Raw genomic sequence first — 72089 nt, forward strand, 5'->3', positions numbered from 1 at the left:
GTCGAAGGAAAGTTACCTTTCTTAGACATCCTGATCCTAAGAGAACCAGGTTGCCCATCTTCGTTTTCTTTCGAGATCTACAGGAAGCCAACAAACACCAGAAGAACAATCCCAGCCACGTCAAACCATTCATTCCAACACAAGATGGCAGCATACCATTATTTTATACATAGGATGACAACTTTACCCCTCAGCGAAGCAGGAAAACAAAAAGAATTGGAGTACATTTTTGAAACAGCGGAAATCAACGGTTACAGCAGAACAACTATCCAAGCAATCATCGATAAGAAGGAAAGAAAACTCCACAGAACGTCACTCACAACCCTTACACCACCAGTAGAGCCACTACGAAGAGCAGCAGTAGAATTCGACTACAGGATAACACGCCCATTACGACAAAAACTGGCTAAATTCGGCATCGATTTAGTGTTCAGTAGTAGAAACAGCCAGTTGGAATCCATCTTAGGTTCAACGAAAGACCCCATACCGACTTTAGGCAAACCCGGCATTTACGAGGTATCCTGCGGCCACTGTGATATGAGCTACATTGGACAAACTAAGAGATTGCTGCAAACCAGGTTGGGCGAACATATAGACACCGATGTCAGAATTGCCAAGGAGGAAATACGGAAAGGATTTGTCCCCCATTTCAAGTCAGCAGTAGCCGAACACATCATCAAGGAGAAACATAACATCACAACTAGCGACGCGGTCATCTTAAGACACATCACGAACCCATCGAAGCTTGCTGTCGCCGAAAGTTTGGAAATCTTCAAGACAGGCAACAAACGTTTACTCAACAAGGATTCAGGTAACGGCTCAACGTGGCTGTTTAAGCTGTTACCTATACAGGCACCAAAGAAGAACAAGGAGGTAGTACCTACAGTAACTACAAATACGGATACCCCAGCGATGAACCTTCAGTCGAGAACAGAACACTGATGAAGTCTGCAAGTAGTAGACGAAATACGTATCTGTCAAGATATTAAAAATATATAGCGGAATTAAAAGGAACAACTCGTCTCTTTGTATTCCAGGTTGTGCAAAAAATCATTGAGCGAGTTATGAATTTTTGAATCAATACTGATTTTTTCAAAAAATCGAAATATTGGTCGCAAAAATTTTTCAACTTCATTTTTCGATGTAAAATCGAATTTGCAATCAAAAAGTGCATTAGTGAAATTTTGATAGAGTGTACCTGGGTGCTGAATAGAGAGAATGCGTAACGTGATTTTCGAATGATCCCACTTTGTTTACATTTACAGAGTAGAAGGCTGTTCAAGCACAAGCATGACTTTTTTCTTACTGGTAAATGAGCTATTTAATAAAAAGTAGTATGTGTTTTATTTTGTATAGTTTTTTTACATTTTTTTCTGGAAAATGGTTTTCTTTTTTACGGGTTACAAAGAAATGCGGCGAGAGAGTACTCTGCGATGTCGAAGATAAATTCCCTAGTTGATTTTGGAATCCTGCAGTTCTTCCTGGTCCAGCGAAAAAACATCGCCAATTCTGGCGAAGCTGATCCAACAAACAGAGATGATTTTTACTATACCAGGTATTCAAACGGAATCAAACAATAAAGACAGCTTCTGGATGGGTATAGTAGCATCGACTCCATAAACAACTGCTATTCATAATTATAAAAAAATGACGATCTCGCCTTAAACTTCCATAAGATTTCTTGACTTTAACTCCATGTCCTCAAAAGCCACACATTTTTCATTTTTGCATTAAAAAAAACAATTTTTAATTATTGATAACAATACTCTCTACTTTTGGAAAACAGTAAATTGGTTCCACTTTGACAGTTCAAAATTGAGGCCGTTTTGCGAACCACTATTCAACACCCAGGAGTGTACCGTTTTCAAGTTATTACCATTTTTATGTAACTTTTTTAATAATAGTCGCAGTTTTTCATTTTTTTAATTAGTGCACATGTTTGCCCACTTTTGAAAAAAATATTTTTGAAAAGCTGAGAAAATTCTCTATATTTTGCTTCTCCAGACTTTGTTGATACGACCTTAAGTTGCTGAGATATTGCAATGCAAAGGTTTAAAAACAGGAAAATTGATGTTTTCTAAGTCTAACCCAAACAGCCCACAATTTTTCAATGTCGATATCTCAGCAACTAATGGTCCGATTTTCAATGTTAATATATGAAACATTTTTTAAAATTTTTCGATCTTTTCGAAAACAATATTTTCAATTTTCAAATCAAGACTAACATTTTAAAAAGGCGTAATATTGAATGTTTAGCCCTTTTGAAATGTTAGTCTTGATTTGAAAATATTGTTTTCGAAAAGATCGGAAAATTTTACAAATGTTTCATATATTAACATTGGAAATCGGACCATTAGTTGCTGAGATATCGACATTGAAAAATTGTGGGCTGTTTGGGTGAGACTTAGAAAACATCAATTTTCCTGTTTTTTAACCTTTGCATTGCAATATCTCAGCAACTGAAAGTCGTATCAACAAAGTCCCAAGAAGCAAAATATAGAGAATTTTCTCAGCTTTTCAAAAATATTTTTTTCAAAAGTGGGCAAACATGTGCACTATTTTAAAAAAATGAAAAACTGCGACTATTTTCAAAAAAGTCACCTAAAAATGGATTTAACATGCAAACGGTGCACTTTATTAAAATTTCACTAAAGTACTTTTTGATTGCGATTTCGATTTTACATCGAAAAATGAAGTTGAAAAGTTTTGCGACCAATATTTCGATTTTTTGAAAAAATCAGTATTGATTCAAAAATTTATAACTCGCTCAATGATTTTTTGCACAACCTGGAAATTTCTGAAAAGTTGGCATTATATGTCCTCTAAAACATATCAAAAAATAAAAAAAAATAAAAAAAAAGTGTTTTTTTGCAGATCAAGTTTTAGTGATAAAAAGTTAAATAAAAAAATCACCAATTTTTTTACCGTGTATCATTTTTTTCCAGTTTAGTCCGTATCCATACCTACAACTTTGCCGAAGACACCAAATCGATCAAAAAATTCCTTCAAAAGATACAGATTTTTTAATTTTCATACATCATTTTTGTATGGACAGCTGCCAAATTTGTATGGAAAATTATATGGACAAACTAATGATGCAAAATGGCTTCTTTGGGCATATCGAAGGCACCAAAAAAGTTTCAGCCGGATTAAAAAATACAAAAAAAAATCGAATGACCGAAATCCTAGAGAACTGCTCAGCTGGCAGTCGTTCACGACCATCCGTACGACGGCTCGTAGATTCCCGATGAAGAACCGTTGACGCATTTCGTTGACGACCGTTTCGTTGTTGCCGTGCCGGAGCTTGCGATGATAATGTTCTACTAGCTTGATGGTAATCGGATGTTTCTTCGGCAGGATCACGGGAAAACGCAGGTCGAACGGCAACTCTTCGGCAGCTTCGGTTCGACCTTCCATTCGAAGCACCCCAGCGTGGTCGAGAAAAGGCGACAATTGGTAGATGACTCTCGTTTTTTCCACCTGGTGCCACTCCTCTCGAGGCAGCTCCGGATTCTTCAACAGCACCATCACTTCATCCGGAAACATATCTGCCTGCACCAACCTCCAGAAACAATTTTCAGCCTGGACATACTCTTCTTGGCGCAACGGAATTTCTGTGGATGAAACTGCTCTCTTCACTTGTCCGGTTACTGCAGGTGTTGCGGGAATAGCTTCAATCGGCAACCCACGGGCCTTGCGCTGGCAGTTAGACCGGAAGCGGAAGATGACGGCCAGCGATCTGACCAGCGTTTACCAGGATGAAAAGCGCTCTGCATCAATGACGGGCTCCGGCAGGTGAATGTCATGGAACAGGAAAGCTGCTCTCAGTTCTTCTTCCACACTTTCGATCGGCGTTGCAGGCACCGACCAGCTCTTAGAGTCCGTGTAGATGAAGTCTGGTCCTCGGATTGAACGGATTCGTCAAGTCGTCCGCCACGTTGGATTTAGTAGAAACAAAGTGCCAATCGTCAACACTCGTGAATGAGAGAATTTCGCTTATTCGGTGTGCAACGAATGGTTTGTACTTTCGATGATCAGAGTGAATCCAGGCAATCACTGTAGCTGAGTCCACCCAGAACACTCGACGAGAAATTGGCAACGAATGACAAGTTTCTGCTGTGTTGACTAGTCTGGCTCCCAGGACTGCTCCGGAAACTTCCAGGCGGGGAATCGACAGCAGCTTGAGTGGCGCAACCTTGGTCTTCGCTAGGGCAAGCGTACAGCGGATGGCTCCGTCGCAAACAATGCGCAGATAGGCCCCACTTCCGTAGGCCTTTTCGCTGGCGTCACTGAACGGATTCGATTTTGGAGCTGCGAATGTCGCCAAAGTAGCTGCGAGGGAGTTGAAGTTGTTCCAGGAGGGGCAGCCACTTAAACCACTGTGTCCATCCAGCGTAACAGTCGTCGTTTATCGTCGCCTTCCAGTCACAACCGGAACTCCAGATGTCCTGCATGAGGATTTTCCGTGTACCAAGTAGTGAGCGATCAGGCCTAGCGGGTCAAAGAACGACATGAGGAACTTCAGCACGATGCTTTTGGTCGGCCGGGCTTTTCCCGTCAGGAAGGGCTGCAGTGCTTCGTTTGTCGGGATGGAGAACACGAAGACGTCCAGCACGGGGTTCCAGGTGATTCCAAGAATACGCTCGGCGTTGGTGTGCTTGTCGCTGGGGAACTGGACGTTCTGTTTCTGGTTTGGTTCTCTTAGTGCTTCAAGGAAGGGCGACGAGTTGGACACCCAGTTACGTATGTGGAACCCTCCTTGCGCGTGGATATGCTTCACTGCTTGAGCTCGTTCTATCGCCTCTTCTTCCGTATCCGCACTGTCAAAATAATCATCAACATAGTGCCGCTGAATTATCGCCGCTGCTGCTTCCGGGTGGACGTGGGCAAATTCCGCTGCGTTCTTGTTCTTGACGAACTGTGCGGATGCAGGAGAACTAGTGGCCCCAAATGTAGCCATGTCCATAACGTACACGTCGGGCTTCAGAGTCTCTAAAGAGGAATCGTTGTGCTTGCTTGTCTTCTGACCGGATGCGGACCTGGTGGTACATGTCTTGCAGATCACCTCCGAAAGCCACCGGCCGCTCACGAAAGCGACAGAGAACTTCGATCAAGCTCACTAGAAGGTCAGGACCTTTGAGGAGTTGACTGTTCAGCGATACTCCGTTGACGGAAGCAGCCGCGTCCCACACCAGCCGCACTTTTGACTTCCTGGGGTTTACAACCACGCTGAGTGGTATGTACCACACTTTGCGAGGATCCGAGTCGGACAATTCCTTCGGCGTAGCCTTGTGCGCTTATTCCTTCAGCTGGTACTCCGTAATCTGTCGCCGCACATTCTCCGCCAGTTCTGGGTTCTTGGAGAGCTTCTTCTCCAACTGCTCTAGACGTCGCACTGCCATGGGATAGCTGTTCGGAAAATCGTAATCATCCGAGCGCCACAAGAGTCCCGTTTCGTATCGGCCGCCGACTTTCACTGTGGTGTTCTCCAAAATAACTCTTGCTCGGCGATCGTCGTCGGATTCTAGAAATCCAGCGGTTACGCCAGCTTCCTCCACGGCGAAGTACTCCTTGATTAGGTCGTGCAGCTCTTGGTTCGAGATGTTTTCCGTGAAGTGTGTAACGACGACACCTCCTCCGCCGCACTTGTTGTCACTGCTAGGGCCGTACACGCTCCAACCCAGCTTTGACTTGACGGCTATGGGTTCATTGGGCTGGCCAATGCGGGATTCTTGGGGAGCGAACAAGTGCAGGTTATCTAATCCCAAAAGCAACCTCGGCTTGCCTTGGTTGTCGTCGACTTCGAGGTCTCCCAGGTGCTTGAACTGCTTCGTCAGGCTGGAGATTTTAAACGACGGTGTTGGTAGTTTCAGCTCGGTAACGGTGCGCAACGCCAGCTGATGTTTCTGGTCACACCCGGCCGTTGATATCTGGACGCTGATTTTCTTGGAGTTTTTCTCAGTTCGACTGATATCCGCCGTCCAAATCAAGCGAAACGGTTCAAGTCCTCCTCCTTTGACGCCGAGAACATCAACCAGTGAGCGCTCCACCAAACTCATCGATGAGCCCTCAGCAAGAATGCGGTCGTTTTCACAGAACGCGTTCCGTGGTGCAGCGTGACCGCGACGAGGAGAAACTGCATTTGCTCGATATCAGCTCTATGGGCATTGTGTGCCACTTCCGTTGCTTCCGCAGCATGGGTTGTTGCGGCTTCGCCGTACATCAACGGATGGTGACGCTCTCGGCATTGTTCGACATTGCACTGGATCTTGAACCGGCATCGCGAATCCCCGTGTTCGTTGAGGCAGATGCGATAGATCTTCCACTTGACAACTAGCGCCGTCTTGTCTTGTTGCGTTAGGTTCTTGAACTCATCGCAGTTCCGGATCTTGTGCTCGGTGCTCTGGCATACTCGACAGGGCTTGATATCAACTCGTTCTTTAGTGATCTGCCCTGGTACGGTAGTCGCATCATGGGCGTGAACGAACCCCCTTTCCTTGGTCCGCTTTTCCACTCGTTTGTCACCTGCAAGCTGCTTGTTGTCTACCACTTCGCACGCGTCTTCTGCTATGCCGGCCATGAAATCCGCGAACGTTTTCAGAGTGACTTGACCGTGACGGCGTTTGAATCGGACCCACTCCATCTTCGTGCCAGCCGGGGCTTTGTCCACAAGTTTCTGAAGTAGCATGGGGTTTACCAGGTGATCTTGAAGGTTCGTTGCCTCCAAGTGGTCGCACAGCTGTTCAATAACCAGGCTGAAGGTGATCAACGTTTCCAGTCGATCAGATTTGGGGGGGTCGCAACGTCGTGCTTTCATCAACAGAGACTGCAACAGTTGTTCAGGACGTCCGTAGATTCTCCGCAACGTTTCAATCACTCTGGGAACCGACTGTGGGTGCAACAACTGGCCGCGTACATGTCCAATAGCAGGATCTCTCAAACAGTCCAAGAGCCGAACGAGGTTCTCATTGTCCGTATAGCCGCACGCTTCGGTGGTTGTATTGTAGCAGCTGATAAACAGCGGCCACTCCTCGTAGCTCCCAGAGAAGATTGGCAGCTTTCGGGGCAGAACTTGTCGCGAGGCAAGCTGTTCTGGCGTTATTCCACCAAACTGACATCGATCCTGGGGCCCATGATCGTTTCCTTCGCGCTGCTCACTCTGGTTGTACCGTAGATGTGCTTGTGGCAAGGCTTGTGGTGTCTTGAAATGGGAGCGTCCATCACCTGCGTCGAAAGGTGGCGGCGGTTGTGGTTGCAGTTATTGGTAATGAGCACCTGTAAACAACGCAAGAGCACCGTCAGCGTGAGACGCCGGTGGATCCTCGAAGATGTTGTAACCTGACCACGATCTTCATCTGATCAGGTTTGCCAATCGTCGACCGCTTATCCCCACACAGAACCACAAGGGCAAATACTTGTAATCCGTAGGTATTTGTACTACATTACACTCATACAACAGAACAACACCACAATTATCGTACGCATCCGTGCATTGGCCAACACACTACTTCGTGCACGCAACGTCCGCGAGAGTGGACAATCTCTTCGCGGGTCAACCAGGGGATTTGCACCCATATTTGTCCCAAGCAACATTTGTTCTGCGTAACACCAAAAAAACGCCATTTCCCGATGGAACACCAACATGACACGTGTTCAACGTGTCACACGCGTCAAGGAGTACTTTCCCTCACCCACGCAACTCCAAAGAACACCCACATTTACCGCGAAATCTCAATCAATTCCGCAACGTGGGATGGATCATCAACGAACCGGTTGACTGGTATCAGGAACCCTGAGGGCCGATCCAAATTACGCTCACGGTCCTCTCTCACAACACAACGATCAGTGCGTACGCACATACGCACGCCACACACATGACCCATGACCCAATATAGACCGATGACCGGCTCTGCAGCAGTATCAGTCGATGGTTAATCGTAAAACAGGCCGGATCGCGTGTACACCAGATTCCACACGCAGTGTAACGACACAACGAACCAACAGTGATAGTGTTTTTCGGTGGATTATTTCCTGACTAAGAAGAGCCTGACCATTGACGCAGCGAAAGGGCTGACAAAGTGTGAACAAGACGTAGGACAAAGTTTGAAACTACGTCCAGTGCAGAGAGTGGTCATCAAGGCTTGGCTGCGGCCACTGCCTTACAAAAAAAGTGCCAACCTTTTTCTACAAAATGGCCGGCACGGCATCGATGCTGTGAGCGTCGGAATGATGTGAGATCGGCCCTATTTTCTTTTTCCGCATTACTTCAAGATATTCGACAAAATGGCGGCTGGAGGAGTACAACTTCTGCAGCAGTGGATCAAGCAACGCTGGATGAGCGATGCAGCAGGAGAATCGGCTGGAGAACCGGCTGGAAGCCGGTGCGGTCCGTTCATTTCGGCGGGATGCTGGAATGACGGCGGGTCACGAAGACCGGGCCGTTTGAAGGAGTCTACGGATGCAGTTTGGCCAACAGCAGGGGGGATTACACACTATAACACTGACACATTTACATTAGTTTAATAATTAACTTTAGAATTAAAAATGCATTTTGACTGCTAATCAATGCAGCAAAATTAAGTCGCCCAAGAAGGAGCGCCATTAAATATTGGATCCAAACATGTAAAACTTTCTTTTCATTTGATTTTTTATATTTCCGCCCAAAAGGGCCAATAAATGCATACAACTTAGAACTAATCATTTTTGTGCGTTACAATTCTTTACTCTTCGGTTCTGGGTGGACGAGACGGGGAGAAGAACGAGAGAACTTTTCATCAGCGGACGCGAACCTCATCCAGATCGACTTCGTGGCGCGGGAAGCGGCATCTTCTGGTGAGTCGATCTGCTTTTGTCTTTCAGGAACTCATGTATGTCTGGTTAGCTGGTGACAAAATGGCGCCCAACGTAAAAAAATGTCTGCTGGATTTTCTTCTTCGATTTTTCTCCTCAACATTCACCATCTTCGAATGAGTGTTTTGTTGCTATTTGCCTTTAAAAATCTTCATTTTGCTATTGCAATGATATTTTTTGATTTGCATCCCCTTTTGATCATGTTTGCTTCCATATTTGGACATTTTTTCTTATAATTAATCAAATTTAGCCTAAAAATTAGTTGACTTCGTCATTTGAAGAAATTTTAGAATAACGAAAGTGTGGAAAAGAATAGGGTCGATTCTCAAATCAAATTTATATGAAATTTTACACGTGTGTTACAAGCGATTAAAAGTGATTACTAGCGAATAAAAGATGGCGTCGTTAGATGATGAGCCGAAGATGCATCTCCGGGAGATGAACCGAAAGGAAATTAAGCGTTTAACTTTGAACCCGAATTTTTGCAGTAGGTTGAATGAAATTATGGCTACAAAAGTAGTGCAATATGGTGAAGAAGAAGGAAAAAGACTCAGTGTTGGTGATAAAAGCAAAAATACTGGCACGGTGCCCAAGAAAAAGCCGAACAATCCATTTTTGGACAGTGAAGAAGAACAAATAAGTGATAATGCTCACGTGAGCAACAATAGGGTCACCTCACAAAATTCTGGTCAAAACCAACAACAAAACAGTAACAATTTGAAACAAATCAGTGATATTAATGATAAAAAAATATTTGATCGAATTCGTGAGGAAGTTCAGAAAGAAGTAGGAGGAAACAGCTTAACCGCGGAAATTTTGAACAAAGTGAGACAAGAAATAGTTGACCAAATTGGTAATAATAGGGTTAACTCAAATAATGTTAATTTAATGAGTGTGAAGAACAACAGTGCAAATACGAGTGATAAAAATACCGGTGAAATTAGGGACATTCCCCCATGTCCTTTCCCAACACAGTTGTTGGCTAGGATTCGTGATGAAGTTGCTAAGCAAATCGGTGAAAATAGGGTCACTTCCCCAAATTCTTACCCAGCTCCGCTGCTGGATAGAAATCGTCCTAACATTACAAACAATTCGAAGTTTAAGCAACCAAATTTGAACCCAAATCCACAGTGCAATCCAAATCAAAACAGTGATCGAATTAGTCGTGTGAAACAAAATTCAGTGCTTGATTCGGAAATCATCGCCAGCATAGTGCAAAGAGTGTTAAGTGAAAACAAGAGTTCAGGTGAAACTAGTGAAATTGAGTTCTTTAACAATGAATTTGGAAACATGAATGATTTTTCAGGACAAAATGATTTAGATTTACTAGATTTGAATCAAGATAGGGACAATTTATCAGAAATTCTACCGCCAGGTTACAATATACCTGAGGGTGATGATTTTTCGGGTTTTTCTAGAAATCCTTTGTTTTACAACATCAACATGCAACAACATAAGCGCAAATCTTTGCCCATTTCTCAATGGCCCATAAAATATGCTGGTAATGATAATGGGATAAGCCTTAATTTGTTCCTAAGACAGGTTGAATTTTTTGCAACATCTGAACATATTACCAAATCAGAACTTTTTCAGTCCATTCACCATTTACTAGTTGGACAAGCAAGTACCTGGTTTGTTACCAAATGGCCTGTACTAAGATCGAAAAATTGGGATTATTTTGTATCAGCTTTGCGCAAACAATTTTTACCTGGCAATATTGATCATTATGTGAAAGTCAAATCTGCGTCCATGTCTCAAGCTCGTAATGAATCTTTTTCAAACTTTTTAGTTAGAATTGAGCAATTTTTCCTATGCAGAACCATACAATTTACTGAGCAGGAGAAATTCGAAATAATTTGGTACACTATGCGCTCTGATTACAGGGACAGGTTATCCTTAATAACAGTTGAGAATTTGCGTCATTTGGAAGATTTATGTGATAGAATTGATGCTAATGATGAAAATTTGATGAATAAATTTAATTTTGCATTTGACTCAAAAAAGATTAATGAAGTTAACATTCCAATTACTCCAACAGCAATTGAAAATAAACAAGATTCTAGACAATTTACCTTTTCTAATTCCAACTTTAACAACAATTCAAACAATAGACAAAATTACAACAACCACAATAGAAACAACAATAGGAATCAACAAATTCAAAACAATAGGTCAATTTATTCAAATCAAAATCAAAATAACAATAGAAATCAATACCACCAACAGAACAGTTTGAACCAACCTTATGAGGGTAAGAACAACACTAATACAAATCGCAACAACAATAGTTTAACAAACAATAATCGAAACAGTAACACAAATCTTGATAGTAATTGGAGAAATGTTAGTAAGGAAAATATTTTAAAATACTACAGAATTCCAGATCAAAAAGTTTGTTTAAATTGCAGAAAATTTGGTCATCACTTCACGACATGCTTTTTCAAACGTCAAGTATTTTGCTACGTTTGTGGTTTACCAGATTTTCACTATGAAGAATGTCCTTTCTGCGAGGCGAAAAACTCGAGGAGGGAAAATTAATGGGGGAAATTTTCCCAGATTCTATTGAAACCCCAGTTTTAAATGATAGACAAACTATTGATAATTTTTTACAAATCATTGACAGTGAAATAAATTGTGACGATGTCCAAAACTGTTGTGATATTTCTGCAAATTCAAATTCGAGCACAAAATTCAAAGGTTATTTTCATCATGTAAACTCCGTGTTGATTAATGTAGAAGGAGATGAAAGATTTTTTATCAAATTCAAAATTCTTGGCTTAGAATTGATGGGTCTGCTAGATAGTGGCAGTCAGGTGTCAATTGTTGGCACAGAATTTGGAAATATTACACAGTTTTTCAATGTTCAACCACTTGACAAACCAATTAAACTTTCTTCCGCTAGCGGTGATTCATTGAGCATTCAGGGATATGTGGACATACCATTTACGTGGAACAATGTGACCAAAATCCTTCCTTGCTTGCTAGTCCCACAACTACAGGAGAAATGTTTACTTGGAGTTGACTTTTTCAAACTTTTTGACGTCAAGTTAACAGTAGACAACAATTGTGATAATTTACAAGTATTTACAGTAGACAGTGCAAATGATATTTTTCAATCGCAAAACAATAATTATTCTTTTGATATTAACATTAATCATGAACTTAGTTCTTCACAATCAGCTGAGTTAGAGGATGTAAAATCTACGTTAAAATGTTCTGCACCAGAAACCTTGGACATTTGTAATGTAATGGAGCATGAAATTATTTTAGACGATACCAAACCAATTCACTTAAATCCACATCCTTGGGCTCCAAGTATTCAGCGTAAAATTAATACAGAAATTGATAGACTTTTAAAATTAGATATTATAGAACCTTCGAATTCTGATTGGTCACTTCATGTGGTTCCGGTCACGAAAGCGAATGGAGATATGAGACTTTGTTTAGATGCACGAAAATTAAATGCTAAAACTATCAAGGATGCTTATCCCCTTGCAAACACAATGAGAATTTTAAGCAATTTAGGCAAAAATCTTTATTTTACAGTTATTGATCTGAAGGATTCTTTCCTACAAGTCAAGCTTAAAGAAAATTCAAAAAAATATACTAGTTTCAAAATTATTGGTCGAGGACTTTTTCAATATAAAAGATTACCTTTTGGTTTAATTAACTCTAGTGCAACATTGTCAAGAATTCTAGATAAAGTGCTTAAAGATGGAAAATACGAGCCGTTCATTTTCGCATATCTTGATGATATTATTGTTGCGACAACAACTTTTGAGGATCATATTAAATATTTGCGTATAGTAGCTGATTGTTTAAGAGAGGCTAACTGCCGTTCTACGCATAATTGTCCCATGTTCAAAAAAGTGCAACTGAGAAAAACGCGATTGAAATTTTTCTACCGATTTCTGTGTTTCTACGCATAATTGTCCCGTGGGTTCCTATTCGCCCTATGTGTCCCTGATCGCCCCAGTTAGCAGTTTATCACCCTTATTTGTGATTCTCTTGCTATACAACAGGTAAACAAGACATAATGCTTAGTAAAACTAATGATTCCGTGTAAGAAAATACTTGGTGGGACAATTATGCGTAGAAGTTTAACGATGGGACAAACAGAATTGGTGTTGTTTTTAATGAGTTTCCGAACAAAGTACCAGATTTTATGTGTTTTTCTTAAAGTAAACATCAGACTGAACTTAAAAATGTCATAAAGTCAAAATCGTCCAAAACTGACATGGGACAATTATGCGTAGAACGGCAGCTAATTTATCTGTAAACATTGACAAGTGTAAATTTTGTGTGAAACGTATTAAATATTTAGGTTTTATATTATCTCAAAATGGTTTTCAGCCCAACCCTGAACGTGTTGCAGCAATTTCAAAATTTGCAAGACCGACCACCCCTAAGGAAGTCCGAAGATTTCTTGGAATGGCTGGTTATTATAGGAACTTTATTCAAAATTTTAGTGGAATAGCTTCGCCAATATCAGACCTCCTTCGAGGAAAACCAAAGAAAATTATTTGGACACCTGAAGCTGAAAAAGCATTTATTAAGCTCAAGGAATGTTTGATGGCAGAGCCGGTTCTTGCGAACCCGGACTGGTCAAAAGAATTTATTGTACAAACTGATGCAAGTGATCTAGCAATTGCTGGAATTTTAACTCAAAATTTAGATGATGGTGAACATATTATTGCGTATTTTTCAAGAAAATTGTCAGCTGCTGAGAAGAAATATGGACCAACTGATAAGGAGGGACTTGCTGCTCTCGAGTCGATTGAGCATTTCCGTTCATATCTGGAAGGTTCACATTTTGACCTCATCACGGACTGTTCAGCGATAACCTTTATTCGTAATTCAAAATGGCGGCCGAGCTCGAGATTATCTCGCTGGTCTGTAAAATTTCAAGAATATGATATGACTCCAAAACATCGAAAAGGGAAAGAAAATGTTGTGTGTGATACGCTCAGCAGAGCGGTGTGTGCAATTTTTCCAGATACAACTTCACATTGGTATACTAATTTAAAAACTAAAATTGAGCATGAACCTGATAAATATCCAAATTTCAAAATAGAAAATGGTTCAATTTACAAATTAATTTCTACGCGTTCACAAATCCATGATGGACGTTTTGAGTGGAAAATTTTAGTTCCTCCAGATAAAATTAATCAAATAGTAAAACAAGAACACGAACAACTCATGCATTTAGGGTTTGATAAAACTTTTGATAGAATTAGGCTTAGATATTATTGGCCGAAAATGAAGATTGATATTAAAAATATATTATCCAAATGTTCAAATTGTAAACAATGTAAATACCCAACAGTTGCAACAGTGCCTTTAATGGGCCAACAGAAGAATGTTAATAGGCCATTTCAAATGATAGCTATAGATTTTATTAGTGGATTTATTAGAAGTAAAAAAGGGAACACTGATTTATTAGTAGTTCTTGATATATTTTCCAAATTTGTACGATTATTCCCAGTACGTAACATAAGTGCAAATGTTTGTAGTCAAATTTTGAGAGAAGAGTGGTTCTTGAAATATGGTGCTCCAGAAGTACTCATTTCTGATAATGCTGTGTCTTTCACATCTAATGCAATCAAAAATTTACTAAATGAATTTGATGTTTATCACTTTTTGAACAGTCGCCGCCATTGTCAGAACAATCCGGTCGAAAGAGTAAATAGAGTTATTTTGTCATGTATACGAACTTATTCTAAAGACGATCACAAAATTTGGGACAGCAAAATTAGTGAAATTGAATTTTCGCTAAATAATTCTGTACATTCTTCAACTGGTTTCACGCCATACTTCGTAATTCACGGTTTTGAAATGGCAGTGAACGGTAACGATCATAAACAAGAACGTAATACAGAACAACCATCAGAAGAACGATTCATTGAACAAAGACGCAACATAATTGGACCACTTTATGAAAAAGTAATAAATAACAACAAGAAACAGTACGAAAAATACAGAAAATCATACGACAACAAACACAAAACATATCCTCAAGTGTTCGAAATAGGACAGTGTGTGTTCAAGAAGAACTTCAAGTTATCAAATGCTGCTGAAAATTACTCGGCCAAGGTCGGACCTGTGTATGTGCCATGCAAAATTCTCGCGCGTCGTGGTGTCTCAACATACGAGTTGATTGATGAAGAAGGTCGTAATATTGGGCTTTTCGCGGCGCAAGATTTGATTCCGGGTTAAATTTTCTGAGAATAGGGTGAAAGCTGTATGTTTCTGAGTATAGGTCATGATTTTGCATAACAAGTGTAATTATTTCTTTCTATAAGACGAATTTAACTAATTTAGGTACCTAACAAATTTTCAAAACAATAATTCCAGATCGAAAAGACATTTCTGAACAATTGCGACGGCGATTGTGGCATGTCAAAGATCAGTTCGAACCAGCACGAACAAATTCTTACACTTTTCGCGATTTTCTAGCATGATCTTTTTTCTCTTAGAAACTGCCCAACAAATTCACCAGCATTACTACATATATATGAAATTTTGATAACTAAAGTTGCACGACGATAAACAGTGTCAATAAATAATCAAAAACCACGGTTTAAGATTATTTATTGCCATTGGGTCTGGGGGTGTTGTAACCTGACCACGATCTTCATCTGATCAGGTTTGCCAATCGTCGACCGCTTATCCCCACACAGAACCACAAGGGCAAATACTTGTAATCCGTAGGTATTTGTACTACATTACACTCATACAACAGAACAACACCACAATTATCGTACGCATCCGTGCATTGGCCAACACACTACTTCGTGCACGCAACGTCCGCGAGAGTGGACAATCTCTTCGCGGGTCAACCAGGGGATTTGCACCCATATTTGTCCCAAGCAACATTTGTTCTGCGTAACACCAAAAACGCCATTTCCCGATGGAACACCAACATGACACGTGTTCAACGTGTCACACGCGTCAAGGAGTACTTTCCCTCACCCACGCAACTCCAAAGAACACCCACATTTACCGCGAAATCTCAATCAATTCCGCAACGTGGGATGGATCATCAACGAACCGGTTGACTGGTATCAGGAACCCTGAGGGCCGATCCAAATTACGCTCACGGTCCTCTCTCACAACACAACGATCAGTGCGTACGCACATACGCACGCCACACACATGACCCATGACCCAATATAGACCGATGACCGGCTCTGCAGCAGTATCAGTCGATGGTTAATCGTAAAACAGGCCGGATCGCGTGTACACCAGATTCCACACGCAGTGTAACGACACAACGAACCAACAGTGATAGTGTTTTTCGGTGGATTATTTCCTGACTAAGAAGAGCCTGACCATTGACGCAGCGAAAGGGCTGACAAAGTGTGAACAAGACGTAGGACAAAGTTTGAAACTACGTCCAGTGCAGAGAGTGGTCATCAAGGCTTGGCTGCGGCCACTGCCTTACAAAAAAAGTGCCAACCTTTTTCTACAAAATGGCCGGCACGGCATCGATGCTGTGAGCGTCAGAATGATGTGAGATCGGCCCTATTTTCTTTTCCGCATTACTTCAAGATATTCGACAAAATGGCGGCTGGAGGAGTACAACTTCTGCAGCAGTGGATCAAGCAACGCTGGATGAGCGATGCAGCAGGAGAATCGGCTGGAGAACCGGCTGGAAGCCGGTGCGGTCCGTTCATTTCGGCGGGATGCTGGAATGACGGCGGGTCACGAAGACCGGGCCGTTTGAAGGAGTCTACGGATGCAGTTTGGCCAACAGCAGGGGGGATTACACACTATAACACTGACACATTTACATTAGTTTAATAATTAACTTTAGAATTAAAAATGCATTTTGACTGCTAATCAATGCAGCAAAATTAAGTCGCCCAAGAAGGAGCGCCATTAAATATTGGATCCAAACATGTAAAACTTTCTTTTTCATTTGATTTTTTTTATATTTCCGCCCAAAAGGGCCAATAAATGCATACAACTTAGAACTAATCATTTTTGTGCGTTACAATTCTTTACTCTTCGGTTCTGGGTGGACGAGACGGGGAGAAGAACGAGAGAACTTTTCATCAGCGGACGCGAACCTCATCCAGATCGACTTCGTGGCGCGGGAAGCGGCATCTTCTGGTGAGTCGATCTGCTTTTGTCTTTCAGGAACTCATGTATGTCTGGTTAGCTGGTGACAATGTTCCGAGCAGCTCGGCCGTCGTTTCCACGCGAGATTAGCGGCCGATGTTGTCCAGCTTCTCCTTGTCCTGGCTGTCCTCTGAAGGACACAACATCCTCAACTCGTCCGGTTCCTGGAACTCGATGCTCGGCGAAGAAACTTGAGAAGAGATGTGGTTGTGGCGCGTCTCGTGCTGAGGTCGATGGCATTTTGCGCTGCCTCAGCCCGTCGACGACGTTTCTTGGTGCCGGACACGGACGTCGCGTCTCTTGGGCGATGGTTGATGGCATGTGTTGTCGCTAAGCGGGACATGGACGCAAGGCATTTTGTTCTCGATTTGCATGGACATTGCGGCACCCCAGCCCGTCCGGAACTCCTTCATATCCAGCATCGCCTCTTGGTTCATCGGACGGAAACTCGTGCGGTCTTCCCGCACGGACACTGTCGTCGGATTTATTTGCCCGCTCCAAATGTTGTGGTAGGTTGGGATTTCGAAGAAGAGACATATCTTTAGCTGGCTTGTTGTTTGGAAAAGCTCCGCGCGGATCCACTTTTCGTGGATTTTCCACTGGATTTTGCTGTTTGTCTATCCATTGCCGAACCCTTTCACTTCGCACAGCGCTGGCTTGACTGTGCGCACTGCCCCGACTTCCACCAACGCTCATGTCTCGCAGAGATGAGAGCAGCTCTTGGCGAACCTTGAGGTGCTCTTCACGTAGATCATTTTGTTGCTTGGCGTATTCTTCTTCGAGCGCCAATCTTCGTTCCTGCAGGGCCTTCTCCTCGGCCAGCCTCTTCTGTTGAACTTGAAACTGCTCATCCAACAGCTGCAGTCCTTGCCGAATGGACGAACTGGTGTGGGATCGGAGCGACGAAAGTTCAGACGGAGGGACCGAGTAGTTGTCCTCCTCGCTGGCGGCAGGATCGTCTTCGGGATTCGGGCCGTTATGTCGATTTCGACCGGACTGGCACGGCCCGCAGAACCATGGCTGGTGTTTGACTGCCCGCGTTACTCCGGCACACCGGAAGTGGTACCAGACGTCGCATTGGTCGCATTGGACCATTTCCCGATCGGCTTCGTCTGGAAGCCCGCAATACGGGCAGTTCTCATCTGGCCGGATGGTAGCCATAATTTTGAGAATGTTAGGGTGGCGCGATTCGTTTCGGAACCCGGTGAGAAAGGCCGTTCTTGTAGCGTGAAATTTTATTCAGCTCAAACTGCAATTGAGAATCCGTTTAAGTCAAATTTGTACGTGTGTTTCAAACCAAACCTTACATTATGGTTTCTCTCCTCGGAGAAGTCCGAACGCGCAAACTCCTCTAACCTTTTCTTGTAATCGACGTACCTTAGAGAGATTAGATGCGATTAGTAATGATTTAGGAGTAACATTTAACTAACTTACAATAACCCGGCCTTCGGCCTTCTGATTATTGACGATCGCAACAATCAATCTGTAATTGATCGCACCTCGTGTGCCTGCTTTTCCTAAGCAAAATTAAGCGAAAATGAAATAAACGAAACCAAATTGTTTCTTCAATTAACCTACTCACTTAACAGCAGCAAACGAAAAGAAATTCAACTTTAACTAATCAAAAATAAACTCGCAAAAAGTGAATCTAGTTCCTCTCCCCTTTACTTCCGGCGTTTGACGTCTCGCTCCTCGTTGACAAGTCGTGGGTCGTCCATCGCCGCCGATCTGTCTGTTTGTTTGGCACAGCTCTACAGCGTCGGCAACATGGATATTAAATAGAAGAATCAGTGAAGAAGTGAGAATCAGTAGAGCAAAAAAAAATTTAAGATACACACTAAAAAATTATGAATTTTACTTTCTACGTAATTTGAAATACAACGTAAATTGAACTCGTGTAATCAATTATTTGATGTAAGATTATGGCTCTTTTGACGTTATTTGCCAAAATCACACGTCGTGCTGAATCTTAAAATTACTTTAAAGGAAACGTAAAATTGAATCTCTGCTCATCTGATTTTATGGCTCGTTTGATGCACATTCCTGGAACGTGTTATTTGATGTAATTTTTTGTCAAATTTAACCTTTCTTTACTCGTGTTCGTTTCACCATGCTCTTCATCCTTCGAAACGTCAGCCATGTTTGTTTGTTTGCATATCGAAGAAAATACCCAGTTAACTCAATCCGAATTCTGAAACGGAATTTGTGTACGATTCTAATTAGATTCCGTTTCAGAATTCGGATTGATTTGACTGGGTAGTTGTCAATGTAATCGCCTTGCAATTTCGCTAGAATATTTAAATTACTGAACGGAAAATAAATTTTCCACTGGGTTCGACCCGAGGTTCGACCTCATTTCACAACCAAGGAGGAATATCTTGTAAAAGTAAGTATCATAAAATCACTTTGAAGCATCCAAAACAGATTACTAATGTTTACTTTTTGTCAACAAAACTAGGATTTATTATTATTTATTATTAATCCATCGAACCAAGGGTCTACATGGATGTTTTGGTTGGCGAGGGCAAAAGCCGATGTGAGTTGAATCATTAGAATCATTCTCACAAAGGCACAAAACCTCACTTCTTTTAAAATAAATTACATCGAGATTGATAACATGACAACATACGTGGTAAATTACAATACATTTTAAAAATTAGTCAAGTCATTGTCGTCCTATGCGTAACCGGCCAACGACGGGATCATGGCGAGGCGCACCAAGCAAAGTTCTTGTACGCTCCTGGAACTCGATGCGTAGTTTTTCGCGAAATCTTGGAATGGGCTCGTGAAATTCAAACAGGAAGTACATTTCGTTGAACGCCGCCGACATCGATCGAACTGGTGAGTTGCTGTGGAACTCGGTCCGGACACGCGGTCGTGCGAGGAAGTTTGGACGATTTCGCAGGTCCCTAGAAGAAATTTGAGTATTAAGTAAGTTTAACAGATTTGGGGAGTCGATTTGCGCAGTCAGTATTTTAGCAGCGAAGATAGATTTCGATATTGTCCGACGATTTTCCAGGGTCTCGAGTCCAATCAGGTTACAGCGTGCCTCGTAACGTGGTAGTCTAGTTGGGTCCGTCCATGGCATTCTCCTACAGGCACTTTTTCTGGATCCTTTCGATACGATCGATCCAGTTCTGGTGGTAGGGAGCCCATATAACTGCCGATGATTCCAGGTGTGAGCGGACTAGCGCGCAGTACAACGAGCGTAAACAGAGGGGGTCGTCGAATTCGCGGGTCATTCTAATCTAATCTAATCTAACCCTAGCGCAGCCAGTCTTTCGAGGGCATCCTGGAAAATGCCTTAGGTTGATTAACGCCTAGCATCCTCTTGTCATTATTAACAATTGCAGTGCCCCAATGCAATAAATTGCTTTGAAACATCACAAACGTTAAAGCGGCCAGGCCAACTGTTTTGGTGCTCCGGGACCCTCGGGGATGGGACATTGTATTTCCACAAATGCCCTGGACACTATTTGCCGTCGAATTCGCGGGTCATTCTAAACAGAAAACCGAGCTGTATGTTGGCCTTGTCCACGACTGCTGCTTGTTGTGGGCGAAAAGATAAGGGTTCGTCTAGTAGAGCTCCTAGATCTTTCACTACTTTCAGACGTTCGAGCGCGTGTCCATCCAGTGTGTATTCAAATGTAAAAACCTCCCGGCTGGTCTTGCGATGAAACGATATCGTAGTGCATTTAGAGACGCTCAGCTCCAAACGATTCAACGCACACCAGTTGGCAAATTTGTCTAGGCGGGACTGCAGTCTGTAGCAATCAGGTAAGTTGTCAATAGCGAGGAAGATCTTGAAGTCATCAGCATACGAGAGATTGCAGTTGTCGTTGAAGAGAGAGTTGGAGTCGTTGAAAAAGTGTTGAAAACAATCGGGCCGAGGTTGCTACCCTGTGCCACTCCTGAACCGTTGGAGAACTCCATCGACAGCGATGTTCCAATTTTCACCTGAATGATCCGATTTTGAGATAAGACTCAAGCCAGCGACAAAGACGTGCAGAGAAACCGAGTTTTGCAAATTTTTGAAGGGCAATGTCGTGGTCAATTCGATCGAATGCGGCTTTCAAGTCGGTGTAGACAGCATCCACTTGTCGCCCAGCTGCCAGATTTTCAATGCAAAAATTGGTAAATTCCATCAAATTAGTAGTGACGGAGCGACCAGGTGTAAATCCATGCTGCTCAGAACTGATGAACGGTCGGCAGTTAAACATGATGACTTCCCCGACCACGATCTCGAGAAGTTTTGAACCAGAGCACAGCGACGTAATTCCTCTGTAGTTCTCGACCGACCGTTTTGCACCTTTCTTAAACACTGGAAACATTACGGATCTTTTCCACTCCTCAGGAAACTTGCACTGCGACATGGAGAGGTTGAAAACTCGGAGCAGTGGGGCAGTAATCTGGTTGAAACAACGCTTGAAGATCACCGGCGGGATTCCGTCAGGGCCAGGAGAATTCGACGATTTCAATTTCTGTATTCCTCTTTTCAGCATGTCCTCCGTAATTTGAAACACATCAAGATCAATCAAATCGCATGGAATTGTTTTTAGATGCTGTTGTGAAGTCGGTGGAGTGCCAGGCGGCCGGAAAACTGAAGCAAAGTGTCTCGCAAACAGCTCACATTTCTCGATGTTGGTAGTAGCCACGGTTTCTCCTAACGTCATCACGGCAGGAAGTCCAGTCTCTTTGTACTTCGATTTCACAAACTTCCAGAACTGCGACGGATTGCGTCGAAGATTCGCCTGCGTCCTCTTAATGTGTTCGGCGTACCGGCGTTTATTGTAAGCTTTATAACGGGAACTTGCGGCATTGAAGACCCTCTTGGTTTCAGGACATCGGCGTTGAGAATATCGGTTAAGTGCAGAGGCACGAAATTGCTTAAGCTTGCGAAGGCGTTCATTACTCCAAGCAGGTTTCCTTGCAGGCAAGAACCCGGGCGTGTGGCGTGTAAGGGAGCGTTCTTTTATTACGTAACGCAGAAGGGGGGGAGGGGGGGTCGGAGGCCGTGTTACGCTCCATACAAAATTTTTAAAATTTGTATGGAAATTTTGTTACGAGGGGGGGGGAGGGGGTCTAAAAGTCCGATTTTTCGCGTTACGTAATAAAAGAACGCTCCCTAAGAGTATGCTGAAATCATCGTGATGGATCTCGCTCCAAACCTGCTAAGGAAACCGTACAATTCTTCGTATCTTCTTAATCCGGGAAATGAGCGAGAAAATCAAGCTCGATTCCGGTTTCACCGTTGGTTAAGCTCTTCCGGCAGGTTAATGTTCCGCCTTAGAAGCTGGTTAACTTGTTCTGGAATTCACCCCGAAAATTGAATGTGAACCGCAGTGATAGAATTGTGAAGTGACTTTTTCCAACTTGGCCAGATACACGTCTCCTCCACCGGTGTGACCAACGCGATAGGTTGCCGAAAGATGTCATCAGATGAAGATGGAGAACAAGAACCGGCCGAATAGGAACTGTACCAGCAGAGATTGTGACGAAGTACCCAGCAGTCACCGATTGAATTAAAAGTGTGTGTGTTAAATGATGTGAAATACAAAAAATAGTTCAAAACTGTGAAGAAAATAATTAATCTTTTTGATTCCTAAATGTCATTGTTCTTCATTTCAATCAGAATTTGCGAATCCAATAAGAATGACTTCCCTCCCACCAAATAAATGAAACGTAATTTTACAGGAACAAATCGGTTCGAATTTTGGGTCGTGAAATTTCAAATCAGATATAATTTTGCGTCATAGTTGACGCTCCAGTTATGTGCATCTAATAAACAGAAAATTACATGTTTTTTTAAGTGTGTAGGTGGTAGCTGAGAATGAAAAGAAGAGAAAACCCCGTTGTGCGATGTTTCAGGTACATCCACAGCAGTTGACTCAACATACTGCGAATCAAAACAATACCGTCTACAATCACAAATTACTTCCCTTTCCCACAATTGTCGCGCCCCTTTCTTTCTGCCGTCTCGACTCTTACCCACGGTGGTCAAAGGTTTACGATCCGTTTCCACAGGTTACCAGCTAGGTCATCATGAAAACGACGGGTCCCGGCTAACATTTTCAACGAAATATTTGAGATCCGGCCTTTAAAATGTAAAAGAATTCACTTAAATCGATCAGATTTTGTACTTTTATTAGGGGTACGGACAATTATTTGACCTCTTTTGTTAACTTTTTATAGTAAACTATTCTTGTATTTTTTAGAATAGGTGTTTTTTACAAATCCACGTCGATTGATGTATAAAACGGCAGTTTAGTTGAATTTTATGTACTTTTACATCACAAAAAGTTTCCGTCCGGGGGGTACGGACAAATATTTCAATCACTGTATGCCTTAATTTTCTGCGTGAGGATCCTGGATACATTTGATGCATTGGTCAACTTCGCATGTTTTTTTTTTCATTCCATCTTCCTACTTTTAGCGAAATGAGCGGATGAGCCGTTCAAAAGATCCGCTCGTTTAAATGAGCGAACGAAAATGAGCGGCTCACAGAAGTAAGCGATTTTGCCACTAATGTGGGATGACTGTATCCGGCTTTGTCTGAATATTTTTGAAAAAGTCAAAGTGCATAGTTTGATAGTTGTAGGATTTCTGATGAAATACCACACGGAAAAGAGTTCTATCCAAAATTTAACAATTCAAATTAGCTGGCTTCAAATTGGTGAAACAGTGATTTTTTTGGTTGAATCAGCTAAAATTCCAGCTAAATTTACCAACCTGGGATTGGTGAAATAGCTAACCCTGATTGCTGATTTGCTTTCCTAAACTGACAGCCCAAATCAAAATGACAGGAGAGATTTTACCAAAAATAATGGTGTTTCAGCACAATTTTGCGTAATTTTACCGAAAAATTAGCTGGAACCGGCAGCATGGATTTTTTGACAGGTCATCAGTTCGAGACCAAAACAAAGCATCGTCTTGTATCGTGTTCGATCCTGTTTGAGCCGCTCAGTTCGCGAAGTTTTTTGATGGTTATGTGTGCTGTTTGAGTGCAAGTGCAAGTGCAAAAGGTGATAGAATGTGTTGTGTGAGTGAATAAATCAAAAGCCTGGAAGGTTTTCTGCGGATCGTCACCTGAAGGTAAGTTTCAGTAGATAAGGTGAGAAGTTTGTTGTGTTGAGGGAAAGTGGTTAAAAGTTGAGCCTCTCGTTATTGTTTGGATGATGCGTAGGTAAAAACATGTACTTAACATAAAGGGGGAGCATCCCTAAACCACGTGAACACTTTGGCAGGGGAAAGGGGAGGCTGGCGATTGTCCACAGTATACTTTTTTGTATGGACATCTGTCCACCTGGAGGGGCGGCGGGTACAGAATGTCTAGACATAGATTGGCCAATGTTTGACAGCTCCGAACAAATAGGGTACCTAATGCCTTTTAAGCACATCCATAAATATTGTTAAATATTGTTAGAAATGAAGTTAAATTAAGTTCAATTAAGTTAAATTAAGTGAAATTAAGTTTAATCAATTTAAGTTTAGTTAAATTAAGTTACATTTGGTGAAATTTAAATAAAAATGTAGAATTCAGTTAAAATCAGTTAAATTGATAAAATTTAGTTAAAATTAGTTAAATTTAGTTGAAATTAGTAAAATTTCGTTAAAATTGATTAAATTTAGTTTAAATTAGTAAAATAAAGTAAAATTTAGATAAGCTTAAATAAATTTGGTTGAATTAAGATGAATTTAAAAAAAATAGTTAAATTAAGCAAAAGTTAGTTAAATTCAGATACATTCAGTTGAAATTAGTTATTTTTTGTGTGATTTAGTTGAACTTGCCCAAATTTGGTTAAATTAAGTTGTGTTAAGTTGAATTTAGTAAAATTAAAAAAAATAAGCAAAATTAAGTAAAATTAAGCAAAATTAAGTAAAATTAAGCAAAATTAAATAAAATTAAGCATAATTAAGTAAAATTATGTAAAATTAAGTAAAATTAAGTAAAATAAAGTAAATTTATATAAAATTAAGTAAAATAAAGTTAAATTAAGTAAAACTGAGTTGAAATTATGTTAAATTCAGTTAATATATGTCAAATTAATTTCAATCAAGTTTAATTAAGTAAAATTACATTAAATCAGTTAAATTGAGCTTAATTTAGTTGAAAATGGTTTTATTTAGAAAAATGTAGTTGAATTTTGATAAATGTAGTAGAATATAGGTAAATGTAAGTACATTTATTCAAATGTTATTACATTTGGTAGAATTCAGTTGAATTTAATGTAATTTGGTAGAATTTAGTTAAATTTAAAGTTATTTGGTAAAATTCAGTTAAATTGAGTTTAATTAAGTTAAGTTAACTTTAATTAAGTTAAAATAAGTTTAATTAAGTAAAATTAGGTTAAACTAAGTTAAATTAAGTTAAATTCAATTGAATTAAGTTAAATTAAGTTAAATTGAGTTAAATTAAGTTAAATTAAATTAAGTTAACTTTAATTAAGCTAAAATAAGTTTGATTAAGTTAAATTAAATTAAGTTAAATTTAGTTCCATTAAGTTATATTAAGCTAAATTGAGTTAAATTGAGTTAAATTAAGTTATATTTAGTAAAATTGAGTTAAATTAAGTTAAATTATGTTGAATTAAGTTAAATTTAGTTAAATTAAGCTAAATTAAGTTAAATTTAGTTAAATTAAGTTAAATTAAGTTAAATTCAATGTGGGTCTCGTGGCGCAGGGGTAGCGGCTTCGGCTGCCGATCCCGATGATGCTATGAGACGCGGGTTCGATTCCCGCCTTATCCACTGAGCTTCTATCGGATGGTGAAGTAAAACGTCGGTCCCGGTTTCTCCTGTCTCGTCAGAGGCGCTGGAGCAGAAATCCCACGTTAGAGGAAGGCCATGCCCCGGGGGGCGTAGTGCCAATAGTTTCGTTTCGTAAGTTAAATAAAGTTAAATAAAGTTAAATAAAGTTAAATAAAGTTAAATAAAGTTAAATAAAGTTAAATAAAGTTAAATAAAGTTAAATAAAGTTAAATAAAGTCAAATAAAGTTAAATAAAGTTAAATTAAGTTAAATAAAGTTGAACCAAGTTAAATTAAGTTAAGTTAAGTTTAATTAAGTTAAATTGAGTTAAATTATGTTAAATAAAGTAAAATTAAGTTAAATTAAGTTAAATTAAGTTAAATTAAGTTAAATCAAGTTAAATTAAGTTGAATTAAGTTAAATTAAGTTAAATTAAGTTAAATTAAGTTAAGTTAAGTTAAGTTAAGTTTAACTTTGTTTATTGCAAAACATAGTTTAAATTAAACATTAATTTACTATAATTTAACCAAAATAACTTTTTGTAAGTTTTTTTGTATTTTTGTATTTTTGTATTTTTGTATTTTTGTATTTTTGTATTTTTGTATTTTTGTATTTTTGTATTTTTGTATTTTTGTATTTTTGTATTTTTGTATTTTTGTATTTTTGTATTTTTGTATTTTTGTATTTTGTATTTTTGTATTTTTGTATTTTTGTATTTTTGTATTTTTGTATTTTTGTATTTTTGTATTTTTGTATTTTTGTATTTTTGTATTTTTGTATTTTTGTATTTTTGTATTTTTGTATTTTTGTATTTTTGTATTTTTGTATTTTTGTATTTTGTATTTTTGTATTTTTGTATTTTTGTATTTTTGTATTTTTGTATTTTTGTATTTTTGTATTTTTGTATTTTTGTATTTTTGTATTTTTGTATTTTTGTATTTTGTATTTTGTATTTTTGTATTTTTGTATTTTTGTATTTTTGTATTTTTGTATTTTTGTATTTTTGTATTTTTGTATTTTTGTATTTTTGTATTTTTGTATTTTTGTATTTTTGTATTTTTGTATTTTTGTATTTTTGTATTTTTGTATTTTTGTATTTTTGTATTTTTGTATTTTGTATTTTTGTATTTTTGTATTTTTGTATTTTGTATTTTTGTATTTTTGTATTTTGTATTTTTGTATTTTTGTATTTTGTATTTTTGTATTTTTGTATTTTTGTATTTTTGTATTTTTGTATTTTTGTATTTTTGTATTTTTGTATTTTTGTATTTTGTATTTTTGTATTTTTGTATTTTTGTATTTTTGTATTTTTGTATTTTTGTATTTTTGTATTTTTGTATTTTTGTATTTTTGTATTTTTGTATTTTTGTATTTTTGTATTTTGTATTTTTGTATTTTTGTATTTTTGTATTTTTGTATTTTTGTATTTTTGTATTTTTGTATTTTTGTATTTTTGTATTTTTGTATTTTTGTATTTTTGTATTTTTGTATTTTTGTATTTTTGTATTTTTGTATTTGTATTTTGTATTTTGTATTTTTGTACTTTTGTATTTTTGTATTTTTGTATTTTTGTATTTTTGTATTTTTGTATTTTTGTATTTTTGTATTACTGTATTTCATTTTTTTATTTGTCAATAGAATATCGCAACAAAGCCGTACAATTAGGATGATCAACTATAACATAGTTTAAAAGCCTGGAAACTATTGAAACATCCAAAAAACTTGCTGGACTACCAAAAAACGTACCAAGAATAGCGGAAAATCATGCTACACCAGCAAAAGTCTTTTTGAAAATAAAAAACAACTTTACAGGCAGCAAGGGATTTTAAAAATGATTTCGAAATTACCAGTTAAAACAGTCAAAAATTAGCTGGACTTACCGAAAACGAAGCAAGAACAAAAAGAAACGAGCTAAATCAGCCAAAAGGCTGGGTGAATAATGCGTGCTTTGCAGGCAGCAACGGAGGCTTTTGAAAGAAAACTTGTAGAAATAGTGAAAAATTAGCTATTCCAACCAAAACACCTACCAAGAATAGTGGCAAAGTTAGCTAAACTAGCTAAAAAGATGTGTGAAAATACCTGGCTTCGCAGCCATCAATGGAAAATTTTGAGAATGATTCCAAAAAAACTGGTTGAAACAGCCTAAAAACTCGCTGGGCTAACTATAAAACTTCCTAGAATAACATAAAATCTAGCTAAAATAGCTAACAGACCTTCTCAAAACATACAGCTTTTGAGACTGACAGCATTTTTCCAGCTTGTAAATTAGTAAAATTTACTAAAAATTTAGCTAGATTTCTCATTTTTAGGACCTGGATCCAGCTGTCAAATCCAGGACTTTTTTTTAGGATTTCCAGCTAAAAAAAATCGTGGTTGAAAAAACAACCAATTTTTTTAGGGTTTTTAACCGAAATTTAGTAAGATTCACGATAAACCTTCTTTCCGTGCACGGTCAATTTAATGAACTAGTATTCAAAAATTAGGTTTTTTTAAATTTACTTACACTGGACGTTTCAATACTGTGTTAACGTGTGAAGTTGCTTTTGTATCGGGTTGAAGCTTTTTGCCATCATCGTCATCTGAGAGATTCCACAAATCATATTTTGAAACATCTGCATCACTGTCACCTTCGTCGTCGTCATCGCCGTCTTCTTTTTTTTCACTGTCTTTTTTTAGTTTTGTCTCTTCTCTCCTGTGAAACTTGCTGTTACTATTGTCCCTAGGTTTTAAATTAGATCCTAACGAAAGCTGGTCTCCAAATTCACTGTCAGAATTCCTTTTCTTCTTTCGGCCGAACTCATCATATTCATCATCGTAGTCTTCTCGTTTCTTGTACTCAACAACTCCACGGTCGTTGTAGCCACCGCCGTATCCTAGAATACATAATTAGTCATGAATAAAGTACCGGATTCGAGTACAGACTGTCTAGTGGAAACTGACTGGCAACGTATGTTTCGAGCTGGGTGTAAAGGGCGGTTTTCAAGGTATATATATTAAAAATGGTGGTAAGGGCCAGATTCTTCTCACGACAAGGACAGTTATGCCAGGCCCATATTTAGGGGGCAGGGGGGTGGGGGCAGGAGCAAAATCTGGTATCATACCAATTTAAGGTATTGTTTTCATATTGCAATATTGCAGAATTTGTCAATGATCGGACACCACATTTTGGTTTTGGTTTTATAAAATTCCTTTGAAACTATTGGAAAATTTTGACCAATTTTGATAAGGTCATTAATTTTGCGCTAAAATGACTTGAAAACCAAACATGTTAAAGTTTCCTTCTAGTTTCCTTCTAGAACACTTTGGTGAGGATGTTGTATCCAATCAGCGTTCGCCCTCCCCAAAATGTTTACCCTCCCCATACAAATGACATCGGCCGAATCTCCCACATGCGGGGAGAACACGCAATTTATATATCGAACCCCAAGCAACAAAAATCTTACCAGACAAGCACCGAAAATAATGATCAACTTCAATATTTCACTCTAACTTCATCCAGAAGGTTTTAGATACCTTTGTAAATTTTGATGTCCTTTTAAGTTTTCTTTTAACGTTTCAAGTCATTTATTATTTTTCCTTCTTTGCTTCCAGAAAATCTGAAAACCGTAATCGTATTATCTTCTTGCTTATTCTTAAAATATATAAGTGATTTATACATCTTACTAATATTTCTGTAATTGTTTGCACAAACTCTTCCGGCGGACTTGGGAACCACCTTTACTTGGAGGATCGGATTATCGCGAGTACAAAAGAAAACACATTTTTTTTCTCTCCTTAACTTCTATTTAGTAGCTAGTTTTAAATTTAATTGTTTGTTTCGAAAACTCGCGATCCGCAGCGACGACTTCCGTCCGATCACTTTGGCTGCTTGCGACCAACTCGTTTGGTCCTCGACTCAACGCGCAGAAAATTCTCGTTTATGCTGTTCGCGCTCCAAAATCTCTCCTCTCGATCGTTGTCGTTTCGTCGTTGTCTCCTCTCTCGCTCTCGCACCGTCGTCAACGGCGCGCGGTTGCCAGCTTTGTCGTCGATCGCAGTAGCCGTGGGGTTGGACACTGCTCACTCGTAAAATTTTCTTCGGGCTGACAGCTTTCGGCCCGAACATCCTCCCCACCGGAAGCGGCGTTGTACAGGATCGGCCGCTTCAAAACTTCGCGACGTGTCACCAAGTCAGCGACTCGGACTATGTCGCCCAGATCCAGGTTAGTGTGCGTTCTTATCTCAAGTCTTGGGCTGGCCGCCTTGGCGGCAAGCTTCCAGTGTTGCTCTGTCCACCCTTTTTTAACCTTCTTCTTGCAGGTGAGGCCGCACCGCTCCCCCAGTTCACGGGAAGACATCAAAACGTTCTTGACCAGCCGGTATAGAAAGGGGACCAGCAGCTCACTCCGTGCAGTTGTTTTGACCGTCTTCGGCACCAATTCAGTTCTGCGGAGCTCCCCGGGATGACCGATTTTACGTACCTGCACGCTCCGTATGTGTGCTTCAACGCGTCAGCGTACTTGTGCAGCTCGTCAGCAGCTGCGTTCGTAGCCACCACCCTACGCGGCTCTCGGATCATCTTGAGGTCAAGGTTTGAATCCACAAAGGATGAGAAGCTCGCGACGAGTGAGAACACTTGCGATGTCTTTGGCCGCCCAGCTCGCACAGATGGCAGCGGCGGGAAGGTTGTTTGTCTGCGGTGGGGTTCCACAACAGATCCAGAGCCTTGATCACCTCCTTGACTTCAGTTCCTCCCACGCTGACCAGCTCCTCGCGTTCGGCTTCCGGACTGTCCGACGATCCCTTGTGCAACTCGAATCCACCTGTCTTGCACAGTTGGATTAGCTGCGATTCCTTGAACGCTTGCGGGATGCCGTCGGAGGCGAACACCGCCTTGTCGACTTTCAAGTTCTCTGTGATGATCTTGGCTGCCTTTTCGAAATGTAACTCACACTCACGTTGTTTGTTACCCACTTTTACATTACCTTCGCCTGCTTTCAGGTTCAAGTTTTCCAGTATGGCCATGTGCGAGTGAACCACTGCTGCTGTTTCTTCTTCTTCATCGCACACGCCACCGACGACCCAGCCTAACTGAGTCTCGCGTAGCATTGGCAGGTGCTCCGACAACTGGACCTCTCCGGGAAACAGCAGCTTTAGGAACAACAGATTTAATTATGTTTATTGTTTATTCGTCAAGCTTATGTAGACTACTTACAATTTTCTTACATACTAGATATTATTTCTATTGTACAGACTTTTTCGTAGTTACGGTTTAGACATGTCGAAATGTATGTACTGTGAATTTTCATTATAAAAGCGCATCATTTGATTTAATGGCGAATTTTTTGAATAATTTGTCGTGTATGCAGTTATTCTAAAAAGTGGTGAATGTCTAAGAGTACGGCTTGGTTCATGAATACTATTGCATATTACTGAAAATATTGCTGCTGACTGTATGCGTTGAGAAATAATGTCGTTGATGAAAGAGAACATTGCAAATTTACGACGTCTTGTCGTTACCCAGCAGTAGATCAACCTTTCCTGGCTGATGGAAAGACGGGTCCGCAAGTTGTACTCTAGGCGGCAGCTCCCAGTTACGGACGTTCACTGCGGATTTGGGAAGGTCGGCCGTGACCCTCTCCGTTACCAAGAACTTGACGTTGGCGCTGAAGCTGGAGTACCTCGAACGTAGTTGGACCACGCTGCCCAATGAAGCGTGGGTTTTCGTGCCGTCGATTCCTGCCACGGTGACGTTGGACGGAAACTGCTTCAAGCCCAGCGACTCCACCATGGACTTCGAGATCAGGTTGGCTTGTGACGCGCTGTCCAATAAAACTCTACAGGGGTGGGCCTTGTTGTTTCTGTCCATTATGTCCACCACAGCCGTGAGAAGCAGCACTTGTTGGGTTGGCGTCTCGTTGTGGCAACTGGCGGTTGTCAGTGGAGAGTTGAGCTGCTTCTTCAGGTTGGACCTCCGAAGCTTGTTCCGGTGGCACTTGAGTTACCTTCCGTTCCGGCCTTGGACTTCCTTCCGAGTGAAGCAGACTGTGGTGACGTCGTTTGCACTTCGAGCAGGTTCCAGGTGAAGTGCACTTCTTGCTGGGGTGTCCCCTCTTGAGACAGTTGCAGCACAGGTTGTGCTCCCGAACCTTGACCAGTTTCTGCTCCATTGGAAGCTCTTTGAACTCCGGGCAGGCGTGGTTCTTGTGGCCATTGCCACAGATGTCGCATCTGTCTTCCGATGTGGTCTCGTACTCGGACGTGGAAACGGCGTACGACTTCTGGGTCGACTTGACGACCGGCTTGGGCTGGACCGTTTGCTGCTTCTGGTTAAGGTCTTCGCAGCGTTCCAAGACGAAGCACTGGGCCTTCAGGAACTGCAGCATCTTGTCGTACTTGGGCAGGTCACAGTCTTGTTGCCGTACTTTTTCTCCAGAATCTCCCAGGCATGAGCGTAGTTGCCCTCGCTGATGGTCTTCGCGTCGATCGACCCAACTGCACCCCCCACCAGCGCGTGTTCCAGATGGTAGAGCTTCACCGCTGGCGGATCGGGCGTCTTGTCGACCACTTCCTTGAACAGGATCTTGAACTTCGGCCAACTCTCGTAGCGGCCGTCGAACGAGGGGATTGGCATTCTCAAGGGCTGGTGAACAATGAGGGGCTTGCGGGGGTGCAGTTGCGTTCAGCGTTCCGTTTGCCCTTGTGGCATTAAACCCGAGCAACTGCTCTTCGAGCATGAGGGCTACTTTGTCATGGAGGTCGTCAAATTCTTCGTAGTGCTTGTCAGCTTGCTTACGACCCTCTATGTCGACCATGGCCAGGATGCTTTCGTGGTTGGACATGTACTCCTTTTGAGCAGTTTCCAACTTCTTGAGGTAGACGTGGACTTGCGGCTCGCTTAGCTGGCGGACTTTCGCAGTCTCCGTGGGGCGAACAGCTTTTAAGATTTTTGTCACCTTACCTTTGGCCAGGCCTCGGCGGTGGACGAGCGTCTCGATCTCCATCTTGATCTTGTCCTGCAACTTCCGCTTCTTCTTCTCCTTCTTCACAGGAGTCGACGTTGTGACTGAATCTCCAAATTCAGCGCTGCTTCCGGGGGATGTTGCAGGAGCTTTTGAAGCACTTTTTGGCATTAGAGGGAAACCAACAATCGAGCCTTGTGCCCGAACCAAACACGGAAATCGGCCAAGTCCGAAATCGCGATGCTTGGGGGAAAATTGTGTCCTCTAATCCGAATCGTCATTTCACTTGCGGTTCCGCTTCTGGAACCTTCCACTTTTTCTTCTTTCCGGAATCTTTTTCCGCATTAGATCATTTTGAGCGCATCCAAAATGGCGTCGCCTTTCACTTTACACTCGTTTTTTCGCCAAATGGCGTCTTTTTTCCACTTGTTCGCAGCGTTTTCTTGTTTTCCCACTGTTTGGGCACTTTTTCGCACTTTTGCGATTGTCACTTGCCGCGATACATACGATCCTCCGCCTTGCACTGTCCCCACACTCCCGGTTCACCATATCCGGCTCGTTTGGACCATGTTCGGTGTCGATAGTGGACTGTAATTTTTTGCACAAACTCTTCCGGCGGACTTGGGAACCACCTTTACTTGGAGGATCGGATTATCGCGAGCACAAAAGAAAACACATTTTTTCTCTCCTTAACTTCTATTTAGTAGCTAATTTTAAATTTAATTGTTTGTTTCGAAAACTCGCGATCCGCGGCGACGACTTCCGTCCGATCACTTCGGCTGCTTGCGACCAACTCGTTTGGTCCTCGACTCTACGCGCAGAAAATTCTCGTTCATGCTGTTCGCGCGCCAAAATCTCTCTCCTCTCGATCGCGCGCGGTTGCTAGCTTTGTCGTTGATCGCAGTAGCCGTGGGGTTGGACACTGCTCACTCGTAAAATTTTCTTCGGACTGATAGCTTTCGGCCCGAACACATATCAATTTTGCTTAAAACCTAAAGATAGACGAATCCAGTTTGAAATGGCCGCTAGGTGGCCAATGGTGTTAGAAAGCTTCCATGTATTTGAATATGGGAGCTCAGGAAAACTCAATTTTTAAGCAATAAAATGATTATTCATGATAAAAGTATTGATTGATTAGGTGCACAAAATGTGTCTAGAATATTATTAAAATAAAAACTGTTCGAAAAATTTGCTATCGAGATAAGTAAACCATTCGATTCAGCAGGAATTTTGGGCACCACAAATATATAGTTTTCATGTGTTAAGTAGTTTATTTTAAAAGAAAATTAACAAACCCGAGTTAATCCCACCTGGGGTGAGAAAGAGCTTTTTTTACTAAAGAATATAAAAATGGTAGAACTTCTTTCAATAAATAACATCAACTTTGTTTATTTATAACGTCAGCACAAAAGAAAGTCTTATGATGAAAGCAAAGTATTATGATGATATTATGAGTATTATGAATGATATGATTTCCAAAAGAAATAAAAAACGCAATTTTCACCAAAAGAATATTTTTAATCGTACAATATGTTTGTACGTTTCTAATCAAACAAGCGTCTATGACAAACGCGATCATAGCAAGCTTCCCAACAATGCACACCGCGGTTTTGGTTTTCTCAGCCCTCTGTCACGACGGCCATGTTTATGAAACCTAAATGTTCGACGCGAACATGAAGACTACAAAGAAGATGAAGAACGCATTTGCTGTTAAAATTTGAAAATAAACAAACCGCGTGGTAAACAAAGGTATAATTTCATAATGTTGAAATGATTTCCATGAAAAATTACGACAAGGGACGGATTTCCAAACACAAGTTCCCGAAGGACCCTACCCGCCAGAGACTATGGATAAATGCCCCGCGAAGTAGCGATGAAGACGGTTTCGCGATGAACTTTTTGTGAGTCCACAAAAGGTCGGATTCTACACAAGCACGCGATTCCTTCGATTCCCTGTGCAGCGAGTTGTTCGGAAGGATCAACAGCGGGACTTGGCCATTCTCCGGTCCAGTACTACCCAGCAAATCTTACCGGACAATCGGAAGCAACAGTTTTCATCTTTTTTCGTAAAAGATTTGCACACACAAAAAGTGATGTTTCTTGAAGATTTGGTGTAAACAAACAGACAACACCAATACTGCTACACTCACAGAGCCCACGCAGTAGTATTAGTGAAGAGCCCACGATAAACAACGTGGGCTCTTCACTAATACTACTACGTGGGCTCTTCGAGGTTTTGGTGACTGTCAAACGTTCCAGCCAGTGGTGCCAAAGGGTTGGGTTTTCTAGTTTCGGTACGAGCCCTTTTGTGTGACTGTGTTGGTGTTTTGGTTCATCGTACCAGCGCACCAAGACAAGCAAACCCGAGGTACAAGTGAACAGCGTGTGCCGCACGATGCAGGGAAGCTAGCCATTCAGCTTCTACGAAAGTGACAGAGTCAGAGATAGCTATTTTTAACAACCGCACCACTACACACTCAATCGCGAGAACCTTAGGTAGAAAGCCATTGGCGTCGCCAGCATTGAAAGCTTTGAAAACGATATAAACGATGAAAAGCTTAAAAAGCTCCTGTTGGAATCCAATTAACCCTGTTAAATAAACTTACGAAATCACGAAAAAATGAAGTCTGCTTTTAGGCAATTTTAGGAGCGCAAGAGAAACAAATTGATTGTAGCCGGATGAATGTCCTATGTCACAAAAGTTTTTGCATAAACATTGGACAGTTATGCAAAAACGGACAGGGCAAAAGAAACCGAAAAGCTACGATATCTTACATATTGAAGGAAACATCGGTAGACAAGCTACTACAAAATGAGTATAAGTCGAGCCACAAAATATATGCGCCAGCATTCTCGCGCCAATATTCGAAGCTCAACTTGACAACTTGTCGACTTGGCGACGAAGCGTCAAAAATCGATGCAGTGTGATTTTTGTCGATTTTTTCGATTAAAATTCATGCTGAATCGACATATTTACGAAGATGGAAATGACGTCCTGCCTTAAAGTAAAACCTATACCTTTCTTTAGTAAGACTGGTTGCAACGCGGCTCTACTTTGTTCTAGCTGTTTCATTTTTCAAATAGAACTGAAACAGACCACCCGCAACGCGGAGTTGCAGTTTTATTTTTCAAGCAGTATTTTGAAACAGGAATAAAACTGCTCGACGAGTTTGTTTCAAACGTGAGACGATTTGGAACTGGAATAGAACTCAGTTTCAAAAAAAATCAGATATATAGAGATATCCACGTATTCTTACACACACACTATGATGCTGTGTTGATAATCATACGCACACAATTAAAAGCATTTTTTGAAACAACATTTAGATCAGCGCGTTGCGAGCACCGTGTTCCCACATAGAAAAATGGGCGGAAAACGGCCAAAAAGCGGGGACGTTTTGCCTGAAAGCGGGCCCGATTTTCAGCACGCTTTTTCCCCTCGTTGTGGCCCATTGCGTGCCAGAATGCAACATTTAGGCGGGCGTTACGCATTTTGGCCGCTGTGTTACGCCCGTCTGTGTCACGCTTTTGGGCCCGTTTTGACCACGATAACGGGCCTATAAACGGGGGACCGACGTGCCGGAAACCGGGGGGTTTCTCCTTCCTGTTTACTTCGGATTTCAAGTTAGGGCGATTAAATAAAATAGGGTGACAAATAAACACGACAGATTATTATTTTATTTAAAAAAATATTGAATTAACAACAAAACTTAAACTATTTACCTAACTAGCTAAAAAAGTATAAGTTGGGTTAGTATGTTAACAGGACTTTAAATTGATTTTATTAGTGATTTGGTCAAATTTAGTTTATTTTGGTTAGATTAAGTTAAGTTTAGATAAATTTATTTAAAATTAGTTTAATTCAGTTAAAATCAGTTAAATATAGTTAAATTAAGTTAAATTTATTAAGATTTAATCAAAATTAGTTGAAATAAGTTATATATAGTTAAAATGAGTAAAATTTAGTTAGATTAAATAAAATTTAATTAAGTTGTAAAAGATTTCGCTTCATTTATTTCAATTTAGTAAACTTTAGCTAAATAAAGTTTTATCAAGTTGAAATTAGTTAAAGTTTAGTTAACTTCAGATAAATTTAGTAAAATTAATTTAAATTTAGTAAAATTAGGCAAAATTTAGTTAGATTTAATTAAATTTACTTGAATTTAGTTACATATTGCTTAATTCACACCCACTTTGTTATCTTTGGCTAAATTAAGTTATATTCAGTTAAAATTAGTTAAATTAAGTTAAATTGACTTAAATTGAGTTATATTTAGTTAAACTTTATAGTTAAATTAAGTTTATTTTAGTTCGATAAAATATACTTAAATTTAGTTAAATTTAGTAAAATTTAGTTAAATTCCGTTAGATTTAATTAGATTGAATTAAATTTAGTAGAATTTGGTTACAAAATAAGTCAAATTTAGTTAAGTTAAATTAAGTTTTATTCAATTAAGTTTCGTAAAATTTTGCTTAATTTAATTCAATTAAGTTGAATTTAGTTAGATTAAGTTGGATTTAGTTAACTTCAGTTGAATTTGTTAGATTTAGTTACATATAGTAAAATTTAGTTAGATTTAGTCAAATTTTACTTAAATTTAGTTAAATTACGTTAGATTGAATTAAAATTATTTGAATTTAGTTACAACTAGTCAAAATAAGTAAAAATTAGTTAGATTAAGTAAAATTCAATTAAGTTTCGTAATATTTCGCATAATTTATTTCAATATTAATAACTTTGGTTAAATTATGTTACATTAAGTTAAAATAAATTAAATTAAGTAAAATTTACTAAAATTTAGTTATATTGTTTTAAATAAAATTCAGTTACATTTAGTTAAATTTAGTTGAATTTAGTTACATTAAGTCAAAATAAGTCAAATTTAGGTAGATTAAGTAAAATTTAATTTAATTCCGTACAATTTCACTTAATTTATTTCAATTTAGTTAAATTTAGTTGAATTGAGTAAAATTTTGTTAAATTGAGTTATATTTAGTTAAATATAGTGATATTTAGTTAAACTTAGTTAAATTTAGTTAAATTCAGTTAAATTTAGTTAGATTTAATTTCATTTAGTTATATTTAGCCAAGTTTAGATAAATTTATTCAAATTTAGTTAAATTTAGGTTGATTTATTAAATTTAGTTGAATTTAGTAACATTTAGTCAAAATAAGTTAAAGTTATTTTAATTAAGTAAAATTTAATTACGTTTCGTTAAAATTTCGCTAAATTTATTTCAATTTAGTTAACTTTGGATAAAATTAAGTTATATTTAGTTAAAATTAGTTAAATTATGTTAAATTGATCTAGATTGAGTTATATTTAGTTTAATATAGTTATATTTGGTAGAACTTTGTTGAATTTAGTAAAATTTAGTTGATTTTAGTTAGATTTAGTTAAATTTATTTGAAATTAGTTAAATGTAGTCAAATTTAGTTAGATTTAATTAAATTTAGTTGAATTAAGTTACACTTAGTCAAAATAAGTAAAATTTAGTAAGATTTAGTTAAAATTTAATTAAGTTTCGTATTTTTTTTAGTTAAATAAAGTTATATTTAGTAAAACTTACTTAAATTTAGTTCAATTTAGAAAAAAACATCTAAAATTTATTTTAATTGAGTTATATTCAGTTAAATTTAGTTATATCTAGTTAAGCTTATTTCAGTTGAATTTAGTAAGATTTAATGAAATTTAGTTACATTTAGTTAAAGTAAGAAAAATTTAATTAGATTAAGGTGGTTAAACTTAGTTAAATTTAGTTTTGTTTAGTTAAGTTCAGTTAAATCTAGTTGAGTTTTGTTGAATTTATTTAGATTTAATTAAATTAAATAACATTTAGTGAAATTTAATCAATAAAATTTTACTAACATATAGTTGAATTCAGTTAAATTTAGTTGTATTCAGTTAGATTTTATTAAATCTAGTTGAATTTAGTAACATTCAGTGAAATTTAGTAAAAATTAGTTAAGTTTAGTTAAATTCAGTTGAAATTGAAAGAAAAAAATATTTAGGTTCATAAAAATTTTCGTTAATTTATTTCAAATTGGATAAATTTAGTTAGATTAAGCTTGACTTTGTTGAATTTACTTAAATTTAGTTTAATTCACATAAAATTGGCTAAATTTGAATAAAATCAATTTAAAAAAAGGCAAATTAATTTAAATTAAGCCGAATTTAATTAAATTTAGTGAAATTAGGTTAAATTTAGTAAAATTAAATAAAATGTTGTTGAATTAAGTTCAATTTACCTAAATTAAGCAATATTATGTTTAATTTACCTAAATGTGATTAAATTTAGTTGAATTTAACTAAGTTAAGTTAAGTTTGGCTAAATTTAGTAAAGTTTTGCTAAATTTAGTTAAATTTATGCAAAATTTGCTGAGTTTATTTAAATTTTGTTAAAATGAATTAAATGAAGTATAATTTAGTTAAATATGGCTAAATTTGTTGAAATTACTTAAATTTGGCTAAATTTAGTTAAATTACGTTGAATTAGGTAAATTTAGAAACTAAAATTTAGTGAAGTTTAGTAAATCTATGTTTAATTTGATTGAATTCAGTAAGTTTAATAATTTTTAGTAATCTTTGTTAAATTTAGTAAAGTTAAGTAAAATTGAGTAAATTTTATTTAAATTGAGTTAAAATTTGATTAAATTAAGATGAACTAAGTTAAATTGGTAGAATCAAGCTAAATAAAGTCAAATTTAGTTAAATTATGTTATAATTAGTAATATTGAGTTAAATTTGGCAGAACTTAAGTCAATTAATTTAAATTAAGCTAAATTTAGTTAAATTAAGTTAAATTTAGTTTAAAAATAATAAGTTTAGCAAAATTTTGTAAAATTTAGTTTAAATTGGCTAAAATTTGTTATATTCAGTTAAATTTTATCAAAGTAAGTAAAATTTGGTTAAATTAAGCAAAATTTATTTATGTTTAGTAAAATATCGCTTAATTGAGTAAAGTTTGACTAAATAAAGTAGTTTAAAACTTAATTCGCTTTAGTTAAATTGAGATTAATTTACTTAAATAGGGCTCAATTTAGATAAAATTAATAAAAGAGAGTTTTATTACTTTCAATTCAGTCAAATTAAATTAAATTAAGTTTAATAATATAGAATTTAGTTAAATTTACTTCAATTAAGTTAATTTAAGTTAAATTTATCAAAATTAAGTTAAATTGTGTTAAATATTGTTGTTTGTTTGTTGGGTTTATTTAATTGACCAGTTAAATTAAACTAAATTTAGTTCAGCTTGGTTAATTTTTGTTTAATTCTGTTGAATTAAGGTAAGTTTATTAAATTTTATTAAACTTCAAAATTGATTTAAATTAGGTTAAATCGAGTTAAATTAAGTTAAATTGGGTTAAATTAAGATAAACTTAGTTAAAATTGGTAGAACGAAGTGGAAAAAAGTCTAATTTCGTTAAATTATGTTATATTTAGTAAAATTGAGTCAAATTTGGTAGAATTTAAGTCAGTTCAATCAAATTAAGGCAAATTCAGTTAAATTTTGTAACATTTAGTTCAAATATGTTAAATTAAGCAAACTTTGGTAAAAATTTAGTCCAATTCGGCTGAAATGAGTAAAATTTAGTTGAATTAAGTTAAAATAAGCTCAATTTAGAAAAATTTTGTTTAATTTAGTTAAATGTGGCTGCATTTAGCTGAATTCAAATAATTTTGCCTAATTTTTTAAATATTATGTAAAATTTGATTTAATTTACCTAAATTAACTTTGATTCAGTTAAATTTAGTAACATTTTGCTAAATTCAGCTAAATTTAGTAAAATATAGTTAGTTTAGTTTTTTTTTAATTATTGTATATTTGTATATTTATTTTTGTTTTTTTGCATGTTTGTATTTTTGTATTTTTGTATTTTTGTAGTTTTGTATTTTTGTATTTTTGTATTTTTGTATTTTTGTATTTTTGTATTTTCGTATTTTTGTATTTTTGTATTTTTGTATTTTTGTATTTTTGTATTTTTGTATTTTTGTATTTTGTATTTTTGTATTTTTGTATTTTTGTATTTTTGTATTTTTGTATTTTTGTATTTTTGTATTTTTGTATTTTTGTATTTTTGTATTTTTGTATTTTTGTATTTTTGTATTTTTGTATTTTTGTATTTTTGTATTTTTGTATTTTGTATTTTTGTATTTTTGTATTTTTGTATTTTTGTATTTTTGTATTTTTGTATTTTTGTATTTTTGTATTTTTGTATTTTTGTATTTTTGTATTTTTGTATTTTTGTATTTTTGTATTTTTGTATTTTGTATTTTTGTATTTTTGTATTTTTGTATTTTTGTATTTTTGTATTTTTGTATTTTTGTATTTTTATTTTTGTATTTTGTATTTTTGTATTTTTGTATTTTTGTATTTTTGTATTTTTGTATTTTTGTATTTTTGTATTTTTTGTATTTTTGTATTTTTGTATTTTTGTATTTTTGTATTTTTGTATTTTTGTATTTTTGTATTTTTGTATTTTTGTATTTTTGTATTTTTGTATTTTTGTATTTTTGTATTTTTGTATTTTTGTATTTTTGTATTTTTGTATTTTTGTATTTTTGTATTTTGTATTTTGTATTTTTGTATTTTTGTATTTTTGTATTTTTGTATTTTTGTATTTTTGTATTTTTGTATTTTTGTATTTTTGTATTTTTGTATTTTTGTATTTTTGTATTTTTGTATTTTTGCATTTTTGTATTTTTGTATTTTTGTATTTTTGTATTTTTGTATTTTTGTATTTTTGTATTTTTGTATTTTTGTATTTTTGTATTTTTGTATTTTGTATTTTTGTATTTTTGTATTTTTGTATTTTTGTATTTTTGTATTTTTGTATTTTTGTATTTTTGTATTTTTGTATTTTTGTATTTTTGTATTTTTGTATTTTTGTATTTTTGTATTTTTGTATTTTTGTTTTTTTGTATTTTTGTATTTTTATATTTTGTATTTTTGTATTTTTGTATTTTTGTATTTTTGTATTTTTGTATTTTTGTATTTTTGTATTTTTGTATTTTTGTATTTTTGTATTTTTGTATTTTTGTATTTTTGTATTTTTGTATTTTTGTATTTTGTATTTTTGTATTTTTGTATTTTGTATTTTTGTATTTTTGTATTTTTGTATTTTTGTATTTTTGTATTTTTGTATTTTTGTATTTTTGTATTTTTGTATTTTTGTATTTTTGTATTTTTGTATTTTTGTATTTTTGTATTTTTGTATTTTTGTATTTTGTATTTTGTATTTTTGTATTTTGTATTTTGTATTTTTGTATTTTTGTATTTTTGTATTTTTGTATTTTTGTATTTTTGTATTTTGTATTTTTGTATTTTTGTATTTTTGTATTTTGTATTTTTGTATTTTGTATTTTTGTATTTTTGTATTTTTGTATTTTTGTATTTTTGTATTTTGTATTTTTGTATTTTTGTATTTTTGTATTTTTGTATTTTTGTATTTTTGTATTTTGTATTTTTGTATTTTGTATTTTTGTATTTTTGTATTTTTGCATTTTTGTATTTTTGTATTTTTGTATTTTGTATTTTTGTATTTTTGTATTTTTGTATTTTTGTATTTTTGTATTTTAGTATTTTAGTATTTTAGTATTTTAGTATTTTAGTATTATTGTATTTTTGTATTTTTTTATTTTTGTTTTTTTTTTGTATTTTTGTTTTTTTTTTGTATTTTTGTATTTCTATATTTTTATTTTTTTGTGTTTTGTATTTTGTATTTTTGTATTTTTGTATTTTTGTATTTTTGTATTTTTGTATTTTTGTATTTTTGTATTTTTGTATTTTTGTATTTTTGTATTTTTGTATTTTTGTATTTTTGTATTTTTGTATTTTTGTATTTTTGTATTTTTGTATTTTTGTATTTTTGTATTTTTGTATTTTTGTATTTTTGTATTTTTGTATTTTTGTTTTTTTTGTATTTTTGTATTTTTATATTTTAATTTTTTTGTATTTTGTATTTTTGTATTTTTGTATTTTTGTATTTTTGTATTTTTGTATTTTTGTATTTTTGTATTTTTGTATTTTTGTATTTTTGTATTTTTGTATTTTTGTTTTTTTTTGTATTTTTGTATTTTTATATTTTTATTTTTTTGTATTTTGTATTTTTGTATTTTAGTATTTTAGTATTTTTGTATTTTTGTATTTTTGTATTTTTGTATTTTTGTATTTTTGTATTTTTGTATTTTTGTATTTTTGTATTTTTGTATTTTTGTATTTTTGTATTTTTGTATTTTTGTATTTTTGTATTTTTGTATTTTGTATTTTTGTATTTTTGTATTTTTGTATTTTTGTATTTTGTATTTTTGTATTTTTGTATTTTTGTATTTTGTATTTTTGTATTTTTGTATTTTTGTATTTTTGTATTTTTGTATTTTTGTATTTTTGTATTTTTGTATTTTTGTATTTTTGTATTTTTGTATTTTTGTATTTTTGTATTTTTGTATTTTTGTATTTTTGTATTTTTGTATTTTTGTATATTTGTATTTTTGTATTTTTGTATTTTGTATTTTTGTTTTTTTTTTTTGTTTCTTTGGGTATTTTTTGCATGTTTAAAGAAAATATTGAGTAATGTTGGAGACTTTTGGCCTTAAAAGAACTACTGTAGGAACGAAACTTAGTTAAAAGTAAAATCGATCAAAAATTAATGTTTTTGGGAAAAAAAATTAATGAGAACTTTGAAAAGTGAAGCACCTTCGGCAATGGAACAAAAAGAGTGTGAAAAGTGATTACACTCTCGCAATAAGAAGCAAAAAAACACAGTAGATCAACGCTGGTCAGTTGAGGTTCATCGTGACGGAAGCCTTGCCGAAGTGATCCCAGCCTGAATTGATGACGTGACGCCCCCTGTGGTAGAGAGAGATGCAGCGAGTTGGACAGCACGGTCGCGAAACATTGAGTTGGCGGATAACTGGTTCGCTAAGGCGGCCGTTTGGCTCAGCACCGGCCACCGGCTGCGCTGGATGTTGGGGCAACAGTTGGACAAACTGCTGAACTTCCGGGTTGGCTACGGCCGATTCGACGGCCAGCTCGAACAACATCTTGCGCTGGTCTTGCAGCTTTTTGCGCCACAGCACGTTCTGCAGGATGCTCTGGGAGTAGAACCGCAACTCTTGATGGATCGGAATGCGCCGTCGCTGGTTCTGCTGCTGGGGGAAGCGAATGTTGCGAAACCACCTGGCGAAAGTTTGCCCTATCTGCTGGATGTACACATTCGCACCACGCACAGCTTGCTGAAGCGCGATCCGGATTGGTCGCCGGTGCCGCTCTCGGTCTCCAAAGCCGGGTCAAACTTCATAAAATTTCGCGTTTTTCACGTTGACCCCGTCCCGCCTGCTTAACTTCTGCTTCTCATCCCTTTCCGGCGACCATCCACTCCGGATCCTCCTCGATGACCGTGTCCTGGAGGCGGTAGAATTGGTGGTGATCGTTGCCGGGGTGGCGCGTGCCCTTCGTGAAGACGGCTGCGGAAACTGCTGCGATGCCACCCATGGTATTGTTCTGAAGTTCATGTGCGGCACCTCGAAACAGATTCCTTTTTTTGGTCAAGGCTACGGTGGCCGTTTTGGTCCTTGGGGGTGGCAGCGGAGCGCCGCTTGGAAGAGGTTGCGGAGGGGGAAGCTGTTGTCGTCCCGTCCCCGGTAGTTGTTCCGCAGGCTGAAGATACTAACGAAATCTGTTGCCGGGAAATGAAGATTTTATGTCTCGAATGATTAATTAAAGTGGTTACTTACCTTCAATTTCAGAAATTATTTCAAGAATTCCAAAGAACGGACCAACCAATCAATTATTTTAAACACGTTTGAAAAAAGCAAACAAACATGTTTGACAGCTTGCGCGTTATGAAAACTAAAGCAGTGTGCGTGCTGGAGAGCGTGTATGATGTTGGTGTGAGTGTACAACACAAAAATCGAAATTTTTAAGGTGTGTGTCTTGGCTTAAGAATCTTAACTGGCACTGGCGATGCCCGATAATCGCCCGTTCCCCCCGCAAAAGTTAGAGTGGGTTCTAGTTTCATTTCCGCCAGTTCTAAAAAATTAAAACTGCTCGCAATTTGAAACAATTATAAAACTTCGCGCTGCAGACAGTCTAAGAAAGGCAAAAAGTAAATCGTTCTAAAAATTGATCGAGATTGCCGATCGATGTCGAATTTGTTTCAGATGCTCACTCTTGGTCTGTACTATGAATGTAGCAAGAAATTTCGAATAAAATCAGAAATGAAAAATGTTGGCGAAGGTCACCAGGTGGGCTTTTACCTTTTTTTAGGGATTTTTTTTCTTATGGTAGGTCAATCAAACGGCTCTGACTCCAGAACCATATTATGAATCTGGATGAAAATTTGGGAGGTTGTAGGGCTCGAAAATGCAATTTTTGAGATAAATAAAAGATATGAAAATGAAAAAGTTTGACCATATTTTCATTTGAAAACTGTGTATTTTGTTGAAAAGTCTGGCCGCTTCCGAAAACAGATGGATATTTCGAAATTTGCGCGGCAACTCGCCCAGGTTCAGCACACTATAGCTTTCATCTGCATTTAGAAGAATCGAAATCGGATATATGGGAGCTGAGAACGGCGCGACACAAAATTTTACAAAATTTTACCACATACGAACATCACTCGACCTCCACGGAATTTATTTTCTCAAAATTCGAGGGTTGGAGATAGACGAGTTCTGTCAAGGTGAATCGTTAGAGCGTCTAAAATCGATACAGTGTGATTTTTTGACGATTTTTCCGATTAAAATTCACGCTGAATCGACATATTTACGAAGATGGAAATGACGTTCTGCCTTAAAGTAAAACCCAGTGTTGCGTTCCTCACGCGCTCACGCGCTCGTGAGCGCTCACTTTTCGCTCATTCGTGAGGAGGAGCGCTGCGCGAGCTAGCTCACGTTTACCCGCGCTCACGTTTGCTCCGATTTTTTCAGCTCGCGTTTGTCCCACGCTCGCGCTCGCGCTCATTTTTCGCTCACGGAGCGCTCACTTTGGAAGTATCGTATTTTCAATCCTAGTTTGATTTTGTACTTAAGGCGCAGCATGTCAGTGGAAACAAGGGAAGGGTATGAGCGCGTGAACAAAAAGGACTGTAATCCTTAGAAAAACTTACAAAACAATGAAATAATTCAAGAAGATTTATGTTGGGGTAAGTTCGATTCAATGTTATATGCTTGGTTGATTAAAATATAAAACTGGGTAAAATTGTTGAAACAGTTCTCTTTTTACAAAAAGCCTCCAAATTGCTAGTGTTTGAAATAACCCATTTGAATGAAATAATAAAAAATGGCATTGTTATGTTTTAGCACATAAAGGGTGTCCCCTCTTCCGTCAAGTAAATTATATCTAACACTTCCGCTACCAAGCCTCTGAAAATATTCAATTACAGATTCAATAAATGATTTTTTTGAATATGGACATTCTCTAAAATGTTCAGAATATGAGGGATGACTATAACTTTTATAAAGCTCACTGCTGTTTTTTAAAGGTCCAATAAAACAATTTTTGTTGGTGTTTTTAAAACCGCCATGAGTAAAAACTCCGGATTCTAAAAACTTAAAATAAACATTTGTCAATTAAATCAATTTTTTGTACATATCAGTGCATCTCTTCACGTCAATGATTTTTTTACATTTAGAATGAGTTAGCTCTTTGTTAGCACACTCAAGAGTGAATCATTCTGCCCCTTGGCTAATTCTGAATTTAAATAGAACTTACATTTCGGTTCGCCGACTAAATTCATTTTATTGCTTACTTTTGTTTGTTTGACCACTTTCTTGTTTGTTTTGCTGCCTGTGCTGAGATAGTTCTAGAAACTTCGTTTAAAACAGGCAGATGCTTCAACAAGGAAAAACAACTACCTACTTTGGCTCACCAGCTCACGTGAGCGCCAAACGCTCCGGTGAGCGTGAGCGAGCACGAGCTACCTGATAAAAACTCACGCTCCAGCTGGAGCGAGCACGCTTTCCGTGAGCGCTCGCTCATTCGCAACCCTGGAAAACCTGTACCTTTCTTTAGTAAGAAAGGCAAAAAGTATGAAAATCGAGACATTTAGTATGGGAGCTGTCAAATCTCTCACCATCAAAAAACAGCGTTGAGCTTTCGCTGGATTTGTCTGTTTTGTTAGCCCAATAAGATGCCTCTTTACCCCTTCAGCACACGCAAAATCCACATAACACAGATCTGTGTAAAAAAAATTACACAGATTCTTCACCAGTACTAGCTGTCAAATCTGTGTAACTTTATTGCCCAGATCTGTGTAAAAAACTACACAGATATTCGATCAGCTTCTCTTTCAAATCTGGGTAAAAAAGTGTTGGCGATTTTTCAGCAGTCATGCAGTCATAGAAAACTTGGTGAGTTTTTTTTCAAACAATGTCATGCTTTTAAATATTGTTAAAATATGTATATTATTCCAGGAATTGGAATCCCGTTGAACTAAAATCAATGCCCTCGAAGTCAATCAGATATTCTAGAGCCAACAGATGACGGTAAGTCATAAAAAACGAATAACATTCGAGCTCTAACCTCACTTAATCAATATCAGTTTTCAATATTAATGTCAGGGTTTATTAGAAAGTAGGTTTATTTGCATTAATAAAAATATATAAATCTTGTTTTAATAAGATGAAACCACGGTTGAAACATCAAAAATCTTATTTAAAATCACAAACATTTTTTTTTCTAAATTTTTACCCAGATCTGTGTAAAATTCTACACAGATTGCTGGTTGAAAATTTACACAAATTTGACAGACAACGCCTGAACACAGATCTGATTTTTTAATTAAATATGTCTTTATTGAACTTTCTTATAATTGTTACATTTCTTTTACATGCTAAGTGGTATGGCCTAATGCTCTTCATCTTTGTTGTATTTTTCGTTTTATTATTGACTGATCACATTTATTTTATTTACTTCAAATTGTTTTACATTATTGCATTAAATCGAATACAATTGGGTAAATAAAAGAAAAAAAACACAACTAATCCTAACTTAAAACTAAAAAAAAAATTAATTGAAATATTCAAAATCACTAGAACGAGTAAACTACGAACTGTATTTTAAGATGAATGCTCCAAGTGTTCTTACTTGTTCTTGGCGAGTTTTGCAACCACGCAGTGTTGTTGTCATCTCGATGAAAATGTTCAGAAGTTCTTGTGGTGAAAACAGGTCACTACTGCCTTCACCCTTTGATGTTGGTTGGTTTTCCCTCGGTTGCTGACTGAAGCCTGGAGGTGTTGTATTCTCTGCAACTTTTTGCCGCTGATTCAACGGCAATGGCTGCAGATTTGGAACCACTCGAACAGATCCTGCTCCAGGTGACGCCAAAGCAGGAAAATAAACGTCCGTGTATGCTGGTGGTGTTTTGCGACGATTTGGTTGGTGCCTCGTCGTCGCATGCTGCCGAATTTTTACAAACTCTGCACGTTTTGGGCAGCTCCGATTCTTAGTAGAATGGTCACCGCCACAATTGAAGCATTTCGCTTCGATGTTATCGTTGATTGTTTCGCAAGCTTGAGTTTTGTGCTCACCTCCGCAGGTTGCACAACGACTCTTGATGAAACAGTTTCTTCCACCATGTCCAAACTGCAAACAGTTCGAACACTGTGTCACGTCACGGTGCACTGGATGATAACGTTCCCAAGTCACGATGATGTTGAAAATTGCCCGAATTGCTTTCAGCTCAGACGGCGTTGTCGATCCTTTCTCGAGATGAACCAGGTACAGTTGATCACGATACTTGATGTTCTTGTTGTGTCTCGTCATCTTGAAGACTTCGATCACGTTCAACTTAAGAGTTTTTAGCTCTTCTTTCAGCACACTCACATCCATGTCGTACAGGCCTCGGAGGACCTGTTTCATGGGGCGTTTACCTGGATCGTCATGGCTGTAGTATTCAATCTTTGTGTTGTTCAGGAACTCCCGAACGTAGTTGTAATCCTTTCTGGTAGGTAGCAGAATTTTGAGTCCATCAGCACACAAGCGAATGGAAGCTCGTAAAGCACCCGATTTGATAAACCCGGTCAGCTACTTTCGCACCGAATCCGATGACGATGTTTTCACAAAAATGGGTGGCAACTTGTGTGCTGTGGCGCAGTGGTTAGCGTGGTAGCCTCTAAATCCCAGTATGGCCTGGGTTCAATCCCAGACGGACCCGGTGGCATTTTTCGAGACGAGATTTGCCTGACCACGCCTTCTATCGGATGGGGAAGTAAAACGTCGTTCCATTAGCGTAAAAGAGGTTTTGAGTGACTCACCACACATAACCTTCGGACGCCTAGAAATGAGTAGAAACTTGCAACAGAGCCCACAAAAGACCCGGGGGTCGTTAAAGTGGATTGCTTTGCTTTTTTTGGGTGGCAACTTTTCCCGTCGTTCAGAATCTTCCTTCTCGTTCACGTCCACAGGGAGGGTAGCGAACTGGTTTCCAGACGAATTTTGACAAATATGAGCGCTTCGGCATTCTTTAGCTTCTTCAAATCTGCCGATCCTGCTGGTGAGGACCGCCTCTTTTTCTTGCCGTGAGGCATTTTTGCACTTTTAAAGCACTTTTCAGGAGCTAATATCCAGGAGTACCTCACTGATCGGTGGTCCACAAAGGAAACGAAACACAGATCTGTGTACAAGGCTTTAACACAGATTCTGTGTATTCCCGCTTTTGAGCGATCTGTGTCAAATTTTACACAGATCTGTGTTATCTGGATTTTGCGTGTTTGCTAAATTTCCATAGAGAGCATTTAGAGCTAAAAACTCTTCACTGCTTTCCTTTGTTTAAAAAAATAAAAGATATTTAGAATACAGGTAATAGAATTGCAAATTTCCATAGAGAGCATTTATAGCTTAAAACTCTTCACAGCTTTCCGATGTTTGAAAAATAAAAAAATATGTAGAATACAGGTTAAATAATGGCAAATTTCTATAGAGAGCATTTAGAGCATAAAACTCTTCACTGCTTTCCTTTGTTGAAAAATAAAAAAAAAATTATAATTCAGGTAATAAAATGGTAAATTTCCATAGAGAGCATTTAGAGCTTAAAACTCTTCACTGATTTCCTTGCTTGAGAAATAAAGAAAAAATGGTATTTGCTATTTAATTACAATTTCTTATTTTGTTTAAAAAAGGTGATAAAATTTAAAAAAATATCATAGAGATTATTTAGAGCTTAAAACTTTCTGTTGTTTTGTAAAGACAAACATAAAAATAGCTGTAAAATAATTTTATTGTTTCTAATCCTTATTACTTACCAGTACAATAAAAAGAATATAATTTTATAAATTTGTATAATTTTATCTGAAATTTCTTTCAACCATCCAGACGAGAGCATTTAACATAAAAACACTCTATGAACACTCTGCTATACTAGTTTTCACTTCAGACGATTTCTACCAAACATGCCTCATATTACCTGTGCCTACGACGCGGTCGCTTTGTGTTTGTCACTAGCAGTATTTATTAGAAAAATAGTTTTTATTTCGGTATCTATTGAAGATAGAGCTTTGGTGTCTTCGAGAAAGTTGTTCATTTTTGGTAGTTGAGCAACTTTGTCGAAAACAAAAATATTCTATACCTTGTATCTTAGAAAATAAATAGTTTTTTCTTGTTTTGCACAACTAAAATCAATCAAATTGTGATGACGTCTGAGACAATTATATAGAACCTTTTGGTACCAGCAACTTTCTAGAACATGTAAACTTTCTAAAACTTATCGTTTTTGAGATATATGCAAATCAATATTATTTTTCCCCATACAGAGCTGGCTCTGTTCGCTGCATACATTGGCTTAGCTCTGTTCTACCATACAGAGCAGGTAAGAAGTTTTATTGAGCCTGTAGAGTTCGATGCGTCTCTGGCAGGGACAAGTTCGCCGCAAGCAGCCGAAGTGATCGGACGGAAGTTACGTCGTCGCGAATCTACTCAAAAGAAACCTTAAGTTTAATTAGTTGATAAATAGATGTTATTCGCCCCGATCAGCTAGCTCCCTATTGGGCCGGCTGGGGAGCACACAAGTTGCCTCAGCAACTACGAAGAACAGCGAAGACGACGACGAAACAACACTCGGAGGACGATACAATAAATCAAACACACGGCGATTACTTCTGCCGAGGAGACATCCAATCTCCACGGCGGTCAAAACACAAGAGAACGTTTATTCACAACATTACAATACAAGTAGTCAAAACAATAACAATAACAAATAAACGTCAAAATGTCACTCTGACACTACTTCCCAGTCACGACGTTCTAGCAGGATTCTGGCAGAGTTCTTACAGAGCTGGATATTCTTACAGCATTCTAGCAGAAAAGTTCTACCGTTCTAGCAGGATTCTGACAGAACCAGCTCTGCTAGAATATTTCGTGACTGGGTTCTTAGGTTCATCATTCACGACGGGGGGTAACTAAAAATACCTAATTATAGGGTCCACGACCCAACAGATGTAGTCAAGAGAAACTTGAGTGTTTTAGTGGCTTGCTTGTGATACATCCGACCCTCCCAGTGAAATTCCCGGTTCCCCCAGTCCAGTCCCCAGTTGTGTTCGCTCGAGAAATTACAGTCCGCTCGAATCGAAACTGGACATGGTCCAAAGAGCCGGATCTGGTGAACCGGGAGTGAACAGTGAAGGACAAAAGGCGGAGGGTCGTTTATATCGCGGCAAGTGGGCAAAAGGCCCACAAAAAAGTGGAAAAACCTACTGCCGTGGAGAAAAGTGAAAAAAAGACCGCCATTTTGGCACAAAAAGTGTGGTGCTGGAAAAAGGTCGCCATCTTGGCGAAAAGTGCAAAAACTAAAAAGCGACGCCATCTTGCGTCCAGAACGTTCTTGAGTGGAAAAAAGTTCCATAAGAAGCACAAGTGGAAGGTTCCAGAAGCGGAACCGGAAGAGAAGAGTAGTTTCGGCCAAGAGGACGCCATCCCCCTAGCACCGTGATTTCCAACTTGGTGGATTTCCGTGTTAGGTTTGGATTGCGAGTCCAACCGCCGCCATCGATTCCACCGGAGTAGGCTTGGCAACTACGCCCATGCCTGGGAAATTCTGGAGGAAAAGTACGGCAACAAGCGTCATGCGATCGACAGACACATCAACGGGCTGCTGAACCTGACGAAGATGAACAAGGAGAACCACGTCGAGTTGAGTGGACGAGTGCACAAGGCACGTAGAGAGTCTGAAGTTCCTGGAACAGGAGTTCACGGGAATATCAGAGCTGATTGTGGTCCATCTGCTCGGCGCAGCGCTGGACAAGGACACTAGAAGACGCTGGGAGTCGGAGGTCAAGAAAGGTGAACTGCCCCAGTACGACCAGATGTTGGAGTTCCTGAAGGCCCAGTGCTTCGTCATGGAGCGTTGCGAGGACCTGAAACCAAAGCAGCCAACGGTCCAGCCGAAGCCGGCCGTCAAGTCGAGCCAGAAGTCGTACGCCGTGTCCACGTCCGAGTCCGAGACCAGATCGGAAGACAGGTGCGACATCTGTGGCAATGGCCACAAGAACCACGCCTGCCCGGAATTCAAGGCACTTCCGTTGCAGCAAAGAATGGTTAAGGTTCGGGAGCACAACCTGTGCTTCAACTGTCTAAAGAAGGGACACCCCAGCAAGAAGTGCACTTCACCGGGAACCTGCTCGAAGTGCAAACGACGTCACCACAGTCTGCTCCACTCCGAAGAACGCCCCAAGTCAGAACAGAAGGTGACACAAGCACCGCCGGAACAAGCCCCGGAGGTCGAGAAGCAAGAAGCAGCTCAGCTGACAACCGCGAGTTGCCACAACGAGACGCCAACCCAACAGGTGCTGCTTCTCACGGCGGTGGTGGATATAATGGATCGAAACAACAAGGCCCACCCCTGCAGAGTTTTATTGGACAGTGCGTCACAAGCTAACCTCATCTCGAGGGCCATGGCGGAGTCGCTGGGCTTGAAGCAGTTTCCGTCCAACGTCACCGTGGCAGGAATCGACGGCACGAAAACCCACGCTTCATTGGGCAGCGTGGTCCAACTTCGTTCGAGGTACTCCAGCTACAGCGCGAACATCAAGTGTTTGGTCACGGAGAGGGTCACGGCCGACCTTCCCACGTCCGCAGTGAACGTGCGCAGCTGGGAGCTGCCACCTGGAGTACAAGTTGCGGACCCGTCTTTCCACCAGCCTGGAAAGGTGGATCTGCTACTGGGCAACTGTTCTTGAAGTTGCTGATGCCCGGAGAAGTGCATTAGGCGGAACACCTGTGGTCGTTGGTGGCGTGTGCGATGAAGAAGACGAAGCTGCAGTAGTGGTTCACTCGCACTCAGCCACACTGGAAGACTTGAACCGCACCGTTCAACGTTTTTGGGAGCTGGAAGAATACGAAAGTGATAAGAAATTGTCAAGTGAAGAAAGTGAATGTGAGCTGCACTTCACGAAAACACACCGTCGGGATGCAACTGGGAGGTACGTGGTGGAGTTTCCGCTCAAAGAATCGGTCGCCGAGCTCGGCGATTCACGTACGATGGCGCAGCGAAGGTTCTACGCTCTGGAGAGAAAGCTTGCACAACAGCCGGAGTTGAAGAAGCAGTACGTCGAGTTCATGGAATAGTACGAAAAGCTTGGACACTGCAATGAGATACAAGAAGGTGAAGACCCAGTTGGACTCAAGAAGTGATACCTGTCACTAAAGACGTAGCCAAGATGTATCGGCAAGTCCTTGTCGATCAAAGGCACACGCCGCTGCAGCACGTGTTTTGGAGAACCGATCCAACGAAACCACTTAGGGTGCTAGAGTTGACGACGGTCACCTACGGCACTGCATCCGCACCATTTCTGGCCACACGAGCGCTCCAGCAGCTGGCCAGAGACGAGAAGCATCGATTCCCATTAGCAGCCAAGATCATCGAGGAAGACTTCTACGTCGACAACGCGCTGTTCGGTTTCGACGACATTTTACAAGCTTCCGAAGCGCAATCGCAGCTAATCCAACTGTGCAAGGCAGGCGGATTTGAGTTGCACAAGTGGTCGTCGAGCTGTCCGGAACTCTTGGAGGCCATTCCGGAAGCCGATCGGGAGGAGCTTGTCAGCGTTGGTGGAACTGGAACCAAGGAGGTGATCAAGGCTCTGGGTCTGCTGTGGAACCCCGCGGCGGACGAACTACAATTTGCGCCGCTGCCTTCCAAACGAGGAGGGCGGCCAACGAAATCGCAAGTGCTTTCGCGTGTCGCGAACATCTTCGACCCGGCCGGAATCGCTGCGCCAGTGGTTCTCGTCGGCAAATTATTGATGGAGCGTATCTGGGAAAAGGAGATTGGATGGAATCAGCAGATACCTGAAGAGCCGGGACCTCGACAAGATTCGAGTGCCGCGTAGGGTGGTGGCTACGAACACCACTGCTAACGAGCTGCACGGGTACGCCGACGCGTCGAAGCACGCGTACGGAGCTTGCGGAACTGAACCTGCTGTGCGCCAAATCGAAATTGGTTCCAAAGACGGTGAAAACGATCCCACGGAGTGAGCTGCTGGCCGCACGCTTGCTGCACCGGTTGGTCAAGAACGTCCTGGAGGCGGTGGACTTCGTCTTCAGGAAAATTGTGCTGTGGTCTGACAGCCAGGTCGTGCTTGCTTGGCTAAAAAAGAAACCTGATCAACTGGAGGTGTTTGTGAAAAATCGGGTTGCTGAGATTGTCGCTACCGGCGGTATTTTCGAGTGGAAGTATGTGCGCACTGCAGACAACCCTGCAGATATCGTTTCACGCGGTATGTCTGCAACCAAGCTAGCAACCAACGAGAAATGGAAGAAGTGCGCAGAGTACCAGCGAAGTGAGATCTGCGAAATGGAGGAACCAGAGCCGCTGCCAGATGATGCCGTTCCAGAGCTTTGTCGTGATGTGGTCGTAAGCGCGGCCATCCAGTACGAAACATTTCAACCAACGTTCGAGAGAATCGAATCGTTTCGAGAGCTGCAGCGCATCTTTGCCTACGTCGTGCGGTTCTGCCGCAACTGTAAGGAGATGGTCAAGGAAAGGCGGATCGTGTCAAGGTAACATCCTAGGGCAGAACTGTTAAATTCTAATAAACACCAATTGAATTGAAAACAAAATTAAAAAATATTAACTAAATCCCGGGACCGTGGTGTAGGGGTAAGCGTGATTGCCTCTCACCCAGTCGGCCTGGGTTCGATCCCAGACGGTCCCGGTGGCATTTTTCGAGACGAGATTTGTCTGATCACGCCTTCCGTCGGAAGGGAAGTAAATGTTGGCCCCGGACTAACCTAAAGGTTATGTCGTTAGCTCAGTCCAGGTGTAGAAGTCGTCTTCCTGGGTCCTGTCTCGGTGGAGTCGCTGGTAGGCAGTTGGACTATCAATCCAAAGGTCGTCAGTTCGAATCCCGGGATGGATGGAAGCTAAGGTGTAAAAAGAGGTTTGCAATTGCCTCAACAATCACCTTCGGACACCTAGTTTCGAGTAGGAATCTCGCAATCGAGAACGCCAAGGCAATGCTGTAAAGCGAATAATTTGATTTTGATTAACTAAATCAAACGAATTCAACCAAATGCTTTACTATATTTATCACACATTGTATTTTATATTTCTACGATTTTTTTCATTCAAAAAATTCGAAAAGATTTCTAAAGAATTCCATAACGGAAATTTAACATCATACAAAATTAGACCATTTCAAATGATATTGCAGCATGTTTTTATTTCTACAAAACCTCTTTTGATATGTAAAGCGAGAATTTTTGCGTACACTACTACCACTATACGGTATCACTAATACTAATGCATCAGTGACGTCATCGATGATGATCATCAAACTAACACTATCAAAATGCACTAACACTAAGCCAAGATTGTCTTCACGTTTCACCTTAACCCAAAAATGGAGTGGCCTGACAAAAAACTTTTGCTAGAAAGAGATAGGAAATCTGATGCAAACAAACGTCCAGCTGCCATGTAAACATACTTTGAATGGATTGGTAAATTTCTGTCTAGAAAGCCTTTTAAGCTATTGTATTTCAAATGTAAAAAAAACTCTAGACTTGAATCCGGTAATCAATTGAAATGTTCATTCAAGTTCAATCAGTGTCCCCACGAGCCTGAGCCATCGGCTAGGTTAGGTTCATTTTTCTTGTTCAGGTTCACACCACACGTCGGCAAGCATCATCGGCTCACGCTCACCGAGAGCCGTGAGCCATGGTTCATTGGTTACACCGTGACACTGTTTAACCCTAAATGTACTACTCCGTAATATTCGTTATACCGTAACATTGTTACACCGTAACATTGTTACAACATAACATGGTTACACCGTAACATTGTTACACCGTAACATTGTTTCAACGAAACATTGCTACATCGTAAAATTGTTACACCGTAACATTGTTTCAACGAAACATTGCTACATCGTAAAATTGTTACACCGTAACATTGTTACACCGTAACATTGTTACACCGTAACATTGTTACACCGTAACATTGTTACATCGTAACATTGTTACACCGTAACATTGTTACACCGTAACATTGTTACACCGTAACATTGTTACACCGTAACATTGTTACACCGTAACATTGTTACACTGTAACATTGTTACACCATAACATTGTTACACGGTAAAATTGTTACACCGTAACATAGTTGCTAAGTAATATTGTGTAGCCATATTTCGGTGTAAGGGATATTAATTTCGTTACGGTAATGGTTACACCGCAACATTCGTCACAACGTCATATTTGTTAGACCGTAATATTGTTAGACCGTAACATTGTTTCGTAACAACTATGTTACGGTGTAACCATATAACGGTGTAACCATATAACGGTGTAACAAATGTTACGGTGTAACGAATGTTACGTTGTAACGAATGTTACGGTGTAAAGAATGTCACGGTGTACGAATGTCACGGTGTAACGAATGTCACAGTGTAACAATGTTACGGTGTAACAATATTAAGGTCTAATAAATATGACGTTGTGACAATGTTACGGTGTGACGATTGTTGCGGTGTAACGATTACCGTAACGAAAGTAATATCCCTTACACCGAAATATGGCTACACCGTAACATTGTTACACCGTAACATTGTTACACCGTAACATTGTTACACCGTAACATTGTTACACCGTAACATTGTTACACCGTAACATTGTTACACCGTAACATTGTTACACCGTAACATTGTTACACCGTAATATTGTTACACCGTAACATTGTTACACCGTAATATGGTTACACCGTAATATGGTTACACGGTTACATTGTTACACTGCAACATTCGTTAGACCGCATCGTTCGTTACACTGTAACATTGTTGTACCTCAACACCTAGGCATAGTCATGATTTTCATTAGCCTGGTTAGCCTGGCTTAAGCCATGGCTCATGGTTCACTGAACCAGGATTGAACCACAAAGGGAGGTTTAAGCCGAACCAATTTTACAGGTGAACCTAGCCTAACCGGTTCATTTGGGAACTCTGCAATAATCTAAAAAGTGTTCATACCTGTTCGTTTCTCGTTCTCACAGAAGCGAGGAGCATTACACAGATTGCAGGTATTGCGGCGTGCCCAATTGACATTTCCGCATTGACATTGCCAATCCTCGGCACTGAAAAGTCCCTTCGACTTTTCCGCTGCAAACTTTCCAATTTCTATTCCAACTTTTTTCTTACAAGAATTCGAAGGCTCCGAGTTGTCGAATCTTGCTGTTTTATCTCCAGCGCTTAAAGAGCGATCTCGGCCACAGCGGTTGCATTGTCTACGATGGGCAAAGTTTACGTTTTGCACCTAAAAAATAATTAGAAAACTAACTAAAGTCCGCTTATGTTGTCCATATTTGTAGAAATGGTAATGGACGAACTATCAATTATATTCTTCTTGCAGTTACTTTCTTGACCTGATATGACCTGAGGTTATCGTTATAAATAAACGCACAAGTTACGACCTAATGTGCCATTGCACATCCTACTTGTTGAAAAAAAAGTCAACATTAGTTCAACATTCTGATAACATGCAGTACAAAACCCCACTACCGTCATCTGGGGCGAAACGGGACAAATGGGGCGAATTTGGACAGCTGTTTTAGCCTTGTTACTGGTAAAATATTTGGCTATTTTTGATTAGTTTCGGATAGAACAGACACAGAACATTTAAAATAGAGCATCGTTTTCCAATTTTCAAGCTTTTAAGTGCTCTAAAAGCTGCACGCAGAAAAATGTTTTGTAGAATCAGCCTGTACGAGGTTTGAATCAACAAATTTTTTGTTGAATATAATTAACGCCGATTTTGCGATGAAACAAATCTTGATTTTCTCAATTCTACAAAAGTCTTTTGTTGTTTTGAAAAAGCTGCTTTGGCGTTTAGCGTTGATCCAACAAAAATCATGATTTTCAATTCAACAAAACGTTTTGTTGATTCAAATATGCCTTATTTTTCTGCGTGTACCCTATACAGACTGTAGTCCTGATTCGCCCTAGATGACGGTACACATAGAAAACAAACAAGGCAAACAAAATTTGACTTGGGTTATCTCCACTCAAAATCAGAAGTAACCCGCAAAAAGGGTTCTATCTACCCTTTACCTGTAATCCCAAAGAAAAAAAACCCTTTTTGAGGGTTACTTCCACCCTTTTTTTAAGTTTACCCGTCGTCACCCTTTTGCAAAGTGTTACTACCGGTAAACTTGAAAAAAGGATGGAAGTAACCCTCAAAAGGGTTTTTTTTTGAGATGACAGATAAAGGGTAGATAGAACCCTTTTGATTTTGAGTGTCAGCAGCAGATGCGAAAAGAGCCGCCTCCTGACACAAAAACCATAGAATAGGAATTGCCACTCATTCACCCAACCGGGAGACAGAACAGTGCTACCTAACTGAGATTGGTGGCAAAACGGGGAACTAACAAACCCTACGTTTCAAGGTACAAGATGATCGTAGTTTTAAGAATAATCCTGCAAAAAATTTCAATGCTTTGATTTAAAAAATGGTTAGCTCAAATAAAAATTTATGCAAATGTTTTCACATACATTCATACGACGAAAAAGGTAACTTATGACTTGAATAGTCCCGTTCCAGCCCTCGGAGAACGAGTTCGTCTCGGTTCTTGAGGTGATAGGTAGCAGTGACATGTCTTTTGTGCGCGGAATAAAAAGTTGTCTGTGTTGACTGATAAAATATATAAAGTGTAACAACAGAGGTCTAATAAAATGAGTCGACTGAGGGCAAACATTGGGAAAGTTGTCACAGAACCCCTAATGAAAAGTGTGGAAACCAAATCCGGAGTCAAACAGCAGTGACAGGGCAGACTGCGTGGCGCGACATCTGTTATCGCGGGGACCAATTAACCTAGTTGGAGGGGGCGGTTCGGTGATCCGATTGGAGTTTTATTGGTTGATTCTTAAAATGTTGTGACCAATTTGGAAAAGTTTACTAGTTTTACTGTGAATCTTTGTAATCTGATTACAAGCTGTCATTTTGCTCGACATGAAGCCAATTGTTTTTGGTTTATGACAGCCAATCTTTTGGTTTACATGAGTTCAGCACGAAAGCACGTCGCAACGAGTTCAGCTTTCTCGCTGGTTGCTTTGGTTTCGTTTCGGCGCGAAGAAAAGAGGTGGGAAAGTGAAAAAATTAGAAGATTCCAGCCAGTTCGGTGTCAAACCATCGGGGTTTGAGTGTACTAGCAACTTTCATTTATTCATGAAATATTGTACACAGCAAAAAATCGGATGGTAAAATCGCATGCAAAAGCATGCACATCACCTTCGTCAAAATAAACACTTAATTTTACACGCTGCATGTACAATTTTTGTAAACACAAAAAAAAGTTGCAACCGACGGGATTTAAACCCAGCACCTACAGTAAGGACTGGCGCCTTAGTCCGCTCGGCCATCAGACCGATGAAAAATGTAAAGGATAAACGTATATGTGAGCTCCACATTTCGGTCAAGTAGGTTTCCCATACTAATGGGCTACATATTTCAGGGTGTAATATTACACAGAATCTCATAGAATAATGCAAAATTTATTTTACACCCAGGTCTTTTACACGCAGCTGGATTACTACTTTATTTGCTGTGTAGCTTTCGCTATTCAGTGGTTTCAAATGTAGAAGGTCCTACTTTTACAAAAGGGGAAAAGGGATACCTTAAAACTAATTTATAAACTATATAAAGAGCGGATCAATGCAGCTGAAGACTGCAATGATTTTTGTCGAAATGCATCAATTATCTTATTGGACATAACATCCAAAGTGTCAACTTCGGAGCTTTGGAGCTGCCATGTTGGCTTCGGTCGCGTTGTTTGTTGCCCCGAGTGTTTCGGTCGATTTTGTGGTGTTTTTTTAATGTTTTTGGACTCAGAACGTGTTGCATTCCGTAGAATAAGTGGTGGTCCATCGGTGGATAGTGAAATTATTTAAGAATCTCCGGTTTTGAAGTGTTTTCAACCATTTTATGTTTGGTTTTGGTCTCGTGGTCGTACTTTCCAAAGCAAGAAGTCGAGAGGAAGAGAGAGCCGCATTGTGGTATTGGTGCTCATTTGGTACGACGATGACCTCGACCAGCGACCGTGGTGTTAGTGGGGCCAATGCTTTCGTTGTGTGTGTGTGCTGGAGGTCGACCACAGGATTTTGGGAGCTGTTCCATAGAGGTATCTACGTGCGCATGTATTGCGTGTACGTACACGAAAAAGATTGAGGTTAAATGTTGTCCGGCCAGCAAAATCAAATGGTGCGCTAGTGTGTGTACGCGAAACGTCATAAAGCTCTATGCAGGCCCGTGATACTGACGTAGCTTGCTGAAGCCGCCACCAAATGTTTGGTGGCGCTGTTTCGGGAATAACATTTCAGAGGGTCACAAATCAAAATATAATAAATCTTATTTATTTTTATTTTTTTGGAAAAATAAATCCTGTAGCTGCTCAGAATGATTCTTTTCATGAAAATAAACCAAAAATGCCGCCAACAACAATATATGTTTAGCATCAGGTCTCAGGCAAAGCTTCCCAGCAGGTGTCTTTTTCAAATCCTCTGAAATTTCTTCCGCAAATTCTTATTTGGCAAATGAACTTACGGATCATCATGATGTTAATTTAAATCTATAATTTGAGGCGGTTAAACCAATATGTGAGCTCAACCATGTTGTTGGGAAACCTTAAGAGCGAGTCCACGAACAGGGCATAGCCCATTGTTAGGGACGTTGTGGAGCTCACTAATCTGCCTGAAATTCAGGGGTTGTTTGAACTTATATAACTAACATCTGGGCTAAATATGAGCATTCTAGCTCAATGGAAATTGGAAAAATCTGGACACAACTTTTGAACTTTTAAATACCTAAAATAATTAAAATATCTGCAACTAATTTTAACCCTCCAATACAGAAAAGATGATCATGATTTAGTATTCACTACCATACAGTTTCGAGGAAGCATGGTACATTTTACCACATTTCCGTTTACAAGAAAGCATGTTTTTGAGTCAAACAAACCAACTTCTGCTCCGTGGTTTGAATGTGTTGGTAAATTTTCGCCCAGAAAGCCTTTTATGAACAGCTGTTTTTAGACATAAAAGTTCAAATTTAGAAACTTTTTTTGTTGTTTTGTGTCTATTCTAACTGAAACCATTAAAAAATATTCAAATATTGTGCAAAAACATTGCTTAAATCACTTCCCAATTCACCCCATGTGTCCCGATTTGCCCCGGATAATGGTACACATTTAATTTCATTTTAACTAACGAAACAGAAATAAAGAAAAAAAAATTCGTCCTTTCGATTTTGCGCCCTTTTCGTCATGTTACTCCCAGCCATGCCAGATATACAGATAAATCTGTATTATACAGATTTTTTGATCCCAAAAATCACAAAAATCTGTATATACAGATTTTTTTAAAATGATTTAATTTGAAATTTTAATAATTTAGTAATTGAATTATGCTTTAATATGATTAAAAAGCTTAAATCTGTTGTGAAAAGTCTAAAAAAATCTTCTATGGCTTCGAATTTGACATGATACAGATAAAATACAGATTTATTTTTAAGAAAATACAGATTTCCCATAAAATAATCTGGCAACGTTGGTTACTCCCCATAACTTTGACACTAGACACCAAAACTTTGGTACTTTTTTGGCTTCAGTGACATTGTATACAGATGACAGCCGAAGCATCCCCGCGGATTTCTCGCTTACTTTTTCAAAGTGTCCTCTGTACATGGGAGGCTCGTGGCGCATTGGTTGTTTTGAAAAAGTAATCTAGATTTTATGATGGTGTGTTGGTGTTGGTTTTTATCTGTTTTATGTGTAGTGTGTGGGTCTCGTGGCGCAGGGGTAGCGGCTTCGGCAGCCGATCCCGATGATGCTATGAGACGCGGGTTCGATTCCCGCCTTATCCACTGAGCTTCTATCGGATGGTGAAGTAAAACGTCGGTCCCGGTTTCTCCTGTCTCGTCAGAGGCGCTGGAGCAGAAATCCCACGTTAGAGGAAGGCCATGCCCCGGGGGGCGTAGTGCCAATAGTTTCGTTTTCGTGTAGTGTGAATGCGAATATGAGAGCGAGAGAGTTTGGTTGGTTGAATCTTTACTGTCACTTGACTTGATCATTGTTTTTTCGTTGTGGCAAGGTTGGCTTGGTTAAAAACTTGCATACAACATTTTACTTTTATGTGCACTGGTAAAATAAATGATCATGATTTAATGAAAACCAGTTGAATTGGGTACTAAAGCCCTATGTAAATTTTTATGTACAACCGTAAAAAACACGATTAAAAACCATTTCTGATCACTTTTTATGCAAACAAAAATTTTGAAAGGACAACATTTTTTCAATGGATTAACTATGGTCCCCTTGGAACGAGCTGTTAAGTAGGACCCTTTCTGTCAAGAAGGACCGCGAGGGTAATTTTTCAAAATTGATTTAAAAATCCATTTTAAACGAACGTTTGATAGTGTGTGTGAACTCCGTGTAAAAGGGGTGTCAAACTAAAAAGTGACCCCGTTCGTTTGACAACAGTTGGTGTCAAACCACCGGGGTTTGAGTGTATCAGCAATCTAAACTTAATTTTAGGACCCAATTAATCAAATTTCAATGCTGATATTATTTAGCTCAAATTTATTATAAAAATTTATCTCAATTTTGTGCAAACATTTTAGCGCTTTTTATCACCTAATTTGCAAATTGAATTAAATTAGTTTTCAAAATGATTCTTTAATTTATGAGGAATTTTGTGATTGTGTTATACAATAGTTCAAATTTTCAGAAATTCAGGAAATTAAATAGGTCGTTGAACCGGAATGTTTGTTCTTTCACTCACTGCAATGCAATTAGTAGAATCTGTCAATAATTAATGTGAAAATACCTAACACGACACGCGTCATGTTTTATTTTTTTCTGTATTCATAACTTCATCGTTTCCGTTAACTAAAAATGAATCGTATTGGATTAACTGATGATTAAAATTAAGGCATATGGATCTAATCTTTCCACAGCCGGCTGTCTAAGATTAGATCTCAAACAAATATTCGCGTCGGGGTTAAAAATATAAAATACATGGAAATAATAATAACACTCTCAGCAGCAACATCCGACTGCTTGCTTTGAGAATAAATTTTCAATCCTGTTAAAATAATAAACTCCACTTAATCTAAACGGGACCAACCTCCTGCGGCCGAATGGTTACGGGTTTCGCCTCATAAGCGGAAAGTCATGGGTTCTACTCAGGGTGGCAGCCTTAGGTTTAAGTTCAGAGGTAGCAGCAACCGTATGAGTATAAAACGGTTGCTTCACGTGCTCTTCTAGCATGTGATCAATCTTGGGATATTCCTTTGCGCCTCTTCCCAAAATACTTTCCTCGTGCCTTCGCATGTAAATAATGCCCAGCCGATCGGTATTGCACTGCAGTCCAGTCGCATTGTCCAGATCAGAGCAAAGGGAACACCGCAAAAGTAGCACTGCAAAAGACAATTGTCTTTACAAGACCCCGCGCGCGTTTCTGACGGTGTTTTGTTTACCTTCGCCGACGGCCATGGCGGCGGCCGCGAAGGCGGATAGTGATTGGACGGTCCACAAAACCAAGGACTGCAAGCCATTTTACTGGAACAAAGTTACGCAGGAGAGTGTGTGGAAGAAACCGGACGGGTTTCAGGAGGAGAAACAGCCGTTGACGGACAAGGAGGTGGAGAATTCGGATCCACCAACCCCGCGCGTGCGTAAGTACCAGGACGCTCCCGGGGAGCGTTGGCAGGTTTTCTTCCGGCCGAAGCACAAGCCACTGCAGACAATGCGGATTTCGGAGGAACTGTGGAAACACTACCCCGGAGTGACGGATGTCACCAAACTCCACCAGAACAAGCTCCGCGCTACTGTCAACAACCCGAAGGAAGCCAACGCAATCGTCTGCGATCCGCGGTTCTGCATTGAATACCGGGTCTGGATTCCGGCGCGTTCCGTGGAGATCGACGGCGTAGTGAGCGAAAACGGACTGACGGTGCAGCAGGTGTTGACGGCGGTAGGCCACTTCAAGAGGAGGAGTTTACCAACAATTCCGGTCATCGAGGCTCGACAGATGGGTACGGCCGAAGGTGAGGGCGCGTCCAAACGCTTTGTCCCATCGAGCTCGTACCGAGTGACGTTTGCGGGGACAGCTCTACCAGATTACCTGGTGGTGGACAACATACTCCGTCTTCCGGTGCGCATGCACCGCCCGCGCGTTATGAGTTGCTCTAACTGCAAAAAGCTGGGACATACAAAGGCGTTCTGCAGCAACAAGACGGTCTGTGGCAAATGCGGAGAGAAACATCCGGACGAGCAGTGCCAGAAAGAGGTAGAGAAGTGCCTGCTCTGTGGAGGACAACCCCACGAAGTTCGTTCTTGTCCCAAATACAAGACACGCGAGGACAAGTTGAAACGCGAACTGGAGAGGCGGTCGAAGCGCTCATTCGCAGATATGTTGAAGACGGTCACGACGAGTGCCGGCAGCGAGAACCCCTTTTCCGTCCTTTCAGAGGAAGAGGATGATTCATCTGAGGACGGAACTGAAGATGAGCTGATAATCAACGCAAAAGGCGGAACCTCCAAAAGGAAGAGAAAAACAAAGAAAAAGAGCAACAGTGACAAGTCTCGGAGCAGCACCCTTCCACAGCCAGGTTCGGAAAAGTTCAACAAAGCGTTCCCGGGGGTGAGCTCAACAAAAACATCGCCAAAAGATCCAACCAACCCAGCAGCAGTCGTGCCTCAGAAGGACCATGGTAAAGACAACCGAATTCCGTTTTCGCTTTTGTTGGAAGCGGTGTTGTCAGCAGTGAGCGGATCTACAAGAACCCTGCTGGAACCTCTGATCCCCTTCTTCAAAGAACTCGGCAAGATACTCAGCGAGAACTCGGCGCTTAATGCCATTATCTCTTTTGATTAAACTGATAATTTACTATAGCCTTAAGTTAAAATGTAAATTACAAGTAAAACCCGGTCCGAACCAGTTTACGTACAGCTAAGGGGACCTAAATAAACAATTTCATGAATAAAAAAGACCCCGCGCGGCAAATAATAGCTGCTGGGAAGAGCTTGAAAAATGACACGAAAAAATTGTCACCGCGGTTCTAGCGATACATAGCGCACAAGGCACAAGGGATGGAGTTTACAGCATCTGGATGGAACAGCACTTTCCCTCTCAATAGGGACTGTGCTAAAGATCTGGAAATGCTTAACAACAGTAAAAATGGGTAACACGATACAATAGTCCTTGTAATCAGGACGCAGTGTCTTAATACTCAAACAGAAAAAACAGGAATTGGCTCAACAACAGCACCCGATTGCTTACCTTGAGAAACCCTTACATGTTATGATTTGGCATATTTTCCCAGTAGTTTGAAAAATGCCAAAGTAGTTCCGATTTTGAAACCGGACAAAAATCTTGCCGAAGCTTCAAGCTATCGGCCCATTAGTTTGCTTTCATCTATTAGTAAATTATTCGAAAGAATAATTCTTAATAGAATGATGACGCACATTAATGAAAATTCAATTTTCGCTGATGAGCAGTTTGGATTTCGCCTTGGGCATTCAACTACTCATCAGTTGTTGAGAGTTTCAAATTTGATTCGAAGCAACAAATCTGAGGGCTATTCTACTGGCGCTGCTCTTCTAGACATAGAAAAAGCATTTGACAGTGTTTGGCATAAAGGTTTGATTGCGAAATTGAAAAGGTTTAATTTTACGATTTATATCGTGAAAATTATCCAAAATTATTTGACGGATCGTACTCTGCAGGTATGTTATCAGAATAGCAAATCTGATCAACTACCTGTACGTGCCGGCGTCCCTCAAAGAAGCATTTTGGGTCCAATTTTATACAATATTTTTACTTCTGACTTGCCTGATTTGCCCCCAGGATGTCAGAAATCACTTTTTGCCTATGATACAAGCATCTCCGCCAAAGGTAGAAGCCTCCGTGTCATCACAAGAAGATTACAAAAAAGCTTGGATATTTTCAATTCTTATTTGAAAGAATGGAAAATTACTCCAAATGCTGCAAAAACTCAACTTATTATTTTCCCTCACAAGCCAAGGGCTGATTTTCTTAAACCAAAAAGTCATCACATTATAAAGATGAATGAGGTAAATTTAAAGTGGGAGGATCAACTGAAATATCTTGGACTTGCTTTTGACAAAAACCTTACTTACAAGGATCACATTGAAAGTATACAGGTTAAATGTAACAAATATATTAAATGTGTGTATCCACTAATAAACAGGAATTCTAGACTTTGTCTCAAGAATAAACTGTTGATTTATAAACAAATTTTCAGACCTGCCATGCTTTATGCTGTGCCGATCTGGACAAGCTGTTGCTTAACCAGGAAGAAAAAACTTCAGAGGATTCAGAACAAAATTCTGAAAATGATTCTGAAACTTCCTCCCTGGTTCAGTACCAGTGAACTTCATCAATTAGCCGAAGTTGACACTTTGGATGTTATGTCCAATAAGATAATTGATACATTTCGACAAAAATCATTGCAGTCTTCAGCTGCATATAGTTTATAAGTTAGTTTTAAGGTATCCCTTTTCCCTTTTGTACATGTAGGCCCTCCTACATTTGAAATCACTGAATAGCGAAAGCTACAATATTTCATGAATAAATGAAAGTTGCTAGTATTTAAAATTGAGGTGAAAAGTCATCGATTGTGATTGGACACTCAGTAATATTTTAACTGAATGAATGTACATGGAAGAGAAAATCTAAATAAATATAAATTTAAAAAAAAAAGAAACCCTTACAGTCCGAACGTCTGATGCGAGATACCGAAAAAAAAAACTTAAAAATGCAGTATCTTTGGCCTCTTTTGACCAAATAAGTTCGTTCACCCCTCAAAAAAACCGGACAAATCTCTATTTTCAGAATCTACAAAGAAATCCGGAATCGGTCACTTGGCCGGAGATATTCCGGAACCTAGTGGGGTAGGTTTTTGTCCGGGTATGCAACCCAATCTACAAATCATTATTATTATCATAAATTCTTCAGAAAAACCATCCCAATTTGCTCCAAGACCTGTTCTGGACATATTAGGCATATTCCTTTGATCCCGGACCTACGGATATGGATTGGCCACCCTTCCGGAACCGACTACACAGGAACGGATGTCGAATTCTACATCAAGTCTAATATGGCTTCCGACATATCAAACGGCACTGATTTTGACTCAGGAAATCAAATTTGACATCCTCAGTACGTTCTGGTGCCATTTGGCCACCCTTCCACCAACCCGGAATATCCGTAACATGGTTCCGATGGACCAATTTCGGTAATTTCACAAGTGTACTTTCCGATATGTCAAACAACACTGATTTTTGCTCAGGAACACAAATTAGACATCCTCAGTACGATCTGGTGCCATTTGGCCACTCTACAACCAACCCGGAATATCCGTAACATGGTTCTGATGGACCAATTTCGGTAATTTCACAAGTACACTTTCCGATATGTCAAACAACACAGATTTTTGCTCAGGAACTCAAATTTGACATCCTCATTACGATCTGGTGCCATTTTGGCCACCCTGCCATCAACCCGGAATATCCGTAACATGGTTCCGATGGACCAATTTCGGTAATTTCACAAGTGTATTTTCCGATATGTTAAACAACACTGATATTTGCTCAGGAACTCAAATTTGACATCCTCAGTACGATCTGGTGCAATTTGGCCACCCTGCCACCAACCCGGAATATCCGTAACATGGTTCCGATGGACCATTTTCAGTAATTTCACAAGTACACTTTCCGACGTGTCAATGTGACCGATTCCGGATTTCTTTGTAGATTCTGAAAATAGAGATTTGTCCGGTTTTTTTTGAGGGGTGAACGAACTTTTTTGGTCACAAGAGGCCAAAGATACAGCATTTTTAAGTTTTTTTTCGGTATCTCGCATCAGTAGTTCGGAATGTAAGGGTTTCTCAAGGCAAGCAATCGGATGCTGTTGTTGAGCCAATTCCCGTTTAGATTAACCCTTTCGAGCCTGATGGGTCATATATGACCCAAATATCAAAATTTCCAAAACTAGCCTATAATTTTCGTATGGTCATAAGAATCATTTTCCTATCATTGACTAAAAAAATATTTTTTTCAAAATTCAGGCTTGAAAGGGTTAAGTGGAGTTTATTATTTTAACAGGATTGAAAATTTATTCTCAAAGCAAGCAGTCGGATGCTGCTGCTGTTTGAGATCTAATCTTAGACAGCCGGCTGTGGAAAGATTAGATCCATATGCCTTAATTTCAATCATCAGTTAATAGTCAAGGCACAAAATCGAAAAAGGGCTCATTTTCTTGTGTCTAACGGCAAATCATGTAACAGGCCAGGTTTTGATGGATCTAGACTAAATCGACCCCGCTGAGTCCGGAAATCTCGGTCACGAAGCCGGATTCCAAGGAAGCGAGATATTCAAGATGGCGACCAATATGGCAGCTATATAGAGAAGTCAACAATATCACAGTATGAAGGTTGTTGACGTGTCGATTTTAACTAATTTTGGGCCGCTGAACCCGAATATGACCAAGAAAATCGGTCACGGCGACCCAGGAGCGTGTAATCCAAGATGGCGTCCAATATGGCGAAGAGAGAATCTTCAAGTATTTTTAAACAACATGTATTAGGCTTGTGACCGATCAGATTTAACTAATTTGGGGTCGCTGAACCCGAATATGACCTTGAAAATCGGCCACGATGACCCATGAGCGTGTAATCCAAGATGGCGTCCAATATGACGAAGAGAAAATCTTCAAGTATTTTTAAACAACATGTAACAGGCTTGTGACCGATCAAATTTAACTAATTTGGGGTCGCTGAACCCGAATATGACCATGAAAATCGGTCACGGCGACCAAGGAGCGTGTAACCCAAGATGGCGTCCAATATGGCGAATAGTGAATCTTCAAGTATTTTTAAACAACATGTAACAGACCGATCAAATTTAACTAATTTGGGGTCGCTGAACCCGAATATGACCATGAAAATCGGTCACGGCGATCCAGTAGCGTGTAATCCAAGATGGCGTCCAATATGGCGAATAGTGAATCTTCAAGTATTTTTAAACAACATGTAACAGACCGATCAAATTTAACTAATTTGGGGTCGCTGAACCCGAATATGACCATGAAAATCGGTCACGGCGACCCAGTAGCGTCATTCCAGGTTGACAGCTTGCCCAGAGCAGACGTGTGTCCATTGAGCGCGTTTTTGACGGTGTTTTTTTTTTAACTTTCGCCGACGGCCATGGCGGCGGCCGCGATGGCGGAGAGTGAGTGGACGGAGCATAGGGCTGAGGATGGAAGGCCGTTCTACTGGAACGCGGCCATAAAGAAAAGTGTGTGGGAGAAACCGGACGGTTTCCAACCCAAAACGCAGGCGGCGACGGGCATGGAGGTGGAAGACACCGAAGGAGGAGGAGAGGACGGGGGCGAATTTCGTCCCGTGATCAAGGTTCGGCGCAGGAAGGCTAAGGAGGAGATCAACGACGGCAATGGCCAGGAAGTGGAGAAACTGCTCAGCAACAACAAGTTCAGCCCGCTAGCGGAGAAGAGCAACAACAACAACAACAATGCGAACCCAGCAGCAGAAAAAACCACCCCCGTGGTACCAGCACCCGGCAAGTCGACCGGGGAGAAGAAGCAGTCGCCGCTGGTGGTGAAATAAACGAGCTTCACGCGCCTTGCGAAGGTGATGTCGACATGTGATGTCCAGCCGGAACACAAACTGACGCGGTGCGGCACCAAAATTACGTGCTTCTCGAGCGACGACTTCGACACGGTGCAAGTCCACCTGAAGAAGAACAAGGTGCAGTTCTACACGCACGGAAAGCGCAGTGCGAGACCGCACCGGGTAGTAATGCGAGGTCTCCCGAACGCGGAACCGGATTACGTCAAGGAGCTGCTCAAGATGGAACATCAGCTGGACGTTTTGGCAGTACACGCCATCAGGCGGAAGCAGCAGCTTCCCGCCATCGATGAGACGCCTTTCATCGTGCTCTTCCCCAAGAGGCACACCAGTCTGAAGGAGTTGAGTAGCAAGGTAAAGAAAGTGGGACCAGTCGTCGTCCGGTGGGTGGCCTACCGGAGCAAAGAACCGCACGTGACCCAGTGCAAGAACTGCTTGCAGTTCGGTCACGGAACCAGTAACTGCCATCTCAAGCCCAGGTGCAGCAGCTGTGGGGGTGCCCACAGCACGGAAAAGTGCAAAGCAGAAGAAACGGAAGCCAAGAAGTGTGTCAACTGCTCTGGATCTCACGAGGGTCTGGATCGCAGCTGTCCCAAACGTGCGCAGTTCATCCAGTCGAGGCAGCAGGCGTCCACGCCGAAGCCGCTAGCATGGAAGAAGGACAAACAGACTCCGGCAGGAGCCACGTTCACCGCGGCGGATTTTCCTCCGCTACCTGGAGCGGTGCCGTCCGTTGAACCGGGAACCCCGAAGGAGCAACAAGGCGAACGGAAGCTGTACAGCGAGTCGGAGCTGTGGGCCATTTACCGAGAATACAGAGTACGCTTGAGGCAGTGCAAGACACCCGAGGAACAGATTGATGTGATCGCACACTTGTTGACACATGGCGCGGGAAAATGATCATCTACTTCAGTTATTTAATTTTTTTCTTTTATTATTTTTGTACCATTGACCCTCGGTCCTAACCTGGTCGTAGCACCTAAAAGGACCTAATAAAAATAAGTTATGAATAAAAAAGACCCAGTAGCGTGTAATCCAAGATGGCGTCCAATATGGCGAAGAGAGAATCTTCAAGTATTTTTAAACAACATGTAACAGGTTTGTGACCGATCAAATTTAACTAATTTGGGGTCGCTGAACCCGAATATGACCATGAAAATCGGTCACGGCGACCCAGGAGCGTGTAACCCAAGATTGCGTCCAATATGGCGAATAGTGAATCTTCAAGTATTTTTAAACAACATGTAACAGACCGATCAAATTTAACTAATTTGGGGTCGCTGAACCCGAATATGACCATGAAAATCGGTCACGGCGACCAGGAGCGTGTAACCCAAGATGGCGTCCAATATGGCGAATAGTGAATCTTCAAGTATTTTTAAACAAGATGTAACAGGCTTGTGACCGATCAAATTTAACTAATTTTGGGTCGCTGAGCCCGAATATGACTATGAAAATCGGTCACGGTGACCCAGGAGCGTGTAATCCAAGATGGCGTCCAATATGACGAAGAGAAAATCTTCAAGTATTTTTAAACAACATGTAACAGGTTTGTGACCGATCAAATTTAACTAATTTGGGGTCGCTGAACCCGAATATGACCATGAAAATCGGTCACGGCGATTCAGTAGCGTGTAATCCAAGATGGCGTCCAATATGGCGAAGAGAGAATCTTCAAGTATTTTTAAACAACATGTAACAGACCGATCAAATTTAACTAATTTGGGGTCGCTGAACCCGAATATGACCATGAAAATCGGTCACGGCGACCAAGGAGCGTGTAACCCAAGATGGCGTCCAATATGGCGAATAGTGAATCTTCAAGTATTTTTAAACAAGATGTAACAGGCTTGTGACCGATCAAATTTAACTAATTTGGGGTCGCTGAATATATGGCGAAGCAATATGGCGAAGAGAGAACCTTCAAGTATTTTTAAACAAGATGTAAAAGGCTTGTCACGGCGACCCAGGACCGTGTAATCCAAGATGGCGTCGAATACTTGAAGATTCTCTCTTCGATATATTGGACGCCATCTTGCTCCTGGGTTGCCGTGACCGATTTTCATGGTCATATTCGGGTTCAGCGACCCCAAATTAGTTAAATTCGATCGGTCTGTTGCATGTTGTTTAAAAATACTTGAAGATTCACTATTCGCCATATTGGACGCCATCTTGGATTACACGCTACTGGGTCGCCGTGACCGATTTTCATGGTCATATTCGGGTTCAGCGATCCCAAATTAGGTAAATTTGATCGGTCACACACCTGTTACATTTTG

General features: G+C 39.3%; 3 protein-coding genes across 3 annotated transcripts; 1 reads left to right on the plus strand and 2 right to left on the minus strand.

The window, feature by feature from the left end:
- Nucleotides 1–16831: 16831 nt before the first annotated feature.
- Nucleotides 16832–20261, minus strand: LOC119770356. The gene is made up of 2 exons (XM_038265066.1): nt 18409–20261; nt 16832–18351 (listed from the first exon to the last, which is right to left on the minus strand). The coding sequence occupies exon 2, from the start codon at nt 18133–18135 to the stop codon at nt 17305–17307; it is 831 nt and encodes a 276-aa protein (XP_038120994.1). The 5' UTR covers nt 18136–18351; nt 18409–20261; the 3' UTR covers nt 16832–17304.
- An 8340-nt stretch (nt 20262–28601) lies between these two features.
- LOC119770357 lies at nt 28602–30933 on the minus strand. Its single transcript, XM_038265067.1, has 2 exons — nt 30687–30933; nt 28602–30629 (listed from the first exon to the last, which is right to left on the minus strand). The coding sequence occupies exons 1-2, from the start codon at nt 30808–30810 to the stop codon at nt 30277–30279; spliced, it is 477 nt and encodes a 158-aa protein (XP_038120995.1). The 5' UTR covers nt 30811–30933; the 3' UTR covers nt 28602–30276.
- Nucleotides 30934–53317: 22384 nt separating this feature from the next.
- Nucleotides 53318–54663, plus strand: LOC119769165. Its single transcript, XM_038261069.1, has 2 exons — nt 53318–53985; nt 54048–54663. Exons 1-2 carry the CDS (start codon nt 53318–53320, stop codon nt 54661–54663), a joined length of 1284 nt encoding a protein of 427 aa, XP_038116997.1.
- The last annotated feature ends 17426 nt before the right edge of the window (nt 54664–72089 follow it).

The sequence above is a fragment of the Culex quinquefasciatus genome, chromosome 3, assembly GCF_015732765.1.
Source record: "Culex quinquefasciatus strain JHB chromosome 3, VPISU_Cqui_1.0_pri_paternal, whole genome shotgun sequence".
Lineage (NCBI taxonomy): Eukaryota > Metazoa > Arthropoda > Insecta > Diptera > Culicidae > Culex > Culex quinquefasciatus.

What these genes read in the sequence shown, in the direction of transcription:
- LOC119770356 (XM_038265066.1), bottom strand. Translation starts at nt 18,135, where the DNA reads ATGGCTACCATCCGGCCAGATGAGAACTGCCCGTATTGCGGGCTTCCA.
- LOC119770357 (XM_038265067.1), bottom strand. Translation starts at nt 30,810, where the DNA reads ATGCTACGCGAGACTCAGTTAGGCTGGGTCGTCGGTGGCGTGTGCGAT. An exon ending in GAACCTGAAAGCAGGCGAAG is followed by an intron (nt 30,630 to 30,686) that starts GTAATGTAAAAG and finishes TCGAAAAGGCAG; the next exon opens with CCAAGATCATCACAGAGAAC.
- LOC119769165 (XM_038261069.1), top strand. Translation starts at nt 53,318, where the DNA reads ATGTATCGGCAAGTCCTTGTCGATCAAAGGCACACGCCGCTGCAGCAC. An exon ending in CGACAAGATTCGAGTGCCGC is followed by an intron (nt 53,986 to 54,047) that starts GTAGGGTGGTGG and finishes GACGCGTCGAAG; the next exon opens with CACGCGTACGGAGCTTGCGG.